Below are 71,731 nucleotides of genomic sequence, written 5' to 3' on the forward strand. Positions count from 1 at the left end.
GAGTTATAACGAAGAAGTTATGACCTGTCGAAGTTTCGCGACATAACTGACAACGCTGAATGACGTAAAAAGTGAAATTTACGTTAGAGCAATATTTAGCCTTAGTGATCTAAACAAAAGTCGTAGAGTTCGTTAAACCGAGAGTGTGCATAAAAAGAACGCCCAAATCTAACTTCGTATGAGGAAGTTATGATTTTTCAAAGTTTCGACTTAGCAGTATGCAGCCCGAATACTCGATTTGAGACCGAGCGGTTTTTAGCCGAAACAATCTAACTGAGAATCGAATATCTTTTTGATAGTAGTGAAATGATAAAAAGATAGGCGAAAACGGACGTCGGATGAAGAAGTTATGAATTTATAACGGAGTTTTCTTGTCTCGGCCTACTAAAAATAAATAATAAAAATAAAGTCAAAATTAGTCAACGGAGTCTAAACGAAAGTTGTAGAGCATAGTTTCACCTACACGGGGATATAAAGAACGTCGAAAACGGAGCTCGTATGAGAAAGATGTGAATTTTTGAAGTTTATTTAATAATTTCCGTATTTTATTTTAAAAAAAAAATATATCCGATATTATCCAAAGGGAGGGAGTCAGCGAGATGATCCAAGTTACGCCCAGCGTAACCTTAATTACGCCCAACGTAATTCGGTGGTTCAGCCCTTATAAAAGGGATGCGAAGGCAGTCGAGTTCTTTGATCATTTCTTCCCTTTCTTTCGCGTTTTTGCATCGTTTTTCGTGCAAAAATTATCCGGAAGCCCCGGTATCATTCCCGAGACCCGAAGCAAGTCCCGAAGCCCCGAAGATCCTGAGGAATGCAATTCTCGAGCCGAAGCTCTGCCCACGAGGAGCCCGGTTTTTATGAAGATCTTCCAGATCTACCGAAGAATACTACTTCTACAAGCCGTAGTGCTATCCGATCATCTTCTGATCAAGTGAGTGTGTGGTTACTATCTTCTAACGCGTAATTATGAAGTATTTTATACGAAATATGTGTTATGTGTATATTTTTTTGTTATATGTGTGAATGTATATATTCACTTTCTTCTATCTTATAGATATGATTTATTCTCTATGAAATACGTGTTATGTGTATATGTCTCATCTATTGTTTGGAATATGTATTGAATGAGAATGCAATACAGGTTTTATACTATGTATAAAAATATATATTTTTATCTACTAATATGTCGGGTGGAACATGGGTAGATAGTTGTGTGATAAACAGATGAGAGGCCTTGATGTTGTTTTTTATTCAGTCATCTAGCGGAGTTTAGATGGCGCACCACAGACTTTTCTAGACAGTCCTGTGGAACGCTTGCTGGTTCACCACCTGTAGGTGTTAATGAATCGGTTGTTCATTCGTTGTACTCCATCCCCCTCATGGTTGCCTTATTTGACATATATTGCTGGGAAACCCCCAAAGCATGTGTTGTCGCCCCGATGAAATATTCTTAAACTAGATCCCTTGCGTTAGTTACTTTAGGGACGTAAAGTGAGAATAACGGGAATGGGTAATTCGGTTATTGTTGTTTGATGAAAATTAATTTAATCATTTATTGTGGGTTGAAAACCCTATGTGCTCACCAGGCTCCCAAGCCTGACCCACTCAATTTATTTGTATTACAGGTAGTGGCGCCAGAGCATAAGTTGGATGAGTTGTCAAGTTATTTTTGGATTATAGATCAGTCGTTATATTTATCTGTTGTAAGGTCTGTATTGAAATGTTTATGCTTTTGGTCTGTTTATCGGAACATGACATCCCAAGTATTGTAATATAATGAAAATTACATTTCTTTAAGAAATGCTTTGGCAAATCTTATTTTTATCATATTTCGTTGTAGGAACAAATTCCACAACTCTTTTAATCAAAGGATTACTCTAAAATCATTTTAAAAGCATAAATTAAATTGGTCTTTTCTGACCGTGATTTTGGGGATGTCACAGTTGGTATCAGAGAATTAGTTTAAGCGAACTAGGAATTTGTAGGATTTCTAGACTTAAACTTAAAATGCTAAGTGAAATTTTGAGATGTGTGTCTGTTATGTTTTAGACACGAGCACTAATTTATTTTAGGAAAGTTGCCTAAAATGCTTTTATGTGCTAAATGTTATATGTTGCCATATATGATATTATTTGTTCGGATCTATGGTTTGTTGCCGACCGGATCTGGAAACCTTATGTGTGTAGGATTCTAAGCGTACGTCTATGATATTAGAACTAACATGTAAACATTTCGGAGTGATAAGGATGATTAGAATATCAATCGTGAATAAGGATCTAATTTCACCTTATTCGGTGTATAGATCAAAAATGGTGAGAACAAGAAGTGGAGTTGAAAATGCTGATGAAAACATGAATCAACCACCAGTGATTGAGCAAATACTTGTCATAGCAGCAGCACCTGAGCTGATAACAATGGCTGGTGTACAATTGATGATTCAGACGATGTTGGATCGTCAGATGGATGAAACAAGACATCTGCCTCAACAGAATGATGAAGAACTATTTATTCAAGTGGAAGAGCCCGAAGTGAATGAAGGGCACTCAGAAGGTGGAAATTTCAGTGGGTCTGTTGGTCAAGCCAACCCACTGATAGTTAGGCAAAACAACCAGGATGGAAGGAATGATGGAATAGGATGCAAGTACAAGGACTTTCCGACTTGCAAACCATCGACCTTCACTGGAAAGGAGGACCCGATCGGAGTGATGGATTGGATCTCCAAAATGGAGTTAGCCTTCATGACTTGTGGCTGTAGAGGCAAGTTGCAGACTACCTTTGCAATGCGTCAGTTCCAAGGTGGAGCCGTTCGTTGGTGGAACACTCTAGGGAAGACTTTAAGCCCTAATGAGCCACTGCAATTGTCATGGGCAGAGTTCTTGGCGCAGTTCAAGCGCAAGTTCTGTTCGGCTTATTCTTTGGCAGTTTCAGCCCTTCCAGAAAGTGTTTTTCGGTTAAAGCCCAAACTTTTTGCAACTTTCACAAATTTGGCCCAAAATCCAAAAACTTTACATTTTTTATCCTTGTTTGGAAAAACATCATTTTAATCCCCTGAATTTATTTTGTTTACTCTTTTTCCCCTTGTTTTGAGAATTTTACCGTTTCAACCCCTTGAAAATTGTATTTTTTGCAGTGTTTTAGTTAATGGGCCGAAAAGCCCAAAATTTTACGCATTAAGCCATAAATTTTATTTCTAACCTTTAAAAGAGTATGATGTTCATAAAAACACTTGTTTTTACTGTTTTGACTTTTTTAATCCATGCGAAAACCGTGAATAACAATTTTTCAACTCAACTTTTGTTTGTTTGACAAATATAGCCCAAAAATGAGTGGACTCGGCGAGTAGCATGAAGTTGTGGAGAAACTCGACGAGTGGGATGAACAACTCGTCGAGTCATATGAAGATTGCCTTGTACTCAGCGAGTCTGTTCTTGGACTCGGCGAGTCGGGTCGCGAAACCCCAAACCCTTCGAGTTGTGACTCGAATCAGTGAGTCGGGTGGAGGCTCAGTGAGTTGGACAGGTCTGGACTCAGAAATCGGTAGACTCGGCGAGTCATGGACTGACTCGGCGAGTCGAGTCAGGAATGGAAGGAATCTGATCATTTTGAACTCGGCGAGTCAGTAGGGTGACTTGGCGAGTAGGGTTGACCTAGAAGGTTGACTTTGACCAGGACTTTGACTTTGGACCAGGGTGGACTTGGTTGTCTTTCGGGGGTTAGTTAGACTCAGTGTTGCATTGATATTGGTAGTTCGGGGAGCAAGAGGAGCTGGAGTTCCGTGAGTTGTCAGGTAGCAACTAGTGAGATCATCAGCAAGTTCAGCCAGTGCAGGTGAGTTTCCCTTTGTGTGAATGGGTCTAAAGCCACAATGTCGGCCCATGTAGTTATGAGTAGAAGACCCGGGGGTTAGCCCTAGGCACAGTATGCTAGTATTATATGCAGGACGAGGTCCAGTGATAGCGGGCGGGTGCCCAAGGAATTGTTTATATAATAGTTTATACTTGTTGTCTGTGTGATACATGTATGTGCCTGGTAGGGAGGTGAGTGTGGGCGAGGTCTCGTATCTCACCAGTAGCAAAGTGTGGATGGGGTTCCATATCTCATTAGTAGCAGAACAGGGGCGAGGCCTGAACTAGAACAGGAGTGAGAGTGGGCTAGGCCCGTACCTCACTACCATTAGTAGTGTGGACGGGGTTCCATGACTCATCAGTAGCAGGACACGGGCGAGGCCCAGGATAGGCGAGGCCTTAGGACAGAACCAGTTGCATGTGTTAGTTATGTGTTGTGAAGTGTTTATGTGTTATTATTTGTTGACGGGCGAGGCCCTGTGACAGGTGAAGCCTAAGTAAAACAGATATGTATCCGAGCGGGGCTCGAAGCCAGGCGGGGCCGTTGTAGCGGGCGAGGCCCGAGGTAGGGGCGAGGCCCAAGATAGGGGGCGTGGCCCAGTATGTGCAGTATGTGGTTATGCATAGTATGTGGTAGGGTGAAGAACTCACTAAGCTTCGTGCTTACGGTTTTCAGTTTTGGTTTCAGGTACTTCCGGTAGCGGAGGGAAGAGCTCGGGGTGATCGCATGGCACACACCATAGATTAGACAGCCTGGGAATGTTTACTCTGATAATGAACATGTGTTTTGAAAACTTATACTCATATTATGTTTTGGAATGATGACTTTACTTTAAGTAATGATTTATTAAAAGAAATTTTTGGTCTTAAATTTTGGGTCGTTACAAGTTGGTATCAAAGCCTTGGTTTGAGGGATCTGAACATGCTCTAAGGGTGTGTCTGAACTCAAACTGAGGAATTGGTAAGGAAGTTTTCAAAATGAAAAGATAGTTTTGTAAAAAGAGTTTTGAGAAACGAAATGGTTTTAGAAAAGTAAAAAAAAAAATCAGAAAGAAAAGAACTTTGAAAAGAGAAAAGAGGTGTGGTGCATGCAATCAACCGAGCTCAAGTAAGTACCCCAAAATACCCATACAAGGTTATGTTTTGATTATCAGTTAATAGAACAGCATGCTAGATTAGGACTAAGGATCTAGGGAGGATGCCTTATGTGCCTGTTATATGTGCTTTTGATCTGCATGATAGTGCTGAATAGTCAGTAGTAGGATAGCCTGATTAGGTTATGCCTGATTTTATGAGTTGTGTTGCATGCTAGTTCAGAGACTGGTTTGAGTTGAGTCAAAGGTTTCCATAGGGTAAGCCTAGGATGAGGTAGTGCTGGGAGCAGTAGAAGTAGAAAAGGGACCTGGTGGAGTCAAAGCAGTTCCTGAGGAAAGTACGAATATATGTGGAAGGTAGTATGGGCCCGTACTACTGAAAGCAGAGGATCCATACTCGATTCGGGAAAGGTCGAGACAAGACCGGGAACCTAGTAGTGAGTATGTTTGGTCTCGCAGCAGTGAGGACTATTCAGGGGATTAAAATGATGTTTTTCCAAACAAGGATAAAAAATGTAAAGTTTTTGGATTTTGGGCCAAATTTGTGAAAGTTGCAAAAAGTTTGGGCTTTAACCGAAAAACACTTTCTGGAAGGGCTGAAACTGCCAAAGAATAAGCCGAGCAGAACTTGCGCTTGAACTGCGCCAAGAACTACCAAGTGGAACACGGATTTTGACGAATTGTATGATGATAGTTGAGAGAAAACTTGGTGTTCTTGAGGTTGGAAGTGTGAAAAAGGGTTAGAAATGATCAAGGCTCACCTTTATAGGTGGGATTTCACGACCCTAGTGAGTTTAGGGCTGTAAACTCAATGTTTACGGTCGTAAACTCCATCTCATGGAGTTTAAGGCATTGCTTTGGTGTTGGGGCTTTAGTGGTTGCTTTCTAACACTTGTTCCTTAAGTGTACAAGGCTCGGAATAATCAAACAGACTTTAAATTGTACTAAATGATAGCAGAAATGAATTGACTTTCAACGAAGTGTTTAGACTGTAGAAATTATACATATGAAAAATTCGGGTTGTCATACTCTCGAAAATAATATTGTCAATAAACGAGATAAACCCTGACGACTATGGACTTAGTGTCTGTTGTATAAACCACGAAAACGATGGACTTTGTACCTATTCCTTAGGATAATCCTTAGGAATGAATGAACGAGGAATAGCTGAATCTTAGGGTAGATCCTTAAGAGTAACAAAGATAATGGGGATGGGTAATTGGGTTGACTATTTGATGTTTAAACATAATAACTATATTATTGTGGGTTGAAAATCCTATGTACTCACCAGGTTTCCCAACCTTACCCACTCAAGCTTATTTGTATCACAGGTGTCGATATGAAGCTACTTTACACTGAGAGATTTAAAAGAGATGTAGATCACTAGTGTAAATGAATGTAAGTTCTGTTTATGCTTATGTTTCTGTATTGACGATGACATCCCAAATGTTTTAAAATGAATAAAAATACATCTATTCGGAAATGCTTCGATAATATATTTATCATGTTTTTCTGGAAACAAATTCTGCAACACTTTTATTTAAAATGTTAATCTTATTTTTAAACAAAGAATAAACAAAAATCGGTATTTTCTGGCCATGAAAATAGGGATGTCACAACCGCCCCCAGCTCCAAATCGTGAGTAGGGTATCTCGTCTCATGCGGCTTCAACTACCGCGAAACATAGGCTATCACTCGTCCTCTCTGCATGAGGACCGCTCCCAGTCCCGTGATGGATGCATCACAGAACACTACAAAATCCTCGAATCCCTCCGGAAGAGTCAACAATGGAGCCTCGCATAAGCGTTGTCGAAGGGTATCAAACACCCTCTGCTGCTCGGGGCCCCACCGAATATCCACCCCTTTCCTCTTCAGACGAGTGAGTGGTAGTGTAATCTTGGAGAAATCCTGTATGAATCTCCGGTAGTACCCTGCCAATCCCAGAAAGCTCCTGATGTCTGAGGGAGATTTTGGAACCTCCCACTGTATAGCCGCCTCAATTTTGGCAGGATCGACCAAAATCCCCTCCTGGTTAACGAGATGTCATAGGAATTGAATCTATCGTAACTACAACTCACACTTCGAGAACTTGGCATATAGTCGTTCTCGCCTCAAGACTCCCAATAACTCCCGTAAATGCTCCTCATGCTGCTCTCGGGATTTGGAATATACCAAGATATCATCTATGAATACGATGACCGAGCGATCGAGCATCAGTATGCAAACCCGATTCATCAGGTCTATAAATACTGCAGGCGCATTGTTGAGCCCAAACGACATCACCACAAACTCATAGTGTCCATAACAGTTCTGGAATGTGGTCTTCTCCACATCCTCCTCCCTAACCCTGACCTGATGGTATCCGAACCTCAGTTTTATCTTGGAAAACCAAGATGCTCCTTGTAACTGATCAAAGAGATCATCTATCCTTGAGAGTGGGGAACAGTTCTTCATCGTCAGCTGGTTCAACTCCCGGTAGTCAATGCGCATCCGGTGTGAACCATCCTTCCTGACAAAGAGTATCGATGTTCCCCAGGGGGAACTGCTCGGTCGAATGAACTACTTTCCCAACAGTTCCTGCAGCTGTGATGACAGCTCCTATATCTCTGGTGGTGTCAAACGGTACAACGCCTTGGCGATGGGAGCCGCACCTGGCACAAGGTTAGTCCTAAACTCGACCTGCCTCTACGGAGGCACTTCAGGTAACTCCTCCAGGAATACATCAGCAAACTCCCTGACCATCGGAACCTCTGATACTGAAATCTGATCTTTGACCCGCGTATCCACCACATATGCTAGATAACCCTCACACCCGTGCTGAATATATTGTCGAGCCCTGGCAGCTGAACAAAACCCTGATCCCAGCCTGGTACCCTCACCATAGACGATCAGTTCTCCCTCACTTGGGGTTTGAACCACCACTCGTTGACCCTCGTAGTTGATCATAGCACCGAAACGACAAAGCCATTCCATACCCATAATCACACACACATCCCCCATGGGGATCGTAATCAAGTAGATCGGGAAAGACACCCCAAAGATCTCCAACTTACATCCCCGATAAAAAGAAGAAGCAGAAACCCCGTGTCTGTTGGCGATCGAGACTCGCAACAGACACTCTTACCCTCTTATTGGCACACTGAACTCCCTACTAAATGTCTGAGATACACACGACTGACTCGACCTCGAGTCAAAGAAAACCAATACAGGCAAGGAGTTCACAAAAAACGTACCATCAACCACATCTAGTGCTGCTTTAGCCTCCTCGGCTGTAAGCTGGAAGGCACGTCCCTGAGCCCTCGGGGGCTCTTCTCTACCCTACCTCCCAATGGTAACCCTCAGTGTAGCCAGCGTTGGAGCCTGCGTCGGCCTAACAGCGAGCTGCGGACAATTGGTCTTTACTTTACCAACCTGGTGACAATGATAACATATCCTCATATCCAGAGCTGGGGCAGTCTGGTGGCAGTCCCTCGCAAAATACCCTCCTTGCCACATTTATGGCACCCGCTACCTAGTTGGCACACTCCCGAATGAACCTTCCCGCACTACACATAAGTGCGGCCACACTGCTTTCCAGACCTAGTATCAGCGGTCTTGGACCGCTTCGGCGCCGGATGGGACTGTGTCGGGGCATGCGCTGCTCCCTTAACTGCATCTTAATCTCCAACTCACGCCACCTAACGACCTCCTATAGCCCTAGCAAAGTGTCACATCGTTAAGTAGCAACAAACCGACGAATGCCAATCTTGAGCATGCTCAGAAGCAAACTTTGGGTAGAACATCGCCCTTTCCGTGAGCATCTGATGATCTCCATCACTGACTCAGTACCCTGCCTCAGATCCAAGAACTCCTAAGCTAACCGTTCCCGCTCAACCTGTGGAATATAACGAGCGCGGAACACATCCCTGAACTGCTCCCAAGTAACCGCAACTCTCTGATCATCAATATAAGACCCAGTCATCAGCCTCCACCAGTCCTTTGCCCCATACCTCAACAGGTTTAGGGCACATCTGACCTTTTGGTCAGTAGGACATGAACATGTGAAGAAACACCCCTCAACATCGGATAGCCACCTCATGGCCTTGATAGGATCCTAAGTCCCATTAAAGGCAGGGGGCTTCATGTTATCGAAGTCCCAGTACTGGAATGCCCAACTAGATCCTCTCCCTGCTGTTGTTACAGTTGTTGTAGCTGCTACGGCAGCCGTCTCAGCAAGGGTTGCATATCTGTCATCGAAAAACTCCATCATAGCGGTCTTAATAGACCCAAACATCTACAGAATCTGACCCGGACAATCTCGACCACCTCCTTGCGGATGATCTCTCTAACTCAATCCTCTGTCAACACTAGCCCACATTGGCCGATAACCTCGGGCGCAGTCAGGCCCTCCTGATCGCCCTATCCTGATCCCGATTTGGATCCAGTCACGAAACGCCTCGTAACCACCATACTTAAAATATACCAGAAAGATATCAGATAATCTGCATATATATAAAGGAACCAACTCCCAAGTAAAGCCTAGGGGTTGTGACTTCCTTGCTACGCATATGGGTCTCGTGCTTTCAGTAGTACGGGCCCATACTACCTTCCACACGTATCCATATTTGTCTTAAGTATCATCACAACAGCCTAACAATATACACATGCATGGTGGTCGATCAATCCTCACTCCTAGGGGAAAGCTAATTGTCTCATAACTGACCAACCGACCTCACACAGCCCACCCATCCATGAAACTTCCACCAACCCTGCAGCAATAGTGTATGCTAGTCATACATAACGCTGGACCCTATAGACTTTCGAATACCTGGTCCTACCCTAAGCCCTTCATCAAACAAGAACAAGAAATAAGGCCAAACCAAACATTCTCAGGCTATAAGATCTTAATTATGTACGACCGTGATGCATACACTAAGCAACTACAGTAATGATGTCAATTTCATATAAAGAAAACCCTAGGCTATCAGGCATCATACAATCAGGAACTTCTATCATGCAACTCCTGAAGATCCCTGACCTATTACTATCATGTTGTTCTAACATATTACATAATCAAATAATTGCATGGTATTTTGGGGTCTACTTATTGGCTTCGGTTGATCGTACACTCTGCATCCTCCTTTACTTATTTTGAAAACCATTTAAAATCATTTTGAAAATCTTTCCTTGATTTGAGACTGGTTTCACACGAGTGTTCCTCCAATTCACTCAAACCAAGGCTTCGATACCAACTTGTAACATCCATAAAAATCATACCAAATTTAAACTTTTTAAAACATTTTCAAAACCAAGATTATTACAAAACATGTTTCCAAAATAATATAGTGTCAGGGTATCCCTGAATCAAATCATAAAAACATGAGATATGAGGAGCGGTACGATCACACCTTCATTTTCCCGATATCATCAGAAGTATCTGAAACAATAATAGATAAATGTAAGCCCGAAGGCTTAGCGAGTTACCCCCCAAATACCAACGCCATACCGATATAACCATATCATATCACATATAAGAAAATAACATGCATAATGAGCCTTTAGCTTAACTGGACCGCCTCGCAGACCTTCAACCTATATGGATCACCTCGCAGGCCACTGAACCACCTCGCAAACCTTCAACCTATCTGGATCGCCTCGCAGGCCTTCAGCCTACCAGGATACCGACCTAACTAGGTTACTAAGTATACCACCATCCTAACTATCAGGATGTGAATCAATAAACATATCATGCAATAAACCCGGATACCAATCCAATAAGGGTCGGCATTGGTGCCTTAGAACCAGTTGATATAGTGAGGATAACTTACCTTGCAAGTGTCAAATCGAAGTGATAAGCTCGACTCCTGAACTACGGATACGAAGTCCACCACCTCAAAAACGATGCAAAGATGAAGAAGAACTCAAATCTACAGCTTCCTCTTGTTCCAAGCTTGAGTACTTCAAGATATGAGAGTCGGGGCGTTACACGAGTGTTACATTTTGAAGGCGTAGTTGTCTTAATGCATGAAAAGGGCAATTTACATGGGGGTGATAAGGGTCACCCCACAGTTGCGTCACAAGATCTTTGGATTTGGCATGTATTTTTTGATGCTCCCAGCTCAAACAACAATATTAATATTTTAGACATGTCGTCCATATTCAATGGGTTTTGTGATGGGTCGGCACCTAACTGTTCATTTCTAGTGAATGGAACAACGTACAATTATGGGTATTATCTTGCTGAAGATATACCATGAATTTGCTTTGTTTGTGAAAACACCAACATGTGCAGGTGATCTAAAATGCATAAAGTATAAAACATTCCAAGAAAATGTTAGGAAGACTGTCGAACGAGTATTTGGAATCCTCAAGAAGCGTTGGAGCATTTGGAAGACGAGCACAAAATAATTTGCCAGTTTCAAGCAAATGACAATGCATCCTCAAATGCGCCAATATCGGCTGATTCCCACGTATGACGTGCAAGAAGAAGGGTGATACGTGACAATTAAAAACATCACGAGCTTCACAACGATTTGACGGAACATATATATCGAGTTAATGAAATTGATTTATACGAGTTAATTCACAATGATATCGATAAATATTCGGATTGAAAGATTTTATGTTGTTTGGATTAACAGAATTACGATATGAGGTTAGTTAATTTAGTTTTTCGTTTCATGTTTATTAATTCAAATGAAATGTTTTTTTAATAAAAAGTCTACCTATAATCAACTACTTGTAATCAGTTTTTTCGGAAAATAATACAATTTCAACCAATAAAAATATTTCAAACATTAATTAGGGTTGTCTAAATGGTAAAATAAAGTGTCTTTTTTGCCAACCCCTTTTATGCAATGTTATGTTATTTGATTAATTTTTATTTTTTGCTTTATACAATTTTTATATTTTTGAATTAAAAAAAATTGATAGGTAAAAACATCATCATAGCCTAGTTTATAGGTAAAAAATATGAAAAATGCAAAAGAAAACTTGTGTAACAATTAAATGATACTCTTTAGGCTATGTGGAGTGGTCACTACAAACTCACCGGAAAAGTGGTGTCACCTCTGCGCCACGTCACCTTCACCACCAACCCACTCCACTATGAAAATGGTCACCACTAACAACATTTACTTTTTTATTATTATTATTATTTTAACATTTTATTAAGTAAATAACATAATTTTTAAAATAGGTAAGTTTTTTTATTTTTTGTAACTATGAAATAAAAAAACATAATTTATAAGATAAATAAATTTTTTGAAAATACAAAAAAAAAAAAGAAAAACTTTTCATTAATTAAAAACATAGAAATTTAAAACCTAAAATTACTAAAACACACATAAAACCTAACAAATCAACTACTACACTACTTAATTTAAAAAAAAAGTAAAACATAAAGCCGTAGAACAGTACTACTCGTTGTCATCATCATCATCCTCATCCGCCTCGTCGTCGCCGTCTGCATTCTCGTCGTAATCATCGCCCTCATCCTCTTCGTCTTCATCGTCATTTCCCCCTTGGTGTTGTCTCCCCCATATGTGCTCGGTCAAATCGTGCCGTAGATTGTGATGTGTTTCACGATTTTGTATTTTCAAAACCCCAGAGAAGTATGCCGGGCTGCCAACTTGTATTACTGCAGGTGGGTTAAGTGCATCGTTGTCGGTATATGAACAAATAGCTCTGCCCTCTTCTTCTATTATCATGTTATGTAAAATCACACAGGCAGTCAACACTATCGTTAGTTTTGCCGTATCTCATGTTCGTGCTGGATGCTTGATTATGTGTCATCTTTGTTTTAGGACTCCAAATGCTCTTTCAACGTCCTTTCGTGCAGATTCCTGTGCTAACTTGAACAATTTTCGTTTCTCATCGTCTGGAAACGAAAAAAGACTTAACAAATGCAGCATACTCTGGGTATATCCCATCACCTAGGTAATATCCATACTTGTATTCATTTCCATTCACAACGTATGACATATCTGGTGCTTTACCCTGCAAAATATCGTTAAATATAGGAGACGCGTGAAGCACATTTAGGTAATTGTTTGACCCCACCATACCAAAGAATAAATGTCAAAACCATAGGTCGTTTGAAACAGCTGCCTCCAGTATAACAGTCGGGACCCCGTGATCTCCTCGTGTGAACTGACCACGCCACGCATTGGGACAATTTGCCCACTCCTAATGTGTACAATCAATACTACCAAGCATCCCTGAAAAACCATGTTTAGCTTCATGCGCGACATACAACTGGTTGACATCACTTTTAGTCGGATGTCGCATGTATATGTCACGATAAAGCTCTATAACATACTCAAAGAAAAGATATGTACAATCTCGACCCGTCCTCTCAGACATTTTCAGATACTCATCTGATGCGTCTGCGGTTTTACCATATCCCAATTGTCTAAGAGCGGCCGTACATTTTTGTATTGTGGTAAAACCACGTTTACCTCTAGCATCCCAACGTAATTGGAAAAACTCATAATTACGTTCCAAATCTGAAGCTATACGTAAAAATAATTTTCTACTAATACGAAAACAGTCTTCGAATTTCGAAAGGTCATAAAGACTATTAGGAGCAAAATAACCACGTACCAAAAGTTCATGTGCCGCCTCTCGATCTCGATTGATATATTTTCTATGTTTCTTCTCGCGATGTGAAGTTTCGCCTCTCTGACGAATCACGTCTTGTGCCGCAGATAATAATGTGTGCAAAACCAAATTGTCATCAGAATCGTTATCCATTTTTTGGTTGAGTTTGTATGTTTGATTTGAAAGAATTTGTATGAATGTTTTAAATTTTTTTTGTATAAGTGGATGTATATATAGATAGAGAAAGTAAATTAAAGAAAAAAGATTTTTTTTTATTTAATAACCCAACGGTTGAAAAATTAAATAGCCAATCAATGTACGCGTCTTCGTCCGTCCTGGGAGCCAAGCCACGACCAACCCACTGAACCCAGGGGCGGTGTTCACGCGTGGAGAAACCCTCCACGTAAGCATTTCACGCGTGGAGATCTCTCCACTCCTGATAACCTTACCATTGACAAAAAAACAAATCATACTCTAGTAAATGACACACTTTTACCATTGATAAAAAAAACAAATCATACTCTTTACCCTTACAGCCTAAAAAAATTCAGACCTTATCAAAATATGAAACAATACTATGTTTTGTCATAATCTTTAAAATAATCGGGTCGAAAACTATCCATTTCAATTTAGTTTTGATGAATAAAGACACTTTAATTTTTTTTTAATCTATATAAGAAAATATGGTAAAGTGAAATATCTTATCTTAGGAGTAATAAAATCCCATTAATCCATCCCAGATCATTTTAACTGATATTAAAACCTTATTTTAAAGATTCTCAATCAGATTACAGTTATACGTCCCTGTTGTCATTTAAAGGTTCGGTCCATTTTTCACTCGTAAATTCAAAAAACAAAAATACACGTGTACCTACGGGGCAGCTAGGTAGTAGATACCGAGGCAGCGGTCAGCACTCTAGAAACTCGGGCAGCTCGGGCAGACAGCTCTCAAAAACTACGGCACACGCCCAAAAAGACATTAATCACTCTCTCTCTCTCTCTCTCTCTCTCTCTCTTTCTCTCTCTCATACACTGTGCATCGGTGCTGCAACCTAACTGAGCAGAGAGGTTTGGGGTGGGGATGCGTAGGGTAGAAACAAGCGAAAAGTTTGCAAAAAGGGGCACGTAAAGATACCACCCACCAGAACATTTCAAGTTTCTTTTTGGTTTTTCCTCTCCCACTCCCTTTTCCTAGAGATCCCTCTTTTGTTTCAGACCACTTGTCGTTTTTCTAGTTCGCAGTCGTGGAGATTTGAGGAATTTTGGGGTTTTGGGTTAGGGTTTTTGTGGGATCACTTGTTTTTTCATGTAATGCTGCATATAAATGTGTTCTATCTACATTTTTCAGATGAAATTTCAAGTTATATAACTGATAATCAGTAGGGAATGTCGTGTGTTTATCTGTATCTTGCCTAAATACGAAATGCGGAGAAATTCGGCGATGTCGTTTGTAGGAGGGTTGATAACAGTGGTTCTCGCTCTGATTCATCATGTTAAGCTCACGAATGCAAATGTGGAAGGTGAGATTTCGATTTGCATTATTGCATGTTTCCTATCGTTTTCTAAATTTAGGGGTTTTGTCAATTATAGATTTGACTAATCTATCTTTGAAATTGGGAATCTTCAGGACCGCTAAATTTAGTAATAAAATCAATTTGATCGAGATTTTGACGCATGTGTCACGCATTTCACTGTTCGATTGTTAATTTCACCATCATCTTAACTATTATATGATGAAGATGCATAATTTCTTATCTTTTACAGAAATCTGATACTCCAATTTCATAAATTTCCCAATTTTTTCTTCAAATGGTTAAGATTCATTAATAGCAATTTATAATCCTCTTTTATTACAATATCATCTTCATCGTTTCCAACCTTAATCACTAATTACCAATTCAAATCCTACAGGTGATGCTTTACACAGTTTAAGAACCAACTTAGAAGATCCCAATAGTGTTCTTCAAAGTTGGGATCCCACTCTTGTTAACCCCTGCACATGGTTTCATGTCACCTGTAATAACGATAACAGTGTCATACGAGTGTAAGTTCATCTATTTTCTATATATTTATCTCGCATAACATAAAATGAATCTTTGATTTTTTTTTTTTTTCTCAGAGATTTGGGAAATGCAGCTCTTTCTGGAACTTTAGTCCCGCAACTTGGTCTACTAAAGAATCTGCAGTACTTGTAAGTTAAATAATTGTTCTTTTTTACTCCATTAATAATCAATAATATTTCTTGAAATTGTTTTCTGCAGAGAACTTTACAGCAATAATTTAAGTGGACCAATTCCTAGTGACCTTGGAAATCTAACGAACTTAGTGAGCTTAGATTTGTATCTCAATGATTTTTCTGGCCCAATTCCAGTCACATTGGGCAAGCTCTCCAAGCTGCGGTTTCTGTAAGTATACTATTTTGTTAAATGTCTAAAATACCCTTCATTCACAAGTTGAATATCTAATGATTTTGTCTCTTTTCTGCAAGGATAGCCGACTCAACAACAACAGTTTGACCGGTCCAATTCCTATGCCATTGACCAATATCACATCCTTGCAAGTGCTGTAAGCATTTCCTCCCTCTCTCTTTCTGTTTCTGTGTGTTTATAACTTTATATACTTTTTACATTCTACATTTGTGTTTTATCTGTTGTCTGTTATCTGTTATCAGTGATCTGTCAAACAATCGTCTATCGGGACCTGTTCCAGATAGTGGCTCATTCTCACTTTTTACACCAATCAGGTTAGCTAACTAACTAACTCTAATTAATTAATCTAAATCAAGTTTAATTTTTTTAAACTTTTAAAAAACCACTACTTACATAATCCCTTGATTATCAGTTTTGCTAATAATCTGGATCTTTGTGGCCCGGTTACTGGACACCCATGTCCAGGTTCACCTCCGTTTTCACCACCACCACCATTCGTCCAACCACCGCCTATTGCCGCCCCAGGTGATTTAACTTTTTAATACTTATTATTATTATTTTTTTAAATTACATATATTTTGTTACTATATTTATTGCTTAAATATATTTCTGTTATATTTCAGTAGGAAAAAGTGCCACCGGAGCTATCGCCGGAGGGGTGGCAGTCGGGGCGGCGCTACTCTTTGCCGCCCCGGCCATCGCCTTTGCATGGTGGCGGCGTCGGAAGCCTCAAGAATACTTCTTTGACGTGCCCGGTTAGTAATTTTTGATTTGGTCTAACAAAAATTTTCGTTTATGACGATTTTAACCTTCGAGAATCTTCCTAATTACAGCCGAAGAAGACCCCGAAGTTCATTTGGGACAACTTAAAAGATTTTCTTTACGAGAATTACAAGTGGCAACCGATAGTTTCAGCAATAAAAACATATTGGGTAGGGGCGGTTTCGGAAAAGTCTACAAAGGTCGGTTAGCGGACGGCTCTTTGGTAGCTGTAAAACGCCTAAAAGAGGAACGGACGCCAGGTGGCGAGCTTCAATTCCAAACGGAAGTCGAAATGATTAGCATGGCGGTTCACCGTAACCTCCTTAGACTACGTGGCTTTTGCATGACACCAACCGAAAGATTACTAGTTTACCCCTACATGGCGAACGGTAGTGTTGCTTCGTGTCTACGAGGTAAGGGTATTTTCGTCATTCGGCATTTCTTGTTATATCACCGCGTTTCTTATGTAATTTTGTGAAAATTTATAGAACGGCCGCCGAATGAGCCGCCGTTGGATTGGCCGACACGTAAGCGGATTGCACTGGGGTCCGCGAGGGGGCTTTCGTATTTGCATGATCATTGTGACCCGAAGATTATACACCGTGATGTGAAAGCGGCTAATATTTTGTTGGATGAAGAGTTTGAAGCGGTTGTTGGTGATTTTGGTTTGGCGAAATTAATGGACTATAAAGATACGCATGTCACGACAGCTGTACGTGGGACAATTGGCCATATTGCCCCTGAGTATCTTTCAACCGGGAAATCATCGGAAAAAACCGATGTTTTCGGTTACGGGATTATGCTTTTGGAACTTATTACCGGTCAACGCGCGTTTGATCTTGCTCGGCTTGCCAATGACGACGACGTCATGTTACTTGATTGGGTATATATTTCTCAAAGTCTACTGTTCTGTCTGTTGTTTGCTGGCTGTTATCTGTAATCTGATTTGTTGTTGTGGTAGGTGAAAGGGCTATTGAAAGAGAAGAAATTGGAGATGTTAGTGGATCCGGATTTAGAGACGAATTATGTGGCGACGGAAGTGGAGCAGTTGATCCAGGTGGCGTTGCTATGTACACAAGGGTCACCGATGGACAGGCCGAAAATGTCGGATGTTGTACGGATGTTGGAAGGTGATGGGTTGGCGGAGAGATGGGATGAGTGGCAGAAGGTGGAGGTGCTCCGCCATGAACTTGATCTTATGCCGCTACCGAATTCTGATTGGATTCTTGACTCAACTGATAACTTGCATGCGGTTGAATTATCGGGCCCTAGGTGATGGAAATTGGAAAGAAATGGTCTTTTTTTGTTTGTTAGGGATCTTGATATGTTGTAATCCTGTTTTTATTTATTTGGTATGTATAACTAGTAACTAGTATAATCTATAATATAAGCTTCAATGTTATAAAAGGTTATATAATATAATTTGATTTTTATTCTCTCCAGATCTTGGAAGAAAGATGTAGAGATAACACCAAATGCCAAAAAGACAAAACCAAATAACGCGACATTAACCCTTATTAACAATTACATAAATTAGCCAACAAACCAAATATTATTTAAAAAAAGGAGATCATATCACTCATTTCAAATACAGATAATGGTTGAGCTCATGTTCTACAACAATTCTCGTATTCAGTATCACCTCCTACCCTACAAGAATGTCTAGTTTTCCTACAAGTAAATCGCTCATACATAAAAACTTGAAAGACATAAACAGTCACCAAGAATCTTGTAGCTCAATTACATGAATGTTCTTCAAAGTCGCTTTACCTTTTCAAGTAACAAAATTTTCGTTACCAAACTCAAGAAACTCTTTCAACATTATCAATGTAAGTTTCACAAATACCGGGTATATCATTCTCAAAACCCTTCAAAAATTCGAGAAACCTTACCTCAGAGTAAGTTGCAATTGTAATAAGAGATAACTTATCCTTCACCAACTTCTTCTCTTTCAAGATTTTCAACATAGTGTTCCTCGGTATAACCCTTTTATTCAAACTTAACGTGAAGAAAGTGTTGCAACTCAACAAGTATGCAGGTGTATACCCAAGTTCCTTCATGAAAAATTCCAACTTTTCACGAATGTTACCTTCGGATTTGTTCAAAACATAAGGTTGATTCCTAAACAACAAAGAAATCTCAGAATCAGACCAACCAAAACTCTTAAAGATTTTCATCCTTTTCTCCACCTCTGAATCACTAGACCATAACACTACACTTGCAGCATGGATAAAACTAGGTAACGCACGCGAAATTCCCAATTTCTCTTCTACATAACTCAGCCTACTTTGGAGCAGTTTTGGATCTGCCATGAGCTTTTCAGGGTTACCTAACATGAACTTCATGATTCTCTCGTTTGATAAACCAAATGTCTGCAACAGGGAGATGTTTGTTGATAGTCGTTTCATGGAAGAAGTTGTCACATACAACCATCTTGATTTGTTGATAACTTCAATCACCTTTTCATCACTACCCAATAACTTTTTAAGGAGATCGAGACCAGGCATGATTCGGGTATGTAGACCATACCCGAAAATCTCAGGGTTCTTCTTAATGAGACTAACAAGATCCGATCCGGATAACCCGAGTTCCTGAAAAACCTTGAGTTTGGGTTCTAGGGTTTTGCTGGCTTTGCAACTAAGGATTTTTGGAGCAAAAGAGATGATTTGTCTGATCTGGGAAAGGTCTAATCCGTAACTTTTTAAGAGATTAAGAACTGAATCGGAATTAATTGGGGATCTGAGATTGGTTAGTTTACCTTTGGAGGAGACGGCGACGGCGTCTTGTTTGGAGAAGTGGAGGGAATCGACTAGATAATCGACCATCAAAAGAGGTTTCCGATCGGCGGAGGTTTCATGAATGGGCGACAGTGAGGAGTAGCGAACAGCATGAGTTCGGAAGAAGGCGGAGAAGCGGAACATGGTGATGGTGGTATGTTTCATTTCAGCAGAAAATAGCGGGCATTATCAAATACTTCCAGAAAAATAAGCTGGCCTGTTAAAATTTAATTTTAAGGGCACCTTTTATTTGTATTTGGAAAAGGGAAAATTACTTGAAAATGTAATAATGTTTCAAAAACGTATAAAAAACACCATTATTTTTTTAGTGAAAAATACCATGTGATCTGGTATTATAGGTTAGCCGGTTAAAAGATTTATGAGAATAATTGTGCCATTACCCTTCGTTATTTCCCCCAAAATCAAGGGTTCTTTCCTTCTCCTTTGTTCGTTCATCCTTTCCACAGAATCACAATGGATTCCAACTTCACAATCGAAGTAAATCATACAGGTTCTTTTGTCCCCAAACCGATTGTGTGTTTCAATCCAGTAAAAATGGTTGTTAGCAATGTCGATTTCAGAAGCATGAGTTTCATGGAGTTCATCTTGTATGTGAAGAACTTGGTCAAGGATGAAACAATCAATGTGTACTATTGTCTTCACAACGTTCACTGAGAGATGGGTTAAGAGTCTTGGAAGATGGAAATGATTATGTTCGTTTCCTTGATGCTGGATATGAGAATGGGGGTATGATCAATTTGTACATTAATCACAGTCAATATCCAGTTATGGAGTGGATTGAAGAAGAGATAGCTGAAGATGGATCGATAGATGGTAATACGGATGATGATGATGATGCAGACTCTGAGCTTTCAGATGATGAGTTCGTGGAGCATGAGCTTGATGATGAAGTGATACAACTACAACCATCTAATGATCCTTTCATTAGAAGAAAATTTTTCAAGCCTCCAAGAGTTGTGGATGATGAGAAAGATGATAAGAAAGATGTCAAGAAAGATATTCATAAGTATCCAGTTCATGATCCTAACCAAAAATGGGATACAATGTTTCCAGTCTTAGGTATGAAATTTTGTGATCGTTATGAACTTAAGCATTTGTTAAGCAATTATGTTGTTGCTAATGGGTATAAATTTTGGTATAAAAAAACGATTCAACTAGATTATTAGTTAGATGTTGCAAATGTGAAGAGAAGTCTAAATGACCTTTTAGGCTGTGGGCAACTTGGATGAGTAAAGAAAGATCATTTCAGATTAAGTCCTTAATCTTTGAACATAATTGTAGTAGGGCCTTCAATTTAGGTTCAATGGTCACATATAGTTGGATTGGAAAACAGTTAATAGAAACTATAATAGATAATCCAAGAATAAGTTACTAGAAAATGGCAGCAGCAGTCCTTAGAGATTTTAATCTAAAAGTTAGTTTTGGTTAGTGTAGAAATGCCAAAAATTTTGCAATGGATGAGATAAAAAGGAGCTTAGTGGCACATTATGAAAACCTTAGGAGTTATGGTTTGGAGTTATTGAGGACTAATCCAGGTTCCATAGTGAAATTGGAGGTGGATTGTTAGATGCCATTTTATGCATCTTATATGGTAGTTTTTATCATCAATATTAGCATCATATTTTGTACATTTGCATGTCATTTATTTAAATAATATTCAACTCATGTCTTTCGTTAGAATTCCCGTACTGCTCATGTTTTTATGTCAATTTCAGATAGTTCGAGTGGAGCAGTGCTTTGGGAGCAGTTGGATGCGCGTTTGGAGCTTAAAATGGAGCTTGGGACTTATGGAGTATGTTGAGGAATGATTTTAAGATGTTTTGGTCAAGAAACATTCGATCGAATTGATCACACGGAGATAGAATATACAATCGAAAGTTAAAGGATGTTGCTGGCAGCTTTGACCCCCTGTTAGTATTTTGACCATATCTCGAGAACCGTAACTCCGATTGATGTGATTCCACATGATCTAAAAAGTAGGCGGAATTTTGGACGTCATAGGCACAACTTGCAATCGCAGGTTGTCTCCTTGCGATCGCAGGTTTGGTCGCAGGTTGCCTTCGAGGTTATTTTGTGCCCAAAATTCATCCGGAAGTGAAAAATGAAAACCTGCGATCGCAGGTTGTGTACATGCGATCGCAGGTTGGCCAAAAAGTTCCAGAATAGTATCCTACTTCATTAAAAAGGCACCAGACGTGTTTATTTCAAAACCTGCGATCGCAGGTGCGCCGTGTTTGCTGTTGGACGTATAAATAGACCTTATAACCTTCCAGTAACCTAAGTTGACAATGCCAGATGTATCAGACGATGAAAATACGATTTTGGAGGCGTTTCTTCTCTGATTTCAATGATTTCTGAAGATCTGAAGACTGTGGATCATCCCCTTCAAGTAGATTAGTAAAATTAGTTGTTTGATGTATCTTTTTATCTATTTTGATCATATTTTAGCCATGTTTGGCTAAACCCTAGTTTTCAGTTCTGCAAAGACAAGTACTTTTCATGTGATTGATCGTTAGATTTGGTTTTTAATTTGTGTTTCTATCTAGATTCTTCAATTTTGTTTTTAATGAATGTTTGATTTTGATTCTTGTTAGTTTGATCACCTAGCTAGGGTTTTATCATTCCAGTTAATCAGTTAATAGAATCCGTAATTGTTCTTGTAAACTGGTAAAAGTAACAAGTATCAGATTTGTTCCGTTTTGGGATTTAACTCTGGTATAAACTGTAAAAATCATATCTTTACGCTTCCGAGCCTGTGAGAAGTATTAGATATTGCTGGGAATTTTACATAGATTATAATGCAACTTTTCTGATTTAATTAAGAGCTTGTTTGATTAGACAGTAAAAAGTTAGGGTTAATTGAAGAGCTTGTTTTGATTAACTAATTTAGGTAAAAGAAAAATTACTAGAGCTTGTTAGTTTTTCTCAGTACCAACTTAGATAGAACACATCTCAAATAACCAAGTCAATATTTATTACATGATTAGGAAAGTCGCAGCAGAGCTGAAATCGTTTTTATTATTGATTTTCATTTAGTTTAATATCACTGCAATTCTAGTTTTTAGTTTAATTCAAAACCCCCTTTTTATATTTTTTTTTGTTTCTTGACTAGATTGTGTCTGATGCAAAAAGGCATTGACCATTAGGCTGTGTTTCTGAGGATTCGACCCTGCTTCCCTGTGCTAATTTTTAGTGCAACCAGCAGTGATAATTTATTTGCTTAATACGCATGCGACAACGTGTTAACATGGATATCATGCTTGATTCTACAGTCCATTTTTCTAAGATGTATATTTGCTTGAAGGCTGTGAAGGATGGTTGGATTGAGGGGTGTAGAAGAGTGATTGGTGTAGATGGATGTTTTTGAAGGGACTTTGTAGAGGTGAGGTACTTTCAGCTGTTGGTAAGGATGCTAATAACCAAATGTATCCTCTAGCCCAGGTTGTTGTACCAGTTGAAAATCAGGAAAATTGGAAATGGATTTTGGATCTATTACTTGAAGACATTGATATGGGACAAGGTAGAGGACTAACCATCATATCTGACCAACACAAGGTACTCAACTGTTTTTTTAATAATAATATTTCTATTTTATTTTTAATTTATAATGACATCAAAATGTTAGTTAATAGGGACCCATTGAAGCAGTTAAGGAAAGAGTGTTAGAATGTGAGCATAGACAATGTGCTAGGCATGTTTATGCCAACTTTAAGAAAAAAATTCTCAGGAGCTGAATACAGAAAACTTTTCTGGTTTGCTGCCAAGGCCACAACAACCACAAAATTTGAAGATATCATGAATGAGATCAAACTGATTGTCAGTAATGCCTATGAACACCTGATGGGAAAAAAAAACCCAAACACATGGTCTAGTGCATTTTTTAGGGAAGATAGTGGTAGTGATGCCATTGAAAATGGTGTATCAGAGTCATTTAGTGCAACTATTGTGGAAGCTAGAAAAAAACCAATAATAGCAATGTTGGAAGATATTAGAGTGTATGTCATGGAAATGATGTTTACTCAGAAAAGGAAGGGACTGAAGTGGAACTTGGAGATAGAGGTTATTTATACATTATATATATATATATATATATATATATATATATATATATATATATATATATATATATATATATATATAATACTAACTTATATGTTACAATTCTATAACAGGTTTTGGGGAGTAATTCCAGGTGGTATTCATCAATATGAGAGTAGATGGTTGAATGAGGTGTATGCAGTTGACTTAGATAAAAGAACCTGTGGATGTAGATCATGGCAGCTGACAGGTATACCATGTGTTCATGCTATTTCTGTAATCTTGTGCTTGAATGGGAACACAGAGGAGTATGTAGCAATTTGGTACACAACACAAATGTTTGGAAGTTGCTACAGGTATAATGTTAAGCCAATAAATGGACGTAAAATGTGGCCAGCAAAAGATATGAATACCATCTTACCACCAAAGCGTAGAACAATGCCTGGCAGACCAAAGATAAACAGGAGGAAATGCATTTCAGAAAGAAGTGACAGACACACTGTTAGCAAAGTTGGGACCACTTCTAAATGCAATTTATGTTCCCAACCAGGTTATAACAAGAGGAAATGCCCTCTGAAACAGCTTAATGCAGTAGATGATTCAGATCTCTTTGATTAGCATGAGCTATTTGAGGGTGAGGGACAGGGTCAAGGGAAAGGACGGGGAGAAGGACAGGGACAAGGCCATGGGGAAGCTGAGGATGTTGGAGTTGATTTAGAGGAGGAGGTCGAAGGTGATTCAGAGGAAGAAGTTGGAGGAGATTCAGAGGATGATTTAGAGGTGCAGGTTGAACAAGTGGTTGATGAAGAAGTGGTGAATCCTGGAAACCAGCATGTGGTTGCTCCAACTTTGAAAATGAGAAAGTGTGGTCCTTCTCAGAGGAACACAAAACTTAGGTTGAGGAGGAAAGTGGTGACCAAGGATGATACAGGGTGAAGTCTTGAAAATCCTCTCACACTCTAGGAGCGGTAATGGGGAGAACTTTTGTGAAGGGCATCTTTTCTTACCTTTTGTCTTCGTGATCTTTGTTTAGCTTTAGTGGAGGGAATCTTTTGGTAGGGAATCTTTTGTTGGGCACCTCTTTTGATGTCTTGCTTACATTTACGTCAAAAACTGATGAAGCTACTTAGCTACATGTGGTTAGGTGTAATGTGACTTTTGATAACTTGTTTATATTTAATGTAAGTGGTCCCACTTTGATAATGTATGTGGTTTATATTTATGGACAAGGATAGGGACAAGGCCAATCCAATATGTGGTCCAACTTTTTCCCAATATATAAACCAAGAATCATTAATTCCATTTCAATATACACAATAACTATTAATCAGGAATCATTAATTCCATTCATGTGTGAAGAATCAATATAAAGCAATAATCAATGATTCCATTCCATTCCAGGAATCACTGATTCCATTCCTGTGTGAAGAATCAATATTAACCAGGAATCATTAATTCCATTTCAATATACACAATGACAATTAATCAGGAATCATTAATTACATTCCCGTGTGAAGAATCAATATTAAGCATTAATCAATAATTCCATTCCATTTTAGAAATCGCTGATTCCATTCCAGTATGAGCACTCAACTATATTTACGAATCATTGGTCCCATTCCTTTATCAAAACTAAATTTATTTCCATAAAACATTGAATCAATTCCAATACAAGACTTTTAATTAACCAAACTTTCTAAATACATTATCAACGTCATTACATTACAATTTTCATTTCATTTCAACATAACATACATAAAAATCATAACAAAGAACAACAACACTGTAACACCCAAAGTTTGAAAAGCCAAGAAAAGAAAGAAAACCCCAATTTTAAGGGGAGACTCGGCGAGTCCAAGGAGGGACTCAGCGAGTCCGAGCGGGATCCGGGAGGTGCAAGCGACCGACTCGGCGAGTCGGCCAAAGTGACTCGGTGAGTCTGGTCTGAGCAAGGAAAACCCTAAATACGGGACTTGGAGCTTATTTAAACGTCTCATTCTCTCCCCCAGGGCTCCTTTACAGCCTCTCTAACACAAAACACTAAACCCTAGCCGCCATAATCGTTTTGGAGCAAGATCTACCCTTGGTGAAGCTTTTTGGAGCTTGAGAGAGAAGATAGTCATAGCGGAGCAAGAAGGGGGCCTTGGATCCAGAGTTGGTGGAACATTTATGAGCATTTAAAGGTAATAAATTGTTACCTTCCCTCTTTTGTTTAATAGATCAACCTTGGCTATGAGATTTGGGGCTTTTATGCCATGCATAAGAACTATTTCGAGTTAGAAGCCCAGATCTGAAGTTGCTACTTTCAGATCTGAGTGTATCTTGGCCTAGAAAGTCATTAAGCATCCTTTCTTGGGTTGATAGTGAAGCCTCTTTGTCTTAAACCCTAGTTTGGATTGTTTTAAGCCTAGATCTCTTGATCTACACGTAAAGTTTGCCACTTTACGTGAGGGATAGGCCTTAGAAGTATGGATCTATGAGTTGGAAGCCCTGTTTGGCTCGAAAAGCCACTGCATGGATTAAGGACTGAATAGACTCGGCGAGTACTTTGAGTGGACTCGGCGAGTAGTATGAAGATGGAGGCGAACTCGACGAGTTGGATGAACAACTCGGTGAGTCTGTTGAAGATTGCCTTGGACTCGGCGAGTCTGTTCTTGGACTCGGCGAGTCAAGTCGCGAAACCCCAAACCCTTCGAGTCAAGGCTCAGATTAGTGATTTGAGTGGGGACTCAGTGAGTTAGACAGTATAGAACTCGGAAATTAGTGAACTCGGCGAGTTAGTAGACTGACTCGGCGAGTAGGGTCAACATGGAAGGTTGACTTTGGCCAGGACTTTGACTTTGATCGGAGTTGAGTTAGTTGACTTTTAGAGGACTGTCAGGCTAAGTGTCGCTTTGTTATTGGTAGCTCGGAGAGTTAGAGGAGCAGCGTTTCAGACGGTGGTTGGTTAGCAGTCCGAGGGTTACCAGCAGAATTCAGCAGTTCAGGTGAGTTTCCTTCCAGTAGGAACGGGTCTAAGGCCACAATGCCGGCCCGTTCAGTTAGCAGTAGTTTCCGGACTTCGGTCCGATGAAGTAGTTAGTATGTTTGATGCCTTCGTGGCTCAGACAGGATTTATGTGTTATGTGTTCCGGGCTACGGCCCGATGCAGTATGCAACATATGTGTTCATGCTAGTTGATATGTTATGCTATGCTATGTTCAGTCAGTTTCCGGACTTCGGTCCGATGCAGGGGGCAAGGCCCCAGTTAGTCCGGACTTGGGTCCGATGCAGGGGACAAGGTCCCAGTCAGTTTCCGGACTTCAGTCCGATGCAGGGGGCAAGGCCCCAGTTAGTCCGGACCTCGGTCCGATGCAGTGGGTAAGGCCCAGTATGTGCTTTATATGTTATTGTATGGTATGTGGTAGTTTGGGGGAGCTCACTAAGCTTCGTGCTTACAGTTTCAGTTTTTGGTTTCAGGTACTCAGTTTTCAAAAGAGGAGCTCGGAAAGATTGCAGTGCACACACCATAGTCAGCTAGCATGGGATGTTTTACTCTGATAATAAGTTTGTATTTCGAATTAAAGCTACGAAATTATGTTATGATTTATGATACGGTTTTTATGAATCTAGTTTTAGTAATGTTTTAAAAAGAAAATTTTAGTCGTGATATTTGGGTCGTTACAAACACACAACATTTGAGATTCCAATATTTCCTAGTTAATTTATTGAAGTCTTTTCTGAAACTCATTGATTCTTTATCTGCCTTCACCTTATGTGTCCAAAAATTATTTTCCAATATTGATATCTTGACTTCAGTGTTGTCTTCTTTTATTAGTTCTTCATCTTGATCGACCCATTCCCAGAAAATCACATTTCTTCTTCTTCTTATCCTTCAATATACATAATAAATTAAGTATGAAGGAGAAGTAGATGATAGATGCTAGAACCACTTACTAGTAAGTTACGACATACTCTGAACTTTCTACCCGGATTATTAGTCGTAGTTGAGGTCCAAACTTGGGAAGACTTCTCACAGTGACAAGGGTGGGCATAATTAATTGTGCTCCTACTCTTGGAAATGTTCGAATTTGACTTAGAATAATTTGATGAACTTGAAGATGTCATAGGAGCCAAAGGAGATGAAGAAGGGGGATGAAGATGGAACCCTAATTTGATGAATGAAGGTTATTAAAGCATGTTCAATAGTTGACCTGAGGTAACCGGTTACTTGAGGTCACTCTAAAAGGTTATTTGTATTTTGTTGGTATTTTTTGTACAAAATTTTCATTTTAATGGTATTTTTTTCACTAAAAAAAGAATAATGGTGTTTTTGTACGTTTTTGAAACATTATTACATTTTTAAGTCATTTTCCCATTGGAAGAAGGGGGAACATTATAAACAAAAAAACAAACTAAACCTGAATTGATCAACAAAACCCTGGTTTGATTCCCAATTTTCCAAGCAATAAGTATAGGCTTAGTTGTGGTTTTATAAAAAACCGAACTAATAGCCTTATATTTAACTATAAGTTATAAATTATTGATAAATATATAAAGTCTAAACGGGATTTAAAAACTATAAATTATAGAAAAATAAATAAAATACAAACCCAATTTTAAAATATTTAAAAATCCACTAGGTAATAATAAAATATAATGTTCTTTTTTTCTTTCTCTTAATCGTTTCCTTCTCATCCCACATCCATTTGTATTGTTATTTGAACCAAATTTATCCATAGTCTCTTTGAACTAACATGTGAGCTAAAAGATTTAATTATTCATTTTTATATACATATAAGGCCCGACTTTACATGTATACAAAGTAAGCAAGGGCTTAGGACCCCTAAACCCAAAAGTCCATTAATTAATTTTGGTGTTGATTTCGGATTCTCTCGCCCGACGCAGTCATACACGAATGCACGATTAAAACTGAGATACTCTTCTGCCAAGTGATTGTTCTTCTCGTGAAGTCGTGATCTCGTCTTTTCCATTCTTCTTTTTCCCGGCGGCTCTCTGTGATGTGTGATCATTTGGATTCTTCAAAAAAAAAAAAAAAAAAATCAATTCTTGAATATTGATTGTTCAAGAAATCGATTCTTGGATCTTGATTGTTCAAACGGTATTGTTCTTCCTCTTTGATTCTATGTCAATTTAAAAATCAAGCTCCATTGATGATTCTTCTTTCATGATTAGACTATCGTCTATCTATTAGGGGTATTTTTTTTTTAATCTTCATTGTGTGAAGTTTGATTTTAGAATAGGTTTGGATTTTGGAATCAGCCAAATCAAGTTTGGACTTTGGATATTGGAAGGAACAATTTTGCCATTTTGGTTGGAACAAATTTTAGTTTTGCAATTCCATTTTGCCATTTTGGTTGGAACAAATTTTAGTTTTGCAATTCCATATTTCCATCTCAGTTTTGTCAATGGGTCAAGCCATCAAGGTCAAGGTTGTTGAAAACTCATTTTGCCAAGTAGGTATTTTCTATCTATAAATCTATAATCCATTACTATTTACTTTTTGTTTACTTTTTATTGTCTTGGTGATAGTTATTGTTAATTAAATTATCAATAATCATCTCTAAAAGAAAATATGAATCTGGGGCATTAAACGAGGGGGATTTATAACATAAAGTATAGTAAATGTTAAAGGGCCCCAAATTTTTGGTTTTAAGCCTCCAAACTGGTTGAACCGGTCCTGATACATGTGTGACTTAAGGTGACATTTTGTTTAAGTTTGACAACAAGTATAAGCTTTAGAGACATGACGAACTTTCTAGAACATTGTTAAAAACCCTCTGAAGTTCATTGTCAAACACATCATAGTCTACTCTAGACATTATAATAGTAACCATAAGTATACAAAATGAGCAAAAATGTTAGTATTTTTATATAGTATGTGCTAGCTGGGATGTTAATCACTTTGCACAAACATTGTATTTTTATATGTCGAGTAGTAGTCTGGTTTGATTGTTTGTCTTTTACTTACTTATTTTTATAAGTATTTTATTTACTAGACCGTCAAAACGAGGGAATCACAATTATCAAAGTTAACACCTTCGGATGGAACGTCAAATGAGCGAATCACAATTCTCATGGTTAATACCTTCGTGTAGACAACTCTATAACCAATACCCCATATTTTTTAGTAGTTCTCGAGACGATTTTGGATACGAATTAGACTCTGAAGAATACATAGTTCAATCCAGATACGAAGAGAATGTTAATATAATACAAACACAAGTTAATCATAAAAATAATAAAAAGAGGTTAGTGATTCAAATTTTGAAAAGAAAAAAAAGCACCGATATAGTTGATCATAAAAAATCAAAATTAATGAAAAAGAGGTAAGCTTATAATACTATTCGACTATCTTTTCAATATTTATTACAAATCACTATATATTGTACAAAAAAATCCAAAGTTATTATTTTCCATTTTTATATGTATAACATACTTTTTTTATTTATGAAAATGACAATTCTTTGCAAAAAAAATCAGGAAATAAAAAACCGAGAATTTCTTCTTTCCAAAAAGCATGGATGAATGATAAAAGATTGTGAAAATAAATTCTAATTTCTTTTCGTTGGTGTCAGTGGTGTCTTGCTGGTTTTTGTAGTACTTAGGGAGGGGTGTGTTAGACGTGTCAAACCCAACAAATAAATGGTACAAATGACTCCTTAAACACTACTACTATGCACTAATAATGTAGTACAAGGTAAGTAGGGTTGATCCACAGAGATACGTGACAAGTGTTTATACCTTTTTGCGTAAGGTACAAAAATGGTCACAGAATGGGGGAAATTTATAAGCAATGATTTAAACTATAAAATAAATCAATAAGTAAATGATTGATTTAATGAAGTAGATTCAAGATTTGTAAGGACTCCAACTCCATGCAAGACAAATTAGCAATGTGATTCCAAGAAAGAAATGATATTTGTTCAATTCTATCTAAATTGGTACATAGAAATGCTAACAAGATCTAGCACCTCCCATTCACCACATTGATTAACCAAAATAAGCTCTTTGATTAATCCTAACCTTACTAATCTAATCTAAACAAGCTCTTAGAAATAGGTTGAAAGATTGCATTAAACTTTATGTGAATGTTCCCAACAACACTCAATACTCTTCATAAGCTCGGGAGCATAAGAATGTGTGAACAAGATTTACACTAAATTCATTCAATAGAAATTAGTTTAGTGCTTGTTACCTAGTCCAATTTACAAAACAATTACGGATTTTGCAATTAGATAACTTGAATGATCTAACCCTAATTCAAATGGCCAATAAGAATCACAATTAGAATCAAACATTCGATTGAAAGAAAATCAAATTCACTAGATAGAAAATTGAAAGAAAACATCAAGTCATATGATTGAAATCACATCTAGAAGTCAAAACATAAAGTTGGAGAAAAAAAATATATTACCTAACATTAGCTTCGATTCGATTTCTTTCGGTTTTTACATTCCTAAAAATGAAACCGAACCAAAGTTTTCAGTTTTTAAAAAACTACAAACCTAAACAGTTGGTTTTTGTTTTAGTTTTGGTTTTTTTCTTTTTTGTTTGAAAGTTTGTGATTTCGATTTGCTCACCCCTACTGCTAGTTGATAGCTAAAAAGCTAGTTGTTGGCTGAAAAACTAACTGCTAGCTTATTAGTCAAGTGCTAAAAAATGACATTTTGTAAAAATACCAGATAAGCTAGCTGAAAGATATACAATTATATAAAAGAGCATTTAGAAGAATATATCTTTTTTATAATTAATTAAAGGTAAGTTTAGAAATTTTTAAAAAAGCTTCTAGAAGCTAGTCCATATAGCTTTTTATAAATCTAGTATATATAGCTTTTTATTAATCTAGTTTATTGTAATTTAGTGTTTGATAAAACCATAAGAGTAAATTACACGAGTGGTCCCTATATTTTGGGGTAATTTGCGCGTTTGATCCCTAACTTATTTTTTTAACTCGGAAGGTCCATATTATTTGTTTTTATTACGCATTTGGTCCCTAATGTTAGTTTTTGTTACGCGTTTGGTCATTGTCTTACCTAAAAAGACTACTATTTAAATAAGAAAAAATGATGGGGTAGGTAAGGTAAGGTGAAGGGGTGGGGTTGGGGGTGTGTTTATTTAAATAAATTAAAAAATCAAGGGCAAAATAGTCCTTTTATGTAAGACATGGACCAAACGCGTAAGAAAAACAAACAGTAGGGACCTTTCGAGTTAAAAAAATAAATTAGGGACCAGCCCAAATTACCCTAAAAAGTAGTTTATCATAGTTTATAAAGTAACTTATGTTAGTTTTAAATAACTTGGGTAAATTACACGAATCTTCCCTCGTGCAGGTGCTGAAAGACACGTTTAGTCCCTATTTTCAAAAATTAACTCAGATGGTCCCTCGTTTGGTTTAAATGTACATGTTTTATCCCTAAAAGATGATTTTATTGCAGGTTTAGTCCATACCATATTTAAAATGACTATAATGCCCCTGTGTATTTTTTTTCCAATTAATCTAATATTATTTATCATTTAAAAAAGGAAATTGGGCACACCCTCACCCACCCTCACATCTCTGCCTTCTCTTTTCTTTCAATATTGTAGAACCCACCGGCAAAATCATATGATTTTGGCAAGCTTCAAGATACCCATGAAGTCGATATGCACCTTAAAAGCTACCATGGATCTTAAATCAGACACCATAAGAGCAAGGTTACCTCCTCTCGATCTGATTTTTTGATGGGGTGAAGCCATCGACAAAAAGATATAAATAATAGTCGATCTCTTTCCTTCATCTCCGTTCGTAATGTAGAGCCGTCACACTCGTTCTTAATTCTCTATTCGAATCAGAGGAGAAGGCGTTATAATCGGAGGCGGAAGCGGACACTATCTCCGGCGCCATGGTTATACAAGGTTGCATATTGGTTGAAACCCGTTTTGGATGTCTTTTACATCTGGATTTCTGGATGCTCCATGTAAGGATATCATACAAACCATAAGTCTAACTGAATGGAAAGCATATAGGGATGATTGATGAAGAAGACGGGTGTAAGGTTAAGATCGAGGAAAAAGTTGTCGGCATATGTTTAGATTGATCTCCTTCTTCACATATGTTCAGATCAATTTCCGCCTAGCGTTTCAAATCAAGGAAGAAGCCAGGTGCAAGGTTTTCAGATTATGAGTTAGTTGGAGGAGGACATGGTAGTGATAGGTGGTGGTGTCAAAGGTGCTAGCAGTGATGGGTGGTGTTGGGTAATATGTGGAAAATCTTGAGATACGGAAACTCAAATGGTTCCATTTCCAAATCTGAAACTTGTGAGACGTAAGTACAAGATGAGAATAGAGGAAACAGGAGAAGAGAGCAAAATAGAGACTGAACTTGGCCGGTGTCTTGGATTCAATCTCCTCTGTATGAAACCGGAAATGTACAGGAGTTTCTGAAGGAGTTGCCAGAGCATTGAAGTCGGTCGTTGTGGGTGGTGACGAGAGATATGAAATGTACTAAAGAAGAAGAAGGGGAAGGGGAGATGAGTGATTAAATGTACCAGTCCATTTCTTTTTTTAAATGCAATAATATTTATTTTGTATAATAAACAAATCAACAAATAACAATTAAATAGAAAATAAATCAAAAAAAATAAATAAGGGTAAAATGATCTTTTTATGTGCGGAAGGACTAAGCAAGCAAGGAAAAACAAAACAATGAACGATCCAAGTTAGTTTTTGAAAATAGAAACTAAACATGTTTTCTGATATGTACACGAGGGATGATTTATGTAATTTACCCAGATAACTTATTGACAAACTAGCTTATAAGTTAAAAACTAACGTTTCAGCTAATTTGCCAAAAAGGGCCTAACATTGTGTTTGTCACAACACAACTAACTTATTTTTCAAACTTTTTAAAATTGTCGTGTTTGACAAGTCGAAAAGTAGCTTATAAGCTACATTTCTAAAAAAACTACTTAGATTAGTATTTTAGAAACTTTTCTAAAATATTCCAAATATGCCCTTAAATAAATATAAAACACAAATTCTTCTATATGCTTTTTTATATCATCTTATATTTTACAACTAGGTTACCAAACGTCATCTTGGTTGACATATAAACCAGCACTTAGTTAACTTTTAGCTAATATGTCTAGCATGACCTAAGTCTTCATTGCATGTATTTTAATTTTCAAATTACAAATTAATCGATATTTTAATTTTGCAAAATAAACTTACAAAATTAAGTTATTTTTAAACAATTTAATTTTGAAATTAAAAGTGTATGATATAACAATATACCATATAGAAGTCGAATCAAATTATATCAAATTGAAAGTTATACAATCTTCTTTAGCCGTTTTATAATTGAGTGGTTTTTTGGAAGTTTAGAACTTTTGCTTGCATATTTGGATGCTCTTCTATATATTATCCGTTTAACTAAATATTCACCATGTTTACATATATGAAATACTTCTTTTGCACATTTTGACTTTTTGAGTCATTCATATATTTTAAGATAGTGTTTGGTCGATGAATTTGACCAAGGAAATAAATGGTTCAGTGAAAAAATATGCGTGATTTGCCTATGGAAGGAAAAGCTACATTCCTTAACTCCTTTCATTTTGTCAAATATCAATCCTATTTTTCTTTTTTTTTTTTTAATTTCAACATACAATGGAACGAAATATTGCAATAGGATTAATGTCATAATTGGACTATTTAAAACTGTTCAAAAAACACATACGAACTGTACAATTGATCTCATAAGATAATTTATTGTTACATTTGGTTCAAAAAAACAAACTATGGAACAAGTTAGTTATTTCATTGATTCCAATATATCACCAAATGCTTCTAAACAAATGACAAATTATTAATAGCAAAACAGAGTTTAAAACTAACAAAATCACTTCTTATGTTTATGTATCATTCTTTCTATTCTATAGTGGTTTCACGAACCACCCTCAATAAGGTTGACTTTTAGTCAATGGAGCTTTAAACAACTAAATCATTCAACTACTTTCGAATTCTTCAATCTATTCTTATATATTTCACATAAACCAGGTATGTGAGTCTCAAAGTTCTTCAAGAAACCAAGAAACTTCGACTCAGAATAGTTAACAAGTGTACTAAGAGACAATGACTCTTTCACCAGTTCCTTCTTTTTCAAGATTTTGATAATTTCAATCCTTGGTTTCATTCGTTTCTCTAAACTCAATGTCCAGAAAGATGTGGAACCCATCAAGTATGATGGAGTATAATTAAGTTCCTTCATGAAATAGTTCAATTTATCAACAATGTAAGCTTCTGATTTGTTCAAACAGTAAGGTTGAGACTTGAGCAATCTACCTATTTCCAAATCAGACCAACCAAATCTCCTAAAAACTTGTAGATTCGTCTCAATTTCTGATTCACTACGATACATTACAGCAACCAATGCGTGAATCAATAGAGGTGAATCACGAGAAATACCTAATTTTTGTTCAAGATATTGCAGCTTGCTTTCGATCAATTCTGGTGTCTGCTTCATACGTTGAGGATCAGTGACTAAAAGCTTCAAGATTTTTTCATCGGAGAGACCGTATTTTTTCAGCAATGATATATTTGCCGATATTCTTCTGAGAGACGAGTTGGGTAACAGCATCCACTTTGATCTGTTAATCATTTTAACCACTTTCTCATCACATCCGAGTAAATTTCGAAGATAATCAACAGTAGGAATGATTTGGGTATGTAATCCCCTGGAGAAAATAAGAGGATTCCTCTTAACCAGCTTCACGAGATCTGGCCCTAGTAACCCTAGTTCCGTGAAAACCTTTAGTTTCGGTTCTAGGGTTTTGTTAGGTTTGACTGTAAGAATTCTGGGAGCCATTGAGACGATGTCTCTGATCTGGACGTTGTTTAAGCCGTATTCTTTGAAGATGTTAACAACTAAATTAGAATTGGTTGTGGATTTGAGATGAGGTACCTCTGAATAAACAGCAATGGCGTCGTCTTCATGGAATCCGAGAGAATCGATTAGGTAATTTAAAAAGGGATTTGTAGATACGATTTCTGTGATTTTTGTAGACGATGAGGAGGATGAAAAGGAAGTAATCGAGAAGTGGAAATGTGATCTCAGGAAGAAGTAAGGAATTGTTCGATAGATTTTGAACATCTTTCAACATCCCAAACCCAAAAGTGTGAGTGAGAACTGGGAAAACGGCTAATTGTGTCTGCCGAAATGGTCTTGTCCCCTTTTCGATCCATTGTGGTTGGATTGCTTTTGAAAACAAGTTATTAACTTCGTTCACTTCTTAAAAAGTCACTAAATTAAAAATGCCATGAGGTAATTGGTTGATTTTTTTATAGGTTAATAAGTTGGGAATATGATTTATGAAGGTAATTAACTTTTCGGTATGTTCACATCTGGGTAACTATCTTTTTTTTTACACATTTAGGTAATAAACTTGTTGGAAATGTTCACATATAACCATTATGACCTGCTATAGCAGGTTAAATCCTAGATGTAAACGTTTTCAACAAGTTCATTACCTAGATGTGTACAAAAAAAATAGTTACCTAAATATGAACAAAACGAAAAGTAAAAAATAAATTACACGAATGGTCCCTATGGTTTAGAGTAATTTGTGTTTTTGGTCCCTAACTTATTTTTTTTTAAACTTGGATGGTCCTTATTGTTTATTTTTGTTGCGCGTTTGGTTCCTGTCTTACCTAACGAGACTATTGTGCCTTATTAATTTATTTTTTAATTAATTTTTTTATTTATCTATTTATTTTTTGTATATTTAAAAAAATTAATAGACCACCCTACTGTTTATTTTTTTAATTAATTTATTTTTTTAACTCGGAAGGGCTTTACTGTTTATTTTTGTTACGCGTTTGGTTTATGTCTTACCTAAAAAGATTATTTTTCCCTTATTAATTGTTTTTAATTAATTTTCTTATTTATATATTTATTTTTTATATATTTAAAAAAATTAATATACTCCACATATCTGTATCTCCTCACCGTAATCCTGAAATCACATTTGAAAATTTTAATTTGAGTCTTACCGGTCACCTTCTCATCTCTTATCCTCCCCAACTTCTATTTTTTTCCATCTTTAGTAACATCGACGTCTTCACCATCCTTCTTTTTTTGGTACTTCAACTCTAGCGAACCAACACCATAACCTACAGTCTCTTCATCATTAGTGGGTTGTGGTATTGATTCGACAGAGTTAAAGGACCGAAAAAAGAAGTGACGATGAAGACGTCGATATCACTAAAAATGGAAAATAAGTAGAAGCTGAGAAGGATGAGAGACGGGATGGTGAGGAGATACATATATGCGGGGTCTACTATTTTTTCTTAAATACATAAAGTATAAGTACATAAACAAGAAAATTATTTAAAAAAATAAATTAATAAGGGCATAATAGTCTTTTTAGGTAAGACATAGACCAAGCTCGTAACAAAATTAAACAGTAGGGACTATCCGAGTTAAAAAAATAAATTAATTAAAAAATAAATAGTATGGATCATTCGAGTAGATACAAATATGTGTGGTCTATTAATTTTTTTTAAATATGTAAAAAATAAATACATAAATAAGAAAATTAATTAAAAAATAAATTAATAAGGGCACAATAATCTTTTTAGGTAAGATAGGGACCAAACGCGCAACAAAAATAAATAGTATGGACCATCCAAGTTAAAAAAATAAGTTAGGGACCAAAAATACAAATTCCCCCAAACTACAGGGACCATTCGTGTAATTTAATTTTTACTTTTCGTTTTGTTCATATTTGGGTAACTATTTTTTTTTACACATCTAGGTAACGAACTTGTTGAAAGCGTTTACATCTAGGATTTAACCTGCTATAGCAGGTCATAATGGTTATATGTGAACACTTCCAACAAGTTTGTTACCCAAATGTGTACAAAAAAAAGGATAGTTACCCAAATGTGAACATACCGAAAAGTTAATTACCTTGGTAAGCCATATTCCCTTAATAAGTTAAAGAGAAAATGGGATGATTGAAAAGTATTTCTAAAAACAATTTTTTTCATAAGACCGTCTCAAGGGTGTGTTTAGGATTGCTTTTATGAGTTAAAAGTCCTTTTGTAAAAAGAACTTTTTATAAAAGAATTTTTTCTAGAAGAAGGTATTTAAAATGTGTTTGGATGGATTTTTAAGACTTTTAAGAGATAAAAGTCAAAAGTTACAAAAACATGGAATTTCATGATTTTTTAAAAGGTTTCTTTTTAGGCATGACTAAAAGTTAATTTAAAAAGACTTTTGTATTTTGCCAAACATCTTTTGAACTTTTTAGAAAAGTTAAAAGTCCAAAAGTTGTTTTAAAAACAAAGCCAAACACCCCCCAAATACCGGCCATAAAGGGTCTCATGGTTGACGGTCGTTGATGTGGTCCGTACACACCACCAAAACCATTTGGGGTCAACAGTTTTCGTGGTAGGGAAGATGAATGACAATAACGAATTATTAAAATTAAAGTTAATGTGTTTTTTTTTTTTTTTTATAAATTTAAACAAATAATTTAGATAAATAAAATTTTAAAACTAAAAGTACAGTCAATTAATAAAATTGATATGCATTTATTATAATTATTACATTTAAATATTACGTATGATTTAATAAATAAAAAACCATAAAATATCATGTGGAGAAAATTTAATTGAAAATAACAACGAAATGCTATATGACTAATATAATGAGAGTGTCGATAAAAAAAATTCATTTATTAAAATAGATATTTCATTTTTTAACCATTTATAATACTTATTTTGGCATTCACAAAAGTTTATATAAGCAATAATTAAACTTTTTTATTTGCCAAGAAGTTTGCTTTTATAATTTGATTAATAGTTTTTGATAATTTTTTTTGTTGGTTTTATCTTTTAGCTTTTTAAGAGGATGGGGAAAAAAATCATTCATGACCTTTAAGTTTTATTTTAAACAAAAATAAATCCAAAAACTAATTCAAATAGCTTTTAATTTTTCAAAGCTTTTAGTTTTGAGTAGTTTTTATTTAATTGTACACATTTAAAAACTACCAACTAATTTTACAAAATACTATGCTCAAATAAAAAGTATAACTCCTATAACTATAATTTGTATCCCCGTGAATATGTACTTGAAAAAAAAAAAAGGAAGGCGAAAAACATTCATTGCAAAGATTGAGATAATCTTACAAAACTTTGACAAAAATGAATTAATTGATAAAACTATTAATGTAGATGTATGATAAACAGAATTTCTTTCACCATGGATTTAAAAGGAATGAGTAAAAGTAAAAACCCATTTCAAAAGATGAAAAATAAAGTTAATTGATTATGATAAATATTAATAGCAACACAATCATGATTCATGAACAAATACAATATCCAAAACTAACAAAAGTTCCATCCATCTATATGGAGAATTGCAACTTCTCAAATGCTACAAACTAACTCCACATTAGAATTTCTATGATCAAAAACAAAAAGAATGGGTAAACTATTACCTCATGCTACTAATGTAAGTTTGATACAAACTAGGAATCTTGTCCTCAAATCGCCTCAAGAAATCTTGAAATCTCAATTCAGGATAACTAACAAGTGTAATAAGAGACTTTCTTTCATCCAACATTCTCTCCTTCAAAATCTCCAACACTTTGTTCCTAGGTTTCACTCTTTTCTCCAAACTTAATGAGAAAAGACTCGGGCAAGTTACTAAATAAGAAGGTGTATACCCAAGCTCATTCATAAAGAAACTAAGCTTATTACGAATTGTATCTTCTGATAAAGCAAAACAGTAAGGCTGGTTCTTAAACAATGTAGATAATTCAGTATCAGAAAACCCAAAACTCTTGTAAACTTCCATCTTTTTATCCATTCCTGAAAGACTACTTGAAGCAATTGCATGAAAACAACGAAAAAACTCAGTTGAATCACGGGATATACCTACTTTTCCCTCTATCCAATTCAGTTTACTTGTTAACCAATCGGGTGGTTGTGTGAAATGCATAGCATTCTTATGAACAAATTTACTGATTTGCTCATTTGAGAAACCATAAGTTTGTAAGAGCAAGACATTGTCTGAAAACATCTTTAAAGCAATAGATGTTGAAAACAACCATCTTGATCTGTTAATAGTTTCCACCACTTTTTCGTTAGTTCCCAGAAGGACTCGAAGGTAATCAATGGTGGGTATTATTCGTGAATGTAAACCCAAATCGAATAAGCAAGGGTTTCTCTTGAGAAGACTTATTAGATCCGGCCCGGTCAGTCCGAGTTCGAGAAAAACCCTAATTTTGGGTTCTAGGGTTTCGTTTGCTCTGTATAGTAGAACTTTTGGTACCCATGCGACTATGTCTTTGATCTGGGCGTTATCGAAGCCGCAATTTTTGAGGATACGAATAACAGAATCACAATTTCGAGTGGTTTTCAAACGGCGTACCTTTGATGACGAGGAAATGGCGGATTCTTTGGAGAATCCGAGTGTGTTGATGAGAAAATCGACGAATTCGGTTCTTTTAGCAGATTTAGATTCATCAACAGATGAAAGTTTAGTTGCTGTTGAGTAAAAAAGATGAGATCTGAAGTGATAGATTGAGAAAATCTCTCGCCCGACGTGGCTACGGAGGTAGAACATCTTAGCGCGCAGAAGATGGTAAAATTTTTGTAAAGGATGCTTAATAGAAGAGTAAGAATTTTCATTTCCACTCCCTGTATTTTCACATGTTATTCATCATTACGCTACTATTCCGTAAACCCTATAATTGATTAATTTCGTATAAATATATTTGGTAATGAAATACATTTGAACGTTCATATAACATTAAAAAAAAAAGTTATACACGTTTTTTTATCGATGAAAAATCAAAACCACAGAATCATCTTTGTTCTTACTAGAAACATGAAAACATACAAGGGTATTATATATATATATATATATATATATATATATATATATATATATATATATATATATATATATATATATATATATATATATATGAGAAAAGTGAATATACCCTTAAAGATATATAAACTTAGTTACCCAAACTCATCATACTACGTCGTTTTGTATCATATAATATATTGTAATCATCAAATGTTCCTATAAGTTAAGTTCTAACTTGATTTATTTCCATTATTTTTATACATTACATAATTATCTTCTTCTTATATAGTTCTCATTTTTAACTATAATATATATAGCCTAGTAGGTGTTTAGAAAAAATATGTGATATAAGAGAAAGATAATAATGAAATTTCGAAAAACTTGAAAGTAAATCAAGTTAGGAGTTGAAATTTAAAAATATTATAATGAATATATGAAACTAAACGATATATTATAGTGTGTTTGGGTACCTAAATTTATATACCTTAAGGGTATATTCACTTTTTCTTATTTATATATATATATATATATATATATATATATATATATATATATATATATATATATATATACACATATAATTATTATCAAATATTGTTGAAAACAATTGTTTGTTAAGTTGTTCTATTGTGAGATATCAAATCATGCATCTCTGTTTTTTTGCCCTCTTTTGCAAGTTCACGTATATTTAGGATGTTGCTGGCTGAAAAAGCATATATGCTTACTGATGAAAATGATCATTTTACCCTTTCAACAATAATAAACAAATTGATGAATTCATCAAGAACATAATCAGCAAAATCAATAAACATAGAAACTTATCAAAATCATTAGCAAATGATCATATGAACAACAAACATGAACTGAACAACAACCAAATCAATTACAAATTCTGAACATTTATCAATCTCAACAACAAAGGCCAAAAGTTCAACAGAAAAAAAAAAAAAAAAAAAAAAAAAAAAAAAAAAAAAAAAAAAAAAAAAAAAAAAAACAACAATGGAAAAATCAAAATTCTAACAGGAAAAAACTTTCAACAACAATAGAACCTCATCAAACCTCATTTTTGCAGCCATATTTGAATCATCAATAATTTTTCACCCTAGATTACAACTTTGTTCATGATTTCCAAAAAGGGCAATATTGGCAATATCCATCACCATTGAATTCCAGACAACTCCAGGGAAGCATTGGACACAACAATACATTTTGTAATGAGATCCTTGAATTCAATTTAACGTTTGAATACCAATATTCCAATCTTCAATCCACTTTCATAAGTCCCCATGACAAACTCACGCTAATTGTTATGACTGCAACCACCAAAACACACGAACATAACAAACACCAACCATTGACCCTGCTACACACAATTGTAATCCCAAGCATTTTCAATAAACAACCCAATAAAAAGAATGCAATAACCTTTATCTGATGAAATTAAAAAGAAAAGTGAGTTTACCGAATCGATTACAAACTTCACAACAACAGTTGCAACTATGGCAGAAATCGGGAATAATGGATGAAATCGATGTAGAAATCGGGAATAATGGATGAAATAAATGTATAAATTGAGACAACAACAATCGTTCATGGTAGAAATCAGAACTATTATCAAATGAGGAGGGAGAAATCGATGCTTACCTGATGAGACGATGAGGAACTTCAATCGGTGCTTGCTGGAGGATTCTTGTTGGTTGCGAGATAAAGGAGGCGATGTGTTAGGACAAGGGTAACAGATGGAAACGTTTCTTGCTTTCCTCACTCAGCTGGTATTGAATCCCTTTCCCGATGCTTATTTCCGAGTCAGATTGGTCAAGTTCTTATATCAAAAACTATTGTTAACTGAGTCAGTCCAATAGGTCTCACCCAACTCGGTCAGATAAAAAACAAACATGGCCTTAGTATTTATGATTCTTTATGAAATACACATGTTTGTGACTTACTACTAACGATTTATTTTTTCCATGTCTTTACCTTCTTTTACATATTTTAATTCAGTATTCATGTCAGACTTCATCAAAGTGATGCAATCATTTTGTTCGTATAGAGATTTGACTTTTGACGTCAATCCCTACCTCATTATAATAGAATTCACAAGTCTTTTGTTGTTGTTGAATCCAGAAAATAAACAAATGTTTATTTGTAAAATACTTAATCTAGTCATAAATCATTAGCAAATTAAATCAACGTAAAATACGATGTGATGAAAACATTTCGTAACATGGATTGTTGTGTGAAGAGTGAACATATTTTAAATATAATGACTTTGGCTCAATAACTCAACAATAAAAAAGAATTAAAATAAACCCCTTTGCTTCTCATTCCAATTATAATCACGAAATTACAACCTATTCCATTTTTCTGTACTTATTGATTTACATCTGCTTTCTACCAGTCGGATAAGTAAACTTATAACTTATTTTAGTTTTTTATTCTAGACCATAAATTATTTGACCTAACTATTTGTGGGATTAATATTGATATGTTAATTTATATTTTTTAACTGATAGATATAATCTACACCTATAAACTAACACCCAAGTTCATGTATGTCTACATTGAGATTTGAACATCGACCTTAAAAAAAGAAAACAACACTTGATATGTTAATTTACATGATTCGTGTACATACGCTTTCAATATTAATTTTTGTTTTTGTATTTGGTCGATCGAGTAAATTGATGATATTGTGAGTGTTGTGTATTTATTGTTGTTTTTGTCACAGTTACCTTTTGGATTAGTGTAACATATTTTAATTACTTGCTGAAATAAGGCTTCAATTAGGGATGTTTTATTGAAGTTTTAACTAAAGTTTATTTTAAAGTCGAAGTTTTAAACATATAAATAAGATTTATACTAGAAGTGTCCAAAACTTAACCAATCTAATTATGAACCACCGATTAGATTAGATGTCCAATGACAATTCAATTAAATCGGATATTGAATCGTCCTGCAAATCAAATGGATAAACGAACGGAATCCATCCAATTAAATAATCAATATTAATCAAATAAATATCAAATTACCATCATTGATATTATTCAACTAAAAAAATTAAATCGTTTTAAACTTTAAAAATTTAACAATTAAAAAAAAAAAAACAATAAGGAAATAAGGAATTACTTGGAAATCGGCACATCTGAATATCTGATGTCACTAACCATTGCGTGTGATCCGATTCCATTTCCAAAACCCTAGAGAACACCATTCTCGCTCCGTTGCAGCTTATACCTCCCTTCTTCCGTCTCCCGCCCAGATTCTCACCACTTCGAACTCGACACACAAAATCACACCACCTCCTCTCCTCAAGCTCTGTAAGTGTTCGATTTTTGAAACTGAAATATGATCTGTATTGCTGATTTTGTTTTTACCTGTTCTCCGGTGTAAGCCTTTCATCGATTTTAATTAATTGTTTTTTTGCGTTTCTTCAACCTTTCTCCAATTTACAGTATGATCGAATCCATTCTACTTGATGCAGTATTTAGTTTATTCTTTATTTTTTCGTTGAAATACGCTAAATATTGCCTGTATTTAAGTTTACAATGTTTATAAAGTAGTTGTCAGTCTGTTATATGTAAAAAATCCCCCTTTCGGAGTACCATAAAGCTAAGTTTGGTACTGATGTTCATCTTATAGTTCGTATGCATATGTTTACATTCGTGTATATTTTAATTCTGCTTTTCATTTAAGCAGCTGGAAGGAATTGACTCAATGCTATTGATTTTGGTAGGACATAAGCTTCACTCCACAAACCCTAGATAAACCCCTGTTCATTTTCTGGAAGCGATCTTTAAGTAAGGATCATGAGTACTCCTTTAAACGAAGGTGAAGATCACGGTGATGTTTTTCTTGATGAAGATGACATCGTAGAAGAAATCAATGTAGACGAAGAAGGTAATTTTACTTTCTACCCCTGAATTTACGTACCTTCTCTTTCAAATCAACATATCACAAAACTTCATCCCTTTTCTTCAGATCTCCCTGATGCAGACGATGATGCAGATTCTGATACTGAAGCTTATGGTTTGTCAAAGACTCTATAACCATTTCTTTTCTTTTCTCTTCTTTTCTACTCAAAACACTTTTTTCTTCAATTGCTTTGTCTACAGTAGATGAAGCTGATGATTCAGTGCATATATTCACTGGCCACACAGGTAACTAACTAACATTCTCTATTAACTCATTATTTCTTCAATTAAGTCAAAAAGAAACATTCAGACATACACATATAGCTTACCAGATTAATTCTTTATAATAGGTGAAGTATACACAGTTGCATGTAGCCCTACAGACCCTACATTAGTGGCAACAGGAGCAGGTGATGACAAAGGGTTTCTTTGGAAAATCGGTCAAGGAGATTGGGCTTTTGAATTACAAGGCCACAAGGATTCAGTGTCTAGTGTATCCTTCAGTTCTGATGGACAGCTGGCAGCTTCTGGAAGCTTTGATGGTGTCATTCAAGTGTGGGATATCTTATCAGGAACCCTAAAATGTACACTCGAGGGACCCGGAACAGGGATCGAGGTAGTACACAAAATCTTGTACTATCCTCTTTCTTTCTGGGGGCTGTTTGATAAATGCTGACAAAACTCTGTCAGCAAATCTCTGAACCATTCAGTAGTGAATGGTTCGGTATTATCAAACAGCCCCTTTATTTTTTTTTATTTTTTTTGTGTTTTGGGCTGATGTGAGTGTTTAGTGGGTGAGGTGGCATCCACGTGGACACCTGGTTTTAGGTGGTTCGGATGATTCGACTGTTTGGATGTGGAATGCTGACAAGGCGGTTTATCTTAATACTTTCTCGGGTCATGCTAGTACTGTCACTTGTGGTGATTTTACTCCTGATGGTAAATTTTTTTTTCCTGTTAAGTTGTTCTTTCTGTATTAAGTCAAAAAGTCAAAACAAACACTTACTCTGGTATTTAGGTAAAACAATTTGTACGGGTTCTGATGATGCAAGTTTGAGGATATGGAACCCAAAAACTGGAGAGAATATTCATGTTGTTAGAGGTATGTAATATGTAATTCTCATTGCTTCTTATTATATTCCATTAAATGTTTTAATTTAAATATATATTTTACTTTCTTTTTTTGTATTAAAGGTCATTTCTATCACACCGAAGGGCTTACATGTTTGGCAATAACCGCTGACTCATCTCTCGTTCTTACCGGTTCAAAAGATGGATCTGCCCATGTAGTCAATATCATAACCGGGAAGGTTCGAATAATTTCATCTTTTATTTTAATCCATTAATTTCTCATATTTCTTTTTATTTTTTTGTTTACATATTTTAATTATATCTTTTTTTTTTCGAACACAGGTTGTGACTTCTCTAACTTCACATACGGATTCAATCGAATGCATCGGGCTCTCATCTAGGTAATTTCAAACGAAGACAACTTTTATAGTCTATACATTCCAGGGGTAAAAAAGTCTTTTCAGTTTTCACTAACTACATGACATCAATTCATGTGTCAGCTCTCCATGGGCAGCAACCGGTAGCATGGATAAAAAACTCATCATCTGGGATCTACAACACTCTATACCCCGTTGCACTTGTGAACACGAGGTTCGTTTCATGATATTTTGAAATGGGTAAAAAAAGTCTTTTCACATGTGTTTTTTTTTTTAAACATATTCATGTTTTGTTGTTGAGCAGGAGGGGGTGACGTGTCTGTCATGGGTAGGTGGGTCCCAATTTGTGGCGACAGGGTGTGTGGATGGGAGAGTGAGGATATGGGACAGTTTGTCTGGAGAATGTGTTAAGACATTAAGAGGACACTCTGATGCTATTCAGTCATTGGCTGTATCAGCTGATGGAAACCATTTAGTTTCTGTTTCTCTTGATGGAACTGCAAGAGTATTTGAGATTGATGAGTTTCACTAAGTCAACAAAAAGTCAAACCGTGTTATTACCATTTTGCCACCGAGTCTTTGTAACATTAATACATATGAATCATACATACACCATCAGATATTCAACTGTTTGATTGTTTTTATTGTTCAAACTTCTATGAGTAAACAAATATATATTATATATATATATATATATATTTGTTGTTTCTTTATAGGTAATGTGCTTTATATATTGTTTTTTTTACCTGTAATAGAAATGTACATAAAAAGTACATTGCTGTTATTGGTAGAGAAATGAAGGCAAGTTGCCAAAACCGAAAGTTAATTTGACATGAAAAAGTTAATTTGTCAAATATAGTTTTTGCCAAAACTGAAAGATAGTTAAAGAACATGAAATGGAATAAACGAATTTGTTTTAGGTTTGTTTGGTAAATTGAGTTAAATGCTTAATTGAATGATTTTAATTTCATAATGGTTAAGAGAATCAGTTCTTAAGACTTTGAATTTGTTAAATGGTGGTTCAAAAAATGATAGTATATGAAAGGTAGGAATACTTCCATGTAGAGGTTACAAAGAGACCTTTGTTAACAATTGGGTGTTAAAATGTCGATGGTCTTCGTCCCCTAAGATTTGTTAATGTGTCAGTCACGTGAACTTTTTGTCCTTTTCATTATATTTTGGTAGACGGCAATCAATGCTATCCAAATGTACATTAAGCATTAAATGTTGTACATTTCTCTATTCACCAAAGCTTTGAATATATTCTATAATTTGCCTTTTCATGAGTTGTTACCTGGTAATTCCTTTATTGTAACTAAACTATATAAAGAAAATTTATGTACAAACTTTATCCTTAAAAGCACATTTTTCCAAATTGAAATATTCTACAATAAGATACGATAAAAAAAATCTTAGAACTATTGTATGCATAGTTTTATTATTATTATTATTATTTTTGTAACATATGCTGACCAAATTTCTAACATCAATCGGTGTTCACTCATAAATGCATCGTTTCTAGATTCAATTTTTTGGCCTATCATTTGGTCCAATTTTTGTGGGAAATTCCCAACTCACAACAACATGTGAAAGCTTCAAATTCAATAAGGGGTGTGGCCAAGAATCATGTGATGTGCATCAAATGTAACCACAACATTAATTACTAGAATCCCATATCTATGTATATAAATGTTTATGTTTATTCATTCTCCAAACCCCTCCCAAATCTTGACTTCTTTTTCTTACATGGTTTTGACCATCTACTACTTCTATTCTTATTCTCAATATATCCTTTTCTTTTAATCCTAAAAAGAAAAAGAAAGAGTTAAGAAAATGAAGCACATCCATTCACTTAGATTCCACACTTGGTTTTTTGTCATTATTGTTTTCTTGGTTCTTAGCCGTGGTGGAAGTCTTCATCCTCATCATTGTAAGGGCTTTATATTCATCGCATATTCTTTATGTCCATGTGCACTTGGTGTATTATGATTATTGTTCAAATTGTAGCCAACTAAGGTCAAAGTCTTCATCTTTTTATTGTTAGGGCCAAATCGTATTTTATATGGCAATTGACACGTGCACTTGGTTTATTATGATTATTGTCCTCATCATTTTAATGGTTTCTTGTCCTTATTGTTTTTGTTGATACTTAATCATGGTCAAAATCTTCAATGTCGTTGTAAAGGGTGACATCATTGTTTTACATTTTTTATGTGTATGAACACTAATGTTTTCTTGGTACTATTTGTTGTAAGGGCAAAATAGTCAGTTGACATTTGATTTTCGAAGTTGTCTTGATAACTTCAACTTGATAGCATCCATTTCACTCTTTTGGAAACGAAGATTGTAGAGTTTATTGCTCATTGTTCTCTATTGTGTATTTCAGTCATACATGCAGAGAAGATAACTCATGGTGATCACCAAATTCATTCACACCCCAAGGTTAGTTTTCCAATATTCATCCCTTACTTTGACTTTAAAGTCAAGTAAGTGGTAACCTACATTTTGACTTTTTGAAGACAAGAAAAAAAAAATTAATTGTTACATTAAAAGATAGAATAAATGCTACCAAAGAAGAAAGAAATGGAAGTTAATTATACGAAGCTCTTTATCAAATTTACAACTAAAATTAACATCGTTTTAACAATGATTTAAATAGAAACAGAGAATTTTACATTCGGTGACCGGATGTAGAAAACATTTTCTTCGAAGTCACTACAAAATGTTGGACAATAGCACCATGAGACATACAAACCATACTATGTAAAAGTTAACTATTGTTTCATATTACAATTACAATTTGTATGGATAAATACAAGCTCTTACATGTGTTTTAAATTTCGTAAAGCTCATCTAAACTTTTGTATATATTTGTAGAAGCAAAAATACGAAGAATTATATCCAACAGGGTCAAACATACCAGATTGCTCACACGCTTGTGGGCCATGTTTTCCATGCAAAAGGGTGATGATAAGCTACAAGTGTCCGATGACTGAATCATGTCCAGTCATTTATAGATGCATATGTAAAGGCAGATACTATCATGTTCCATCAAACTAAGTATAACTTCTTATTTTGACTTGTAATAGGGGAATTGTTTGGACTAATCTAAGTTTTTTTTTTTTTTTTTTTTCAATCAATTTATGGAACTTTTATGTATTTTTCTATTTCTAGAAAATTTGTATGGTTTTCAAACCATTATCTAGTTGATTTAAAAGAATTTCAACTTTAGTGAAACTACAAAGAGTTTTTTGAAACTCAGTCAACAAATATCAATAATTCTTGTAGACACATAATATGGTCGATAAACCGGACCTCTTGCAACTTGCATATATAGATATACATACATACATTCATATATATGCTCACAATATTACAAATTATATTTACATTTTTGTTCACGAAACGAGTAAACAGATTATAAAGTAGCAATTGGATTGATTGATATGAGGTGATTTTATGAAAGTAAAGTTGCTAGTAAAAATCTCTAGATTTGCTAATGGCGGCTAATGAAAACTCGAAAAAAGTAGATTGATTCATGAAAGTAAAGTTGCGCGATCATGAGGACGACCAGACCAGATTGAACTCAGTACACGAAGTCGTTGAAAGTATTCACCAAGTGCAAGCAATGCTTTTGCTGCTTGACGAAGTGTTAAGATCTGATACATTTGTTGCAGAGTCTGTTGCCGGAGGTGATCCGCCTGTGATGTTTTTTTTGGAACTTCCGATTAGAGAATGAAGAAGAAGATCAAAGCTTGTTTCGAATTTTACCTGATTCAAGAAAATTTCAAGCGCTTCGAGCCTTTCGAGTGCACAATTCATCTGTGTGGTGTAACTTCCGGCTCCGGTTATGTCGATTGTGATGCTCTGAGCTAGCGTCTGTTGAAGCTTTTCCATTCCTTGACTCAGTGCCTCCTCCGCTTGCTCGCATGATTGCCGGAGACCCCTCGCCTTCACCAGTTGCGTATCCGTTAACTCGATTTGTGGTATCAGTATCTGCCACCAATACAAAAACCTAAAATGTTAGTATTTGTTTAACTGAAATTGAAAGCGGAAGGCGGAAGCTTACGTATAAGAGCTCAGATGGCCGGAATCCGCCGATCCATTGGAAGAACCGCTCCACCGGAGTTCTCCACAACCCGTTCAACAAATAAAACACGTCGGCTTTCGCGGCGTCCGCCTTCATTCGGAAAAGATCGTAGTAATGATTCAATCCACTGTCGACGAACATACGAAGCTCGACATCGCTCGTATGAGTCAACAACACTTTCCGAAGATCATCGTCCTTCTTCCGCTGTTCCCCAATCCACAATTCATACTCCATTTCGAATGTAGCAATCCCGGCGTTCATTACATTACCAGATAACAAACTGTTGCCGGTGTTCAATAGACCACCGTATGCGCCCTGTAATCAACCAATCAACTACCGACACATCAGATTCAGCCGTGAATCGGAATTGGAAAATGGAAATTAACCTGCCGTCGAGCCCTCTCGAGTTCCTGTTCTAATTGCACCAATTTTAAACGACCGGATTCCAATTGTTGAACATACGCCTGAAAATAGTAAGAATCAAGTTGAGAATCAAACCAGGTTCAATTCATGATCATGATTCGTGAATTTCTTTCACGTTTCATGATTTGATCTAACCTTTTTCCTTAAACGACTTTTACGAGCAGCTTCACGATTTTGTGCTAGTCGTCTCTGCAACTGCAACCAGGGAAACACGAATATATCAGGTAACGTACATTCAAATTCAAACACAAATTCGATACGATTGCTATCAGTTATCACCTTATCTGAAATTGTTTTTGTTGCTCGAGCTTCTGGCGATGGTTCTAACGATTCTTGAGAGTTGTATTCGGTCTAAAAGAATCACAATAACATGAAATTTCAATAATCATGAAGAACATGATCTATACGCATACATACAGATAGATAGATATATATATATATATATAACTTTAGTAATCTAAAAGACCTTGTTTGCTAGCCTTGAATCGACCTGTGTCATCATCATCATACCAGGGCTTGTGTTAGGGTTAAGATTAGCTCCAAAACCATCGTCCCACATGCTTATTTGTTGCAGTGGGTCGTATATTCCCATTCTTCTTGAGGTTACAAATTGAGTCGAAGTTGAGGCCATGGTTTACTTACAAAATTCTGATGAATTTTGAAAAAGAAAACGATAATCAGATGCATAATTAACTTCAAAATCCTCATGAATCACTTCAGTCCAATAGGAAAAGTTGATAATTTTATCGAACTATATAAAAAAAAGTAAGCAAACAGACCAAAAAACTACACAGATTCTAAAAGTCAACATGATCATTCACAACAGAATATATAATTGCATAAAACTTCATAGGTAGATGATTTGGATCAAGAATTTGTACAACATCTGATGCAGAGTGTACTACTTATGTAGGATTAATCATAGCATTAAAAAATACCTAAAAAAACAAAAATCAGTTCATAAAAATTGCAACTTTGTCATCTGTTTCTATTCAAGCTACGAATTCCTCTAAAAAATCACACACAAAAACACCTTTAAAATCATATTATTATATCGAGAAACTACAAACTTAAACACACAGATTTAGACAGAAAAGCACCTACAAGTAGATCAGTTAATTTATCAAGAAAAACGAAGAATAGAGAAGGGTTACTGAAAAGCTAACCTGTGCATGAAGGCTAAATGGAGAAGGGGAAATCTTGAAAAACCGAAAAAGATCCAATTTTGTTGGGGTTTTTATAAACAAGAAACTAAACCCATTAAAATAAAGCAATAAATTATACTAATTTAGATGATATCAGAACCACCCATCACCCATTGCCTAAAAGCAAAAACACCCAATTGTGTAAAGAATGAAAAAACCTAAATAAATTGACAAATTAAGCATTAAACTAATAAAACATAACAATAATAGTGTTGTGTTTACAATTAAAAAAAAAAGGCTAGCTGCTTTTCCAGTTTAAAGATTAACAAATTCAGATTAAAGTACAGCTTTTGATGCATTATGTATTAATTGATTTAATTAATCTTGTTTCTAATATTGAGGATTATTAATTTATTATTTACTAATCTGAGAATAGGAAAGAGATGATCTGATTAAAAGATATGGCTTTTGAATGACATGGGGGGTTATGTTATTATATTTTGGAAATGCGTACCAACTCACTATTGGCACCAATTCTTTACAATCAGCCATTCATTCTTCTCTACTTTTTTTTTTTTTTTTTTTTTTTTTTTGGATACTGTTATATTCATCAAAGAATTATGTTAACTTTTCAAAAAATATATACATAATTGCTTTGATTTTCTTAAAAAACAAGACGTTTAGGACTGTATATAATAATCATAGTATAACAATACGACTGAAAAATAAGTTAATCATGTAAAACTAGACAATTTTTATAGAGTAAATTTGAGTATCCGACCATTCTCATTTTTTTTAAATAAAAAACCTATATTTTGACTTTTTTTAGAATTATTTTTTTTTTCAAAAAATACCCAACTTTTACGGTTGTTTGTAAATTGAGTATTTTTTTCCATAAATATATGTAAAATATATGATGGACAACCTCTTGATTCATATTCAAATCCTGATACTATTCATCTTATGTGACCATGGAGGTTCGTCTGCAGTAACTTCTGAGCATAAGGCATAACCTACTTTTATTCATAATTATCTTTTTATCCATATAAAATGATGCCACATGTTTTAAAATATTATTAAAATACGATACTTATAATTTCATGAGTATGAAGATAAATAAAATGAAAAAGTAAGAGAATATTTAATTTCTCTTAATGAACCGATTACAAATTAAACAAAGCTAGTGAAACAACTTATGACAAGTTTTCTTCGTCTTGAAATAATCTTTTTCTATATAAATGTTATCTTACTTAAACTGAATAAATTCTAAATGAAGTTAAGTTCATTTTCATTACTAAATTTGAAAAGTAGTACCTCTAAGATTCTTTTGAGTACTTGAGTTGAGGACATGTCTCCTTTTATAGGACTATGTGCTTCTTATTTGAATTTGACTTTTGTAAAGTCTACTAATGAGTCTTATACTCTTAATAAGTTTGTAGTTTGCTAGAAAAAAACAAAAAACAAAATGTGTTAAAATCTTAAGACAAAACGTTGTCTTCCAATGAAAAATATTTCTCAGTCATCTTTGATAATTTGTTATTTTCCTTATAATAAATAGAATTTTTGGGTAGTATCGTATTTAGAAAAAGAAAAAGGTTGATATAATATTTTTGTTTATCACAGAATGAAAGTATGCAAATTAATTAGTGTTCATCAAATTCACGTGTATAGCATTCTACCAGAAACAACTTTAACCGATTTTAATCACATATATATATATATATATATATATATATATATATATATATATATATATATATATATATATATATATATATATATATATATATATATATAGGGTTAGGTTCATTTGAGACCACCTATATTTTGTGAGACCGTGAGACGCATTTTTTTAATTTTATTTTTATTTTATTTTTATTTAAATCATGTTCCGAAAATAATATTTAAAAAAAGAATTTTTTGATTTTTCCATTTATTTTGCATTTTAAAATTATTTTTAGAATATGTATAGTGTAATATTCTATTCAGAATATTTCACGTATTTTTCAAAAAAAAAATAAAATTTTTTTATTTTATTTTTATTTTTTTTAATTAATTCAAGTTCCGAAAATAATATTTAAAAAAAGAATTTTTAGATTTTTCCATTTATTTTGCATTTTAAAATTATTTTTTAGAATATGTCAGTATAATATTCTATTCAGAATATTTCACGTATTTTTAAAAAAAAAACGGAATTTTTTTATTTTTTTATATATTTTTTATATATTTTTTTAGTTAATTCAAGTTTCGAAAATAATATTTAAAAAAAGAATTTTTGGATTTTTCCACTTATTTTGCATTTTAAAATTATTTTTAGATTTGGTCTCACGGTCTCACAAAATTAGAATGGTCTCAAATGAACCTGAACCTATATATATATATATATATATATATATATATATATATATATATATATATATATATATATATATATATATATATATATATATATATATATATATATATATTTCATTTCATATTTGCAAGAGTATTACAACTAATTAACACATAAAAAGTCATAAAAAAGGTTAATAGAAAGTACAAATAAGTGCTTCTTCTTTTTTAATCTTTTGAATTAATCCGCTCAATGTTTCAATAATTGTGAATTTACATGAGATAAAATTATTTTTTCTTACGTAGTATTTGTGAAAATCATTTTATATGAAAATTAGTTGTCGTATTGTCATGTACATCTTGTTGTATTAGGCATGTACTATATATAAGCAATAATAGAATATATGATTTATAGTAATATTTTAGTACAGGTAATTAGATTTCATTGTTTAAAAGTTTAGGGTCCCATTACTTTAGATGTACTCAAGTTATCAAAGCATTTGGAAAGAATAATGTACAAGTAGGGGCAACGAAAGTTATAAATCCATTACCAAGGGAATGCTACGAGACTGAACTTTTTTTAGAACGACGGAAAAAATTCTAAAAAGACGTTAGAAAATATCTATACAAAGAACTATAAGATATGGCTGTGTTTTGCAATAGGAAGTCCCACAACAACTTAGATTTTCACACCTATTAGAAAAAAATATCATATCTACCACATAATAAAAGAAATGGATTTCTTAAAACCAATCGTCCGAAAAATAGCGTCCCAAAAATAAGGAATTATGAAAATTCCATAAACAACAGAGTGCATCAAACGTCTTCCGTAGGCATCAGACAAATTAGGGGTGAGTGCGGTGCGGTTCGATACGGTTATTGACCAAAGCCTTACCACTAACAGCAAATGTTGTTAATCCATTTTCAAAACCCTTGGTGCGGTTATTTTTGCGGTGCGGTTAGGTGGTTATTTTTGTGGTGTAGTTTTTTTTTTTTTTTTGGTTATTAATCCAATGGATTTGGTGCAGTTATTTTGTGTGGGTTTTAACCGCAATTTATAGTTCAAATGGTTTTAAGAGTTTAGACATATTACTTATAATAATAATAAAAAAAAATAAAGTATATGACAATTAACTTAAATCACAAACAATTAATATCATAAAAATGTGAAATCACTAGTACTTAACAATAAATATCTTGAAATTGTGAAATTTTATTATTTTTCAAAATTAAACATAACAAAAAACAACATTTTTGTCTTCTAGAACTTTATCTATATTCCATTCATGAAACTTGTCTTATTTTTAATATTTAATATATTACTAATTAATAAAAAATTATATATAATGTATGCGGTGCAGTACTTTTTTTTTGTGGTTTTTTAAAATTAATAACCGCACCGCACCACAAATTTAAGGTTTTTGAAAAACTGAAAACCTCACCATTAGTTTTTATTGCGGTTTCATACGAATAATTTTAGTTTGGGGTGCGGTTATTTTGCTCACCCCTAAATTAGAAATCAACGTGAATCCGCTCATACAAACAAGGTAACCAAACAAAAAATATGAACAAAAGAATACAACATTTGAACACGTGTTCGATGTTCCTAAAGGCTAATATTATATTCTTACATATTACTTAAATATGCAAATTACGTCGAAAATAAGCAACTCATTTTTTTATATAATGGGTAAATAACCGTATCGACAAAGAACTCATGATTATAAATTTATAATTCTAGTTCTATTGAAAATTAAGAAAGTAAGTATCTATTGAATTCAAATAATAAAGCAATAAACCTTTTTTTACTAAGAAAAGTAAACATTGAGAAGTGGACATTTAACCAAATAACGAAAGAGGGATATAACTTCAGGAAATGAAACATAATAGTAATTTTTGATGGTGTTTTACAAAAAAAATAGACAAGAAAATGAGTGTTTCCACATATAGATATGGATTCTGCAGAGCATCCTTCTAGTGTTTTGCGGAATCGATTTAATCTACAAGGAATCAATGTGGCACAAAATAAAATCTGAAGAAAACTTTCGCAGATCTACCTCCGAGGAGTGAACTTTTGCTCCGAGGAATCGATATGACAAAAAAAAATTGAAGTCCATTCCTCGGAGAAAAAGTTAATTCATCGGAGGTAGCTCCGCATAATTGTTCTTAATATATATATATATATATATATATATATATATATATATATATATATATATATACACACACACACACACACACAATATTTTGTCTAATCGATTCATTGGAGCAAAAGTTCACGGAGGTAGCTTCGCAGAATTAATTTTCATATTTTTTTAGTGTCACAACGATTCTTCGAGTATTAAGTCAATTCCACGAAGCACTCGGAGTGTGCTCTGCAAAATCGATATCTATAGGTGGAAACATCCATTTTCTTGTCTATTTTTTTAAAACAACACCAAAAGATGAATATTGTGATCCATTTCACTATAACTTCAGGTTTAAAATACCTCAAAGTTAATTATCTTTTGAAATTAAATGGCAAATATGAGATTATAACATGTGCTATCTCAATTAATTACTTATGTCATGATAATAATAGTGAGGTATTATTTGTCAAATTAGTTGAAAATATAATTTGTAGCTGATAAGTTAGTTTATAAATTAAAATATTTGATAAAAAATAGCTTATAAAATTAATCGTGATGTAAAATGATATAAATAAACATTTAAATATATAACTAAAAGACAAAAATAGATATAATTAAACGCATATAAGAAATATTTTTGAAAAAGCTTTATAAATGTAACCACAGTAAAATTTTAAAAAGGATAAAAACCATTTTCATAAATTCCAACATCATAAAACATATGTTTTTAAACATAAATCCAAAATTAGAGTATCACATCAAACATATCTCAAAATCATAAAGGTTGTTGCAGAGTGTACAATCATGCATTTGCTTTTCCTTGATCCTCATAAATATCTGAAATATTTAAATCCACAACTGTAAATCAAAGCTAAGTGAGTTCCCCAAAATATGACATACAACACAACACAACTAAACATATGTAACAACTATGGATTATCAGCAACCATGAGTTATCAATAACTCAAATACAACATATGTGGGTTATCAACAACTATGTGTTATTAACAACTCAAATACAACATATGTGGGTTATCAGCAACCTTGGGTTACCAACAACTCAAATACAACATATGTGAGTTATCGGTAACCCCGAGTCATCAAAGACTCACATTGATACAACCCATGACATAAGTAATACAGTGAGAATTCTCACCTCATAGACAAAGCAAAAAATAAATTTATATTTGATAGGTGCATTTTAAGCACCTATTTTACACGTCTAGTTTAGACATTTCACTACATTTTACTTCATAACTCTTGCATTTAGTTAACTATTTGGGCACTTACATATTTTATTCATAATGCCTTGTACTTCATTATCTTTTGATTTATTTAGCAAGCTATGGGGCGCGAAGCATTAGAGCTATGGAGACAATCAATGAGCTTGGATGATGGAGCTTTAAGCATTGGAGCATGGAGAGAAGATGGACTAATCGTGTCATGGAAGAGAATTCGAAGACACAATTCGAGTTGTTGCATATCATCATAGAGAAGGACTACGTTTGAAACACGGTCCATATCATATTGACATGGGTCGTGTTTGTCTTTTTCATCACGTTTTATATTTGAGCAACATAACTTTTCTTGAAGATAAAATGAAGGTGGAATGAAGATCAGAGGCAAGTTGAAGTTTCAACAAAAAGCGTTGTCAAAAAGCGCGTTCAAAACTCACGGTCTGTTACAAAACTCATGGTCTCAGGTGTGATTGTGCGTTTTTCCTATGGAAGTTACGACTTATGTTAAAATGTAGGTTTTTGGCTCATTATTCAGAGAACGGTTTTTAGGAGCTATTGTGGGCGATTTTGGGCAATTTTTTGAGGTTTTTGAAGAGATCAAATTATTACAAACAATAGTAATTTCAATTTGTAAGCATAGACATTTCTAATCCCATCTTTTTGTTTGATTCTAGTCTAGCGACTATATTATTGTTTAAACTAGAATCCTTAAATTTGATTTGTGTTTGATTGGCCATTATTATGAATTGAATTCTTGTGTAGTTAATTAACATTTAGGGAACCTAATCGTTCTATTAAGTTAATAATTGGTAACATACACTAGGTTTTCTTTTAGTAGGACATATATCACATGTTTTCATATTTCCGAGCGTATGAGAAAAAAATGAACATTGTAGCGAAACTTGTGCAAAGCTTAATGTAGTTTTTCAATACAATCTAAGAGTGTCTTAAGGTTGAATTAGTGAGGCTAGGTCTAGTCAAAGAGTGTGTTCTGATTAGATAATTTGTAAAGCGAATGGTATTAAAGTGTGTTAGTATCTTTCAGTACCTACATAGATTAGTAATCATGAATTGCATCAAGTCATAACCAAGTTAATGACAACATTGAGAACTAGAACTAGAACTGCATCATTCGAGATTTAGTGGTATGTTCCTCTTTAGCCCTTCTTGTAATTGCCTTTCATTTTGGTCCCTAGCCGGGTACGTTGGGCATACTCTATGATTACACATGGCTAATTTTTAGGATTTGTGCCCTATTAAGCAACTTATGTTGCCTTTGTTGTATCTTTTGGTCAACCTCCACTCCCCTATACCCTGAGATCGAATCCCTAGCCTCCCATAGTGTGTTCTTGAGATTTGGAAGTAATTTTGTGTTTTTTTTGTGTGCATTGAAAAAGGTGGTGCTTTGTGACCAAGCTTTAGTTAGACTTGAGGTTGTAGATCCAGAATCTTCATCAAGTTTGCTAGCTCCAGAAAATATAAAGTTCTTATTTTGGAACCTCTTTGTGTTAGATTGAGATTAGGGATTGTTTTTTTATTATTATTTATTATTATTATTATTATTTTTTTTGCTTATTATGGTCTTTTTGGTCCTCTTTGTGTGTTTGAGACACTCCATGAGCTAGAGTGCTAGATATTAACCCCTATGGTGTTCCTTGTGTAAAAAGGTGTTATCTTGATGAATCATATTGATCCATACATAGGTTAGAGTCCTTATTATGAGTCTTAATGGACAAAATCGGGTTGTGGGTCCCATTAAGACATGCAAGGTGGTAAAGCTGCCAACTTTATGCATTAATACCTTGAAATGAAATAGATCTGAGGTTTGGATGTTAAGAGCCTAAGTGGTTAAGACAAAAATTGGGCAAATAGGACTCCGGCCGGTACGCGGGGCATAATCCCTAGTATGCTGTACGTACCGGGTCAATTGCCTATTTTCGAGTCAAAATTAGCACGTTGCGCGTACGAGGTGTACGCCGAACGTACTCGGTGAGGTGGGCTTTCAACGTTTTCAGCCCCTTTTGGACTCGGGGTTCTTTTGGGCTATGAACCTTAGCTGTTTTTTTGGACCTTATGTTAGTTGGGCCATGGTTGGGCCTTAAGTTTATGAGTTGGGCCATTTTTGGGCCTTAAGACATTGTTGGGATTTTTGGCCAAGTTAGTTTGGCCTATTAAGGGAAGGGTAAAATATCCTTTTACCCTTGAAGGGAAGTTAAGAAGTTGAGACCCCAAGTCTAGCAGCTCCTGAAGCTGTGTAGATAACTCCTGCATCTCGGGTGGTGCCAACCGATATGGTGCCTTTGCTATTAGGGCGACACCGGGCACCAAGTCAATACGAAACTCCACCTGCCTCTCCGGAGGCACCCCTGGTAGTTCTTCGGGGGAAACATCCCGAAAGTCCTGAACAACTGGCACACTGCTCACATCTGTCGCGGTCTCTACCCTCGTATCCGAGATATAAGCCAGAAATCCTGTGCAACCCTGATGTAGAAACCTCCTTGCCCTCGCAGCCGAACAGAGGGTCGGTCCCTGCGAGGCCCTCTTACCATGAATAACCAACTCTCCCTCACTTGGGGTTCGAACCCAGACCAACTGTCGCTCAAAATCGATCATGGCCCCATTGGCCCCCAGCCAGTCCATCCCGACAATCACCTTCAGCCCACGCAATGGTATCGGAAGTAGGTCGACTCGAAACCTCTCCCCAAGTACATTCAGGACATAGTCCCGATACACCCTCGCAGCACTAACACTGCGGTCATCCGCAATCTCAACCTCGAGCGGGAAATCAAAGATCCCCGGTGTGTCCCAGAATTCCTAGCACATAAATATAATAAATTCAACATTCCAGATAATTATCACACAGACAACCATCTTTACTACATTCTCCTACCAATGGTCGGTCTTGGTGCCTTAGACCCATTTCAACTCGAAGGTAACTCACAGAGGAAATCTCTAACAGCTGCTCCGATGACTCCCGGCTATCAGAGACACATAACACTCAATCATAGTCTATAACACTACTCACGGTAAAATGACCGTTTTACACTTCGGTCCAATTAGGACACACTTAAGTCCCAATTCTAGCTTATTACTCCCAGCTCTCTTACGTCCCATTAAGGATTCCCTAAGGGACCACTCATGTACAATTTGTGAATTAAACCTTATGTTCCCCAAACAGGCCTAAAAATTCCCAAGTCTAATATAATAATTCTCAAGGGCCAAATCTTGGCCCAAAAAGGCCCAATACTCAAGTTCCATATTCCTAAGTCCAAAATGATACTTCACAGTGGGCCATGGGGCCCAAAAGTCCAGGCCCATCCTCTTAGGGCCCAAAAGCCCAATTTTCCCAATTTGCATGCGTACGTACGACATCCCTGTCACGTATGCCCAACGTACGTTGGCGTTGACCAAGACGAGAGTTTGACCCAGTACGCGCGACGTACCAGGGAGTACGCCCAACGTACTGGCCAACTTCTTTGAGACTTCATTCATGACTTAATCCGTTAAGTATTTACATCTAAAAGGCAGATTTAGGTCCTTTTAGACCTCCTAAACCATAAAGTCATGAACTTTATGTGCTTGCATGCAAGGTTGGGGTCAAAACATAATTTTGATCCTTTTAAAAAACTTTAAGACCCACAAACACTTGCATGGTTGTGGCTTAATCATCAAGGTTCGATTTTTATGACTCTTAGTGCCTCTAAGAGCCCAAAGGATAGCTATTATGGCCTGAAATCATTAAGATGCAAGAAGCCTCAACAATGTAGTCCACAAGTAACTTTAAACATCCCTGTAAACAAATCTAAGGATATAATGGACAATGTTGGAACTTGATACCTCAAATAAGTTAGAAATGGTGCTAATCTTCTGGATCTACGAGCTCGTGGTGGATCCTTGCTCCTTCTACAAGTTCATTACTCTTCCAAAGCACCAAAACTACACAAAAATCTCTCAAATAGCTCCCAAATCACAAGAACACACAAAAGTAGGCTAGGGTTTTCATGGAGGCTGTATGAGGGTGAAGGGAGGCTCAACAAATGGGGCTAATGTTCTTTATATAGGGAGTAAACCCTAAATTTTAGGCTTTAAAGAGCTGCACACGTACGCTGGGCGTACTCCTGGTACGTCGGGCATACTGCTTGGCCTCCACGCTTCCTTTCCACGAGTACACTGGGCGTACATGGCAATGTACGCCCTACATACGCAGCTTCCTAGCCCATTATCAAGGCTCAAAGGTCAAAGCCCAAACCAAACCACTCCACACTTCAATTAGGATGAATAATAATAATAATAATACCTGAGAAATCTCGGATGCTACACTAGGTTAAATATTCAAATCAAAATAATCCTATATTATCCATATTTAACCAAATCCACCAATTTTGATAAGGATATCCACACCAATCATAAAATCTCGATTTTTGGCAAGAAAAACGAGTTTCGGTAACTATCCTAATTTAAATCTGGCTAGAAAATTGAAAATCCCGGCAACAGAACCCTGGACTCGTCGAGTCCACTATGGAACTCGTCGAGTTTGTACATGGAATCTTCGAGTCAGCCTGTTAGACATCAAATTTTTGACATTTTGATCCTTTGGCAATTCACTTTTGCATCTATTCAATAGAAAAACGACCTAGACTCTGATATCGCTGTTGGGTTTTGAGCATAACGTCATTCTTATGGTGTACATGCAACATAAATGCTTTGGATCTAGGATTTTTTTTTTCCTATTTTGAACATATAACTATGAATACCAAAGCAATAACCCTATGACTAGCATACATATTTCGAAATTGACATATGATTAGGGTTAGAAACTTTACCTCTCTTGTTATTTAGCAATAACAAGTTTAATCCTTCTTGATATTGACTTCTGAAAGCCTAGTGCCCCAAGTGTTGCACTTCTAATGGAGTCACAAACACCCAATGCAAAGGAAGACTTGGAGAGTGAAGGATTTCGGTTAGGGTTCTCTTAGAAGCTTTCATTAGTCGAAAATCCATAATAGAGGGTTCCTTATATAGTTGTGGTCGCTAGGGTTTTTCAGGTGGAAACCTTAATGCCTTACTTAGGCAACAAGCAACCCATGAACTCCTTCCTTAGAGCCCATGGACGAAATCTTATGGGCTTCCCCATAGATTTTGTCCATTCCACTCTATGAAGTCCATGAGCCCAATTATGCAACTATCAGTGATTTGCATAATAGTGCCTTAATTATTCAATTAGTCTTTTTTGATCACCAAATTAATTTCTTATCAATACTAATTAAATAATATGATTTCCAAATAATATATTAATCTTATAACATATTAATAAAACCATTTTAAGTACCAATTTATTATTCATATAATAAATTCTACTCTCTCTCCTCTTGTCATCCTATCAAGTTGCATGAGTGAAGGCAACCCAAAAGGACCATGCTCATAATCGGGTCAAGTACATACCAATACTAGTTATGGGCTTAGACACCTAATCCAACACCTTCTTCTTCCACCTTCACCACAATGGAGTTCAAGCAATCAAAACATAAATGAAGGCTAGGGTTTGGATTGGGGTTCATTTTTAGAGGATGGAGGCTAACAAATGAGGCAACCCTAGGAGTTAGTGTCCTTAAATAATGTCATCTCGTGGCCAAAAACGGATGCACATTTCTCCTTGATTGAGTGCCACATTGTGACATCCCCAATTTTACGGCCAGAAAAGACCGATTTGTTTATGCTTTGTTTTATAAAATCAGAGTAAATCTTTTAAAGAAAACGGTTGCGGAATTTGTTCCCAAAACAAAATATGATAACCATTTATCAAAACATTTCTCAAAGGGAATGTATTTTCAATAAATAATAAAAACCTCGAGATGTCATGTCCCAATACATACCAAAAGCATAAACAATATAAAATAGACCTTATAACAGTTATTTATAACTACTGATCTATAATCCAAAACCTCTCGTCAAGTCCACCAACTTATACTCTTGTGCCATTACCTGTAATGTAAAGAAAACTGAGTGGGTCAGGCTTGCGAGCCTGGTGAGCATATCGGGTTTTCAACCCACAATAGGTAATTAATTTAATTTCATCAACCAATAATAACCCAATTACCCATTCCCGTTATTCTCACTTTACATCCCTAAGACAAGTAACACAAGGGACCTAGTCTAAGAATATTTCATCGGGGCGACAACACATGCTTCGGGGGTTCCTCAACAATATAAGTCAAATAAGGCAACCATGAGGGGGATGGAATACAGCGAATGAACACCCAAGTTCATTAACACCTACAGATTATGAGCCTGATAGTGTTCCACAGGACTGTCTAGAAAGAGTCCGTGGTCGTCATCTAAATTCCGCTAGATGACTGGATCACAATGACATCGAGGCCTCTCATCTGTTTATCGCACATTACCTATCTACCCATGTTCTACCCAACATATTAGTAGATAAAAAAATATATTTTTATACATAGTTTAAAACCTTTATAGCATTCTCATTCAATACATATTCCAAACAACAGATGAGGCACATACACATAACACGTATTTCATAGAGAATAAATCATATCTATGAGATAGAAGAAAGTGAATATACATTCACACATATAACAACAAAATATACACCTAACACGTATTTCATATAAAATACTTCATAATTATGCATTAGAAGAAAGTAACCACACACTCACACGTATAAACAACAATATATATATATATATATATACACACACACACATAGCACGTATTTTATAAAATACTTCATATCTATGTGTAAGATGAAAATGACTATACACTCATACCAAACATATACTTAATACATTCAAACAATACGTGTAGTAAAATCATGTTCATGAAACGGACTATATACTCATTTGATCAGAAGATGATCAGACATCACTACGGCTTGTACAAGTAGTATTTTTCGGTAGATCTGGAAGATCTTCACAAAAAACTGGACTCCTCGCGGGCAGAGCTTCGGCTCGAAAACTCTTTTCTTCTCGGGATCTTCGGGCTTCGGGACTCGCTTCGGGTCTCGGGATGATACCGGGGCTTTGGGGGTACTTCTTTGCACGTAAATCGAGGTAATATGGGTGAGAGATGAGAGAATGAGCAACCAAACTCGGCTGGCCCTTCAAATCTATTTATAGGACAAAAATGGCCTTTGCCACGTCGTGCGCTTGGTCGTTACTACATGCATCATCTCAAGTTGCATCTGGGGGACTCCCGGAGGTGTCAGAAGGCTTGCCACGTTGTGGCACTGCTTCCTACGTCGTGGTCTCTGACACAGCTTTGGGGTTCGCGCCCCGAACTTCAGAAATTCATAACTTTCGTATACGAACTCCGTTTTCGACGTTCTTTATATCGACGCGAAGGTGAGATTATGCTCTACAACTCTCGTTTAGACTTCATTGGCTAATTTTGTCGAACCCCCAAACCAAGGATGGCGGAAACGTCCGGGGGTGGAGGACTTTATGTAGAGTATCACAACAATGAGTATAATAGTGCTCAAAGTAAATACAACCATCAAAAATATAATTGAAAACGTTACATCAAAGCACATGTTTACATGATTCACATCAATTACATTATGATACAAAATGAACTGTCTGACGATTTATCGTCCCATTCTCAAAACGTTGTTGATTTCCTGTTTTCACTGAATTCCTGAGAATACAAGTAGTTTTGAAAAGTGTCAACACAAAGGTTGGTGAGTTCATAAGAGATTTCGTTAGAAAAGTAAACCGTTTTCCTTGTAAAAGCGTTAGAATATGTATCCATAAAATCCAATATTTTCTTTAAAATCTGTGTAATGTAGTCTTATGACCAAAGACCAAAATGTATAAGTAACCTTTCTTACTAATAGAAAATGTTATATGTTTAAATGGACATGGACGCGTTTGAATTAAATGAAATTTCCGTATGTTCTCATGTTTGTTAATACTTTATGTATATGTAGACCTAAATCCGAGGACCGAGAAAGAACAAGTATTGACTATACTTAAAGGTATAAATGTGGTTTCAAATGATGTGTAGTCATAACTACCAAAACCAAAAGTGTACAGTAATATCTGTACTCATTGAGATAAAAATTGATTTTAAATCGACATAAAACTCATTTAGGTTTTATAAATAAAATCCCGTAAACATATGGATTGTTATATCCCTATGTGAGTCGCTATAATCATACTATGACTATGTGAACCTGCCATGACATTTCTCAGGCGTCGCGAAAACTGAAATGACATTTGTCACCCGTAGACCTGCAGGTCCCACTGTAGCTAGCAGCAAGGTGTGGGGTGTCAAACCCAATATAGATCTATATACAAGTATCACGTTCTCCCTCAAGGAGATTCTGATTATAACTACCAGGAATTATATCCCGCACTCGGATGTACGGGGAGAGAATGTCTCACAATATAGGTTAACAAGTTTACGTGAAATGTGTGTGAATATAAATCTTTTCTGTATGAATGTACTCTTTCTGTACGAGTGTGTTGTGTGATGTATCATAAACTATACCTATTATAGTTTATCTAAAACGTTTGTAATATATATGAACTCTTTTATGGAAATGTATTAGTGTTATGAATTTATTTAAACTATACTTTTTATAGTTTGGTATACGTGTTCTAAAATGAATGAATAATATTTATTATGAATGACTTAGTTTTAGTTCATGATGATAAACTAACAAAGAAACACATTCAATAATTAGAACTTATGATTATACACTTTGCTCAACATAATACAAAGTGTTATGATATTTACATGCTGTTGGCTAACTTTAGCCATTCTGCACTGTTTTGGAAAAATCATAGAAAAATCTTATGAAGTCGAAAACTAGATCCGTAAATTCTGAGAGTTCACAAAATGTGTCTAGTTTACTCATAATTTTTATCACGATTTTTAATGACCTCCAACTTGGGTGAAAAAGTCCATAATCACAGACAGGCCCGGATTGTTGTTTGAATTGATAGACAGTTTTGTAAAAATCACCATAAATTGTAGAAAAATCGTATGGAGATGTGCAAGTAGTCATTTTAAATCTAAGAACTTGAAATATTTGTACCTTGTACAGTTTTGAAAACAAAAATGTTTAAGATGTCCAAAACAGTCCGTGAATGGAGTTGAACTTTTCTGATGAAGGCTGTTAGAAAATTTTAGTTATGTTCTTGGTGTTTTAACTTGTATCCCCCCCTTAAAAACTTGAGAAAACATGAAAATGTAGGGGTATGAACTCACCTTAAGTGATTTCAGTAGATGATTGTTGAAGAATGGAAGTGTTTAACTCAAGAACACTTCTTGAAGATTTTCGAGAATCTAACATTATAGTTATGGAGTTTGTGTAAGCAATCAATGATTTGAGTAGAATGAAGTGAAATAATCATAATAAGGATGAATTATACTTACTAAGAGTGGAAGAACACTTGAAAATCAGCCTTGAATCTCGAAATTGGAGTGGAAAAAGTTTGAGAGAAAAGTGGTGTTTGATACTTAGTGAAATGAGATCAAATGAGAGAAATGAGGAGAGAGGATGTTTGTTCCAGCTCTAAAAACGTGGGAATGAGTGTAAATTGAGTGTAAAGGATATTGAAGTGACCTAGGTAAGGTGGGGAGGTATGGCTGGTCATAGAGTGGGTGTGGGGTGGTTGCTTGTGACATAAGTTAAGGCAAGGTCAACACTCCACCTTAAATAAATCCCCCATTAGATCTTTATTATTTAGATAACGATTTTCATCAAAATATGTTTAAATTATGAATATTTAGGGTTTATTATATTAAAATATAATTTCTGGAGAAAATCCCGCTTTAAAATCACGAAAAACGGGCTTAAAATGTTAAAAATATCAAAAAGGGGCTAAAAGTGACAAATTTCCGAAATCTGGCCGAGGGTCGGCCTTCTGATGCTGAAACCGAGAAGAGAGAGGGCAGAAACCGAGAGGGGAGAAGAGGGAGAGAAGGAACCGAGAGGGGAGAAGAGAGAGAGAGAGGGAACCGAGAGGGGAGAAGAGAGACCGAGAGAAGAGAAGAGAGAGCAGAGAGGCGGGAGGCGAACAGAAGCAGAGAAGCGACAGAGAGCGAGAAGCGACAGAGAGGCGAGAGGGGAAGAGAGATAGAAACCGAGAGGGGAAGAGAGATAGAGACCGAGAGGGAGGAGCAGAGACCAAGAGGCTTCTCTCCTTACTTTCGGTCCGAGAGGCTTCTCTTCCTAAGAAGGGTTTCGGTTCCTAAAGCCTATTTGACTCGTTTTCACTCCATTTTGAGCCGTTTTTGACCCGGTTAAGGGTCGGAATGACCCGAATGTTTCCAAAAGTTATGGGAACTTTTGAGAGAGATTTCACATACTTGGAGAGATTTAGGAGAGATTTGACATTCTTGGAGAGATTCTTCATACAAAGAAATATTTGAGAGAGATTTCACATACTTGGAGAGATTTGGGAGAGATTTGATATTCTTGGAGAGATTCCTCATACAAAGAGATATTTGAGAGAGATTTCACATACTTGGAGAGATTTGACATTCTTGGAGAGATTTCTCATACAAAGAGATATTTGCGAGAGATTTCACATACTTGGAGAGATTTAGGAGAGATTTGACATTCTTGGAGAGATTTCTATACAAAGAGATATTTGAGAGAGGTTTCACATACTTGGAGAGATTTCTCATACAAAGAGATATTTGAGAGAGGTTTCTCATACTTGGAGAGATTTCTCATACAAAGAGATATTTGAGAGATGTTTCACATACTTGGAGAGATTTGGGAGAGATTCTTGATAAGAAGAGATAGAGTGAAAACGATTGAGAGAGGTTTCATGTGTGGCATTTGTGAGTGTCTGACTTCGCAATGCAAGGTTCGTAAACCCTGTTAAGCCTTGTTTAAGGGTCTTACACACTCCCGATGAGTATGCAACATTGTTTTATCGGTTTGGGCTCCCCACGTACCACAGTTTAAGGTTAAGGATATCTAGATGTTCGCACTTTTTGCTTTATGATCTCTCATTAGAATAGAGAGTTGTGTAGAAGTTTCATAATGTAAATTCTAGTACCCACGGGCAAATTGAGTCAAATGGTTTGACTTGCTGACTTTAGTTGACTTTGACTTGACCGAAATTTGACGGTTGTCACATCATCCCCCCGTTAGAGGGAATTTCGTCCCAAAATTTGAATTTAGGCAAGGAGTAGGCATGAATAATCAAGCCAAGAAGTGGGGATACTTCCTAATCGACTAATTCTCGCGCTCCCAAGTGACTCTAGGTCCTTAGTATTCCAGTGAACTTTCACTAATGGGAAGTGGCGTTGTTTCGTCCGCTTGACCTCGGTCCATGGTCGCTATGGTTCTTCCAAGAAGGTGAGGCTCTTGTGGAACTCGATCTCGTCGAGGGGAATTGCAAGAGTCTCTTCGGATAGATACTTCTTGTAAATTTGGGACGTGTTGGGTAGAGTGTACTTTACCAAGCTCGCGGGAGTAGATTGAAGTAGCGAGTTACAGGGCTGATTCTGACAAGAATCTCGAAAGACACAATTATTTGGGGTATTGGCTTTCCATGCTTTCCGAAGCGTACTAAGCCTTCCCAGAGTGAGTGTTTCTAGAGGAATTTGGTCGGTTATACTGGCGTTCTAAAGGTTTCTTCCTCTTGCTTCTCTTCCTGTCAAGGGTTGCTCCCTTTAGGGTCAAAGTTGGGAGGGGGGGTCCGTATTTTTCGAGAAGTTCCAAAGGAACTAAGACGGTAGGTCAGCGAGACCCCGAATTTTGGCGTATTCCTGCTAACGCCTTCGGTGCTGACTGTTTCTCAACAGTTTTGATCAATTGAAAGGGTCCTTATGAATTTCCACCTTGGTAATTCATAAATTTTGACGGTTGTCACAAATTTTGACTTGACCGAAATTTGACGGTTGTCAAAAATTTTGATTTTATTTTTAATATATTATAAGTATATTACTTATATATTATCTTTAGTAGGCTGGGACAGGAAAACTCCGTTTGAAATTCATAACGCCTTCATCTGAACTCCGTTTTCGTCTGTGTATTTATCGTTGGACTACTATCGAAGAAATCTTTGACTCTCGTTTAGATCACTAAGGATAGATATCTATCTACCTTAAATTCACTATTTACGTCGCGCTGGGTCATGCCGGTTCTGTCGCGAAACTTCGACAGGTCATAACTTCTTCGTTATAAATCGGATTTTGGCGTTCTTTATATGCACAGAAACCTTGTTACATATACTAAAAATTGGTTAAGATTAATCCTTCTAAATATTCTTCCATCAAAAAGTCATTTTTGATGCTTATCGTCTCTAATTTGACTAGCCCAGATCTACGGGCGTTACAATTATCTCCCCCTTAGGATGATTACGTCCCGAAATCATCAACGAAATAGGACTTGCATAATGATTCCACACGTTATTTCTTCATCCTAGGTAATAACCGTAACTTCTATGTTTCCTCGAAAGAGTATTTAACTCTATGGCTTTCTTGACCAGAAGATGCCCAATCTTGCATCTGCTTATCGTACTATGTTGTACTTTCAATCGTAACCTTCAAGTTACCAAATAAGTCCTTATTGTGGACTCCTTCTTCTTCTCAGGATAAATTCTTTTATTTATCTATTGTAACAGACCGATGGGTCGTGTTCTAACGACCTCTCATCATAGTCGGACTCAATTTGATATGACCACTAGGGTCGGAATAACAACCATCTTACTAGTCATTATCGAAACAATGTTAATGACATACTTGAATAAAAACGAACTCAATTACAAGCTGCTTGGTAACCGTGTGACTTTCCCAGATCCAAGCGTGAGTCCTGTGCTTCTAGTAGTATAGATGTATACTACTATTCACACCTACTCATACTCGTCCCAAGTATTGTCTTGCAGTCCCCAAGTCCTAAAATCACAAAACAATTTAACACATACTAATGTGTCCAATTAATCATAAAAAATTCCCCTAGACTCTATTAGGACTTCTTCCATGCATATCTTCAATCATCAATTCTACTTCAACTCAGTTGGTGATGGAAATTCCAGACGATGGGATAACTTCAAGAATTACACCAATCTTTCCATCATCTTGCCAATCGCAGGTGTACTTCAGACGTATCGTACTCCTCTTAACCTTCCGTTATTTTATTAGACGTATTCTGAAAGCAAGATACCACTCTTAGGATATCCTTCGATAGATGTCATTCAACAAATCATATAACAAAACCAGGGTTTATATTAATTCTTGAAACTATTAAACAAAAGTTCAAGTTCACCCTATACTATGCCTCTAATATGCTACACTTCTTGATACTAGCTATACCTTGATACGAATTCTTCATCCTTGATTCCTCGCTTTGTCATCCGCTTCGTCAAGGATCATTTAAAATGCTTCTGCCTTTAGCTGTGGCAATGCATTTGGTTTTGCTCCCTCATTCTTCTTCTGGCAGTCCCTAGATAAATGCCCTTCTCCTCGGCATTCATAACACACCCTCTTTTTAGATACACACTTGTTGGCATAATGCCCTGTCTTTCCACACTTGTAGCAAGTCACCTCTTCGTCGCATCTCTCAAAATGTTTCAGTGGAATATTTGGCTTTGTAGTTTCTTCCCTCTTTGGGTAGTCCTGTTTGAAGTGCCATTCCTCATTACATCCGTAACATACCTTTTCGTTGAATGTACATTCATTGGCATAATGTCCATGCTTTCCACACTTAAAACATGTCACCTCCTCGCCACTTTTTCTCGAGTTTTTCTTTTTGCATTTCCCGCACCATTTTTCTTCATCTCTTCTTTTTCTAGACTTCGAGAACATGTTGCTCTTGTCAGACTTTGAAGACCCCTCAAATTTCCTCTTCTTGCCAACTTCAAAGTGGTTGGCGATACAACCATTGATCACTTCTTCGACTGACTTAGCAACCCTGATAGTTGTCTTAAGAGTAGGTTCCTGGCGTACTGGTACAATATGTTCATCCTCACTTTGTTGAAGTAAACGCCTTGTTTCCTCCATCTGATGATTCAACATCATTCGCACCATTGCGTATACTCTCACCATCGTGATTGGCTCAGGTGCAGCTGATAGCTCTAGTGCACTCCCAATCACGTGTGGCTCAGGCTGCGGTTTATCGTTTCCCAATCCATTTTGTGTGTTTTCCATTTCGATCTATACACCAAATTAGGTGAATTTAGATCTATATTTCAATAGACGTTCAAATCATCCTTTTCACTCCGAAACGTTTACATGCTAGTTCTAATACCGTATTCGTACGCTTAGAATCCTAGACACATAAGGTTTCCAGATCCAGTCGGCAACAGACCATAGATCCGAACAAAAATATCATATATGAAAAACATATAACATTTAGCACATAAAAGCATTTTGGGCATCTTTCCTAAAGCATACTAGTGCTCGTGTCAATTTAGGTGTACTGCTTAAAATATAAAAGACACACTCAACTCACAATCATCGCTTAGCATCCTAAGTTTGAGTCTAGAAATTTCCTACAAATTCCTAGTTCGCTTAAACTAATGCTCTGATACCAACTGTGACATCCCCAATTTTACGGCCAGAAAAGACCGATATGTTTATGCTTTGTTTTATAAAATCAGAGTAAATATTTTAAA

The 71,731-nt window shown here is 35.7% G+C and overlaps 6 protein-coding genes and 2 long non-coding RNA genes across 11 annotated transcripts; 4 read left to right on the top strand and 4 right to left on the bottom strand.

Moving 5' to 3' along the window:
- Positions 1 to 14,515: 14,515 nt before the first annotated feature.
- LOC145018306 (somatic embryogenesis receptor kinase 1-like) lies at positions 14,516 to 18,149 on the top strand. 2 transcript variants are annotated; one of them, XM_078976203.1, is made up of 11 exons: positions 14,516 to 15,042; positions 15,434 to 15,566; positions 15,642 to 15,713; positions 15,784 to 15,927; positions 16,016 to 16,087; positions 16,194 to 16,265; positions 16,364 to 16,476; positions 16,575 to 16,706; positions 16,785 to 17,126; positions 17,202 to 17,596; positions 17,675 to 18,149. In XM_078976203.1, the coding sequence occupies exons 1-11, from the start codon at positions 14,946 to 14,948 to the stop codon at positions 17,987 to 17,989; spliced, it is 1,887 nt and encodes a 628-aa protein (XP_078832329.1). In that variant the 5' UTR covers positions 14,516 to 14,945; the 3' UTR covers positions 17,990 to 18,149. The 2 variants fall into 2 exon arrangements, with proteins under 2 accessions (XP_078832329.1, XP_078832330.1); XM_078976204.1 differs by having other exon boundaries at positions 16,578 to 16,706.
- A 97-nt stretch (positions 18,150 to 18,246) lies between these two features.
- Positions 18,247 to 19,698, bottom strand: LOC145018564 (transcription termination factor MTEF18, mitochondrial-like). The gene has a single exon (XM_078976443.1). The coding sequence runs from the start codon at positions 19,653 to 19,655 to the stop codon at positions 18,516 to 18,518; it is 1,140 nt and encodes a 379-aa protein (XP_078832569.1). The 5' UTR covers positions 19,656 to 19,698; the 3' UTR covers positions 18,247 to 18,515.
- Positions 19,699 to 34,533: 14,835 nt separating this feature from the next.
- Positions 34,534 to 35,682, bottom strand: LOC145016202 (transcription termination factor MTERF8, chloroplastic-like). The gene has a single exon (XM_078974593.1). It carries the CDS (start codon positions 35,680 to 35,682, stop codon positions 34,534 to 34,536), a length of 1,149 nt encoding a protein of 382 aa, XP_078830719.1.
- A 3,167-nt stretch (positions 35,683 to 38,849) lies between these two features.
- Positions 38,850 to 40,203, bottom strand: LOC145014014 (transcription termination factor MTERF8, chloroplastic-like). The gene has a single exon (XM_078972366.1). It carries the CDS (start codon positions 40,162 to 40,164, stop codon positions 39,031 to 39,033), a length of 1,134 nt encoding a protein of 377 aa, XP_078828492.1. The 5' UTR covers positions 40,165 to 40,203; the 3' UTR covers positions 38,850 to 39,030.
- Positions 40,204 to 43,549: 3,346 nt separating this feature from the next.
- LOC145015652 (transducin family protein / WD-40 repeat family protein) lies at positions 43,550 to 46,428 on the top strand. Of its 3 annotated transcripts, none has more exons than XM_078974123.1 (11): positions 43,550 to 43,733; positions 44,113 to 44,313; positions 44,395 to 44,442; positions 44,529 to 44,573; positions 44,678 to 44,943; positions 45,119 to 45,266; positions 45,346 to 45,429; positions 45,522 to 45,637; positions 45,741 to 45,799; positions 45,899 to 45,989; positions 46,080 to 46,428. In XM_078974123.1, exons 2-11 carry the CDS (start codon positions 44,223 to 44,225, stop codon positions 46,305 to 46,307), a joined length of 1,176 nt encoding a protein of 391 aa, XP_078830249.1. In that variant the 5' UTR covers positions 43,550 to 43,733; positions 44,113 to 44,222; the 3' UTR covers positions 46,308 to 46,428. The 3 variants fall into 3 exon arrangements, with proteins under 3 accessions (XP_078830249.1, XP_078830248.1, XP_078830250.1); XM_078974122.1 differs by having other exon boundaries at positions 44,150 to 44,313; XM_078974124.1 differs by having other exon boundaries at positions 44,150 to 44,313; positions 44,532 to 44,573.
- A 1,070-nt stretch (positions 46,429 to 47,498) lies between these two features.
- LOC145015655 (uncharacterized) lies at positions 47,499 to 49,019 on the top strand. Its single transcript, XR_013665988.1, has 3 exons — positions 47,499 to 47,705; positions 48,162 to 48,217; positions 48,653 to 49,019. It is a non-coding gene; the product is annotated as an uncharacterized LOC145015655 (long non-coding RNA).
- Positions 49,020 to 49,073: 54 nt separating this feature from the next.
- On the bottom strand, positions 49,074 to 51,611 carry LOC145015654 (transcription factor TGA1-like). Its single transcript, XM_078974125.1, has 8 exons — positions 51,455 to 51,611; positions 50,755 to 50,936; positions 50,568 to 50,639; positions 50,424 to 50,483; positions 50,252 to 50,329; positions 49,845 to 50,180; positions 49,547 to 49,771; positions 49,074 to 49,476 (listed from the first exon to the last, which is right to left on the bottom strand). Exons 2-8 carry the CDS (start codon positions 50,917 to 50,919, stop codon positions 49,312 to 49,314), a joined length of 1,101 nt encoding a protein of 366 aa, XP_078830251.1. The 5' UTR covers positions 50,920 to 50,936; positions 51,455 to 51,611; the 3' UTR covers positions 49,074 to 49,311.
- Positions 50,173 to 57,861, top strand: LOC145015656 (uncharacterized). The gene is made up of 2 exons (XR_013665990.1): positions 50,173 to 50,512; positions 57,236 to 57,861. It is a non-coding gene; the product is annotated as an uncharacterized LOC145015656 (long non-coding RNA).
- Positions 57,862 to 71,731: the final 13,870 nt, after the last annotated feature.

This window comes from Lactuca saligna, chromosome 9, assembly GCF_052625555.1.
Source record: "Lactuca saligna cultivar CGN05327 chromosome 9, ASM5262555v1, whole genome shotgun sequence".
Taxonomy (NCBI): Eukaryota; Viridiplantae; Streptophyta; class Magnoliopsida; order Asterales; family Asteraceae; genus Lactuca; species Lactuca saligna.

Excerpts from the sequence above, each read along its gene's own strand:
- LOC145018306 (XM_078976203.1), top strand. The coding sequence starts at position 14,946 with ATGCGGAGAAATTCGGCGATGTCGTTTGTAGGAGGGTTGATAACAGTG. Across the intron at positions 15,567-15,641 it reads GATAACAGTGTCATACGAGT|AGATTTGGGAAATGCAGCTC; the intron begins GTAAGTTCATCT and ends TTTTTTTCTCAG. Across the intron at positions 16,088-16,193 it reads ATCACATCCTTGCAAGTGCT|TGATCTGTCAAACAATCGTC; the intron begins GTAAGCATTTCC and ends ATCTGTTATCAG.
- LOC145018564 (XM_078976443.1), bottom strand. The coding sequence starts at position 19,655 with ATGAAACATACCACCATCACCATGTTCCGCTTCTCCGCCTTCTTCCGA.
- LOC145016202 (XM_078974593.1), bottom strand. The coding sequence starts at position 35,682 with ATGTTCAAAATCTATCGAACAATTCCTTACTTCTTCCTGAGATCACAT.
- LOC145014014 (XM_078972366.1), bottom strand. The coding sequence starts at position 40,164 with ATGTTCTACCTCCGTAGCCACGTCGGGCGAGAGATTTTCTCAATCTAT.
- LOC145015652 (XM_078974123.1), top strand. The coding sequence starts at position 44,223 with ATGAGTACTCCTTTAAACGAAGGTGAAGATCACGGTGATGTTTTTCTT. Across the intron at positions 44,314-44,394 it reads AATCAATGTAGACGAAGAAG|ATCTCCCTGATGCAGACGAT; the intron begins GTAATTTTACTT and ends CCTTTTCTTCAG. Across the intron at positions 45,990-46,079 it reads GTTGCACTTGTGAACACGAG|GAGGGGGTGACGTGTCTGTC; the intron begins GTTCGTTTCATG and ends GTTGTTGAGCAG.
- LOC145015654 (XM_078974125.1), bottom strand. The coding sequence starts at position 50,919 with ATGGCCTCAACTTCGACTCAATTTGTAACCTCAAGAAGAATGGGAATA. Across the intron at positions 50,484-50,567 it reads CAAAAACAATTTCAGATAAG|TTGCAGAGACGACTAGCACA; the intron begins GTGATAACTGAT and ends CCCTGGTTGCAG. Across the intron at positions 49,772-49,844 it reads GGCCATCTGAGCTCTTATAC|ATACTGATACCACAAATCGA; the intron begins GTAAGCTTCCGC and ends TATTGGTGGCAG.